The sequence below is a fragment of the Hibiscus syriacus genome, unplaced genomic scaffold (genome assembly GCF_006381635.1).
Source record: "Hibiscus syriacus cultivar Baekdansim isolate YM2019G1 unplaced genomic scaffold, ASM638163v2 tig00112491_pilon, whole genome shotgun sequence".
Lineage (NCBI taxonomy): Eukaryota > Viridiplantae > Streptophyta > Magnoliopsida > Malvales > Malvaceae > Hibiscus > Hibiscus syriacus.
This window is the reverse complement of record NW_024063344.1, coordinates 1,608,677-1,680,765: the sequence shown is the minus strand read 5'-3', so window position 1 is coordinate 1,680,765 and position 72,089 is coordinate 1,608,677. Positions and strand designations below refer to the sequence as shown.

Here is a 72,089-nt window from a genome sequence, read left to right as displayed (position 1 = left end):
GAGTCCAAATTTCAACATAGTCTTCTTGCGGTGTCATCGCATTAGATTTTACAAACGACAGAAACATTTTAGGTAGAAGTGTATATTTTATAAAAGATTATCTAAAATAGATATAGGTAAGATTATAAATAATTTTTATATAAATTATATGATCTTTTGTTTTATCTTTAAGTTATAATATTTAATTGTTTTACATAAATATTAAATTATAGAAAGGTTAATATGATAATATTCATTAGTTTTATAATAAGATATTTTTAATATTTTTAATTGAAATATATTTAATTATTTCATACACTAAATCAATAAAAAATTTAGTATATAATATAGATAATGCTTTCAATTCCATTTGATGTAGATGGGACTTTAATGAATATGCGAAAACATGTTTATATAGAGAGAGAGAGAGAGAGAGAATTATTCACTATAATTCAATTTATTAATAGAATTATTCAAATAAAATATTATAAATCTTATTATAAAAATATTTTTATTAATTAATTAATTTTATTTATAATATCAAAATTTTAACCTTAACTTAAAAATGGTTAACATTTGATAAAAAAGAAAACGCGTTAATTGAAATTTTTATTAGTCGAGCATACTTATATTTTAAAATAGGGTAAATTATACGGAGACTATCAAACTATAGTCAAAAATAATTTTAACCATCAATGTTTCAACTTTATTAATTAGACCATTCAACTATTTAAATGCTTCAGTTAAACTACAAGACGTTAATTTTTAATAAAATTGACATAATTATATATTTGGTCCTTAATATTTACACATTCTATCAATTCAGTCACTATTTTAATTCAATTAAATAAATTTAACATCCAATTAAATGATGAAAAGCAGTTTCAATATGTTTTATATATCCATCCTGATACGGTTAATGACAGAAACATATGAAATTTAAATTTCAAATAGATGGTTTCGAACCACAAATATCAATGAATGATGGGAGCACCTTGACCACTAGACCAACCATATATTTGTAGTTTAATAACAATATTGTTTTATATATCATTAATTTTTAGTTAGAAAATTTTAGCTATTAATTTAGTTAGATAATCTTTGAAAAAAATATGTTAGATTACAACTTTTTAATGTTATGTTTTTAATATAATTGTTTTTTTTGGATAAGTTGAATTTTATTCATCCAAGTAAAAGTACATCATACAACAATCATCCCAAACAGGGAGTATAAACACCTATATACAACAAAAGAAATTCAGTCTATACTCCAAGAAATACAAAGTCTAGAATTAACATAATCTAGTCTATTAATATTTTTATCTCTAAGTTTGATCCGCACAAGCTCCTTAATAGACTTGAGAAGTTGATCAGCTGATCTTGTTTCTCTGTTGAAGATTCTTCTGTTTCGTTCCTCCCATAAGAAGTAAATAAAGACAGTCCAAGCAATCCTCAATATGATGGAAAGCAAAGATTTACCCTTCCATTTATGTGCAGCCCATTCAATTTGAGATTCCCAGGTCCTGTGTGCATTTCTTATGCTTGATAGAGTCATAATAGAGTTCCAAAGAGAAGAAGCATAAGAACAGTCGAAAAAAATATGATTTCTGGTTTCATTAATCTCACTACAAAGAACACATATTATGTCAGAAGTAATGCCCAACCTAAAGAGTCTGTCACGAGTTGGAAGACGATTCAGAATAGCCATCCAAGTAATCATGCTGAGTTTAGGAATATGGTGAGAAAACCAAATCACTTTGTGCCAGGAAACCTTTTCTCTTGGAACTCTGATATCTTCCCAAATGTCTTTTGTACTCGTGATACCAACAACAATTGTTGAAGGAGTCTCGTTCCTAAGTTTCAAAAGTTTTCTGATGGTCCAACTATAGGAAGTGCTTGTACTTATGTTACTTATATCATTATATTTTAGAACATAGCAGTGAATCCAAGCAACCCATAAAGATCCCTGTCCTGTCATAATTTTTCTGATAAGCTGGATCATGCAAGCTTTATTCCAAGAGCGAATGTCCTTCAACCCGAGACCTCCCTCAGATTTGGGGCAACATATACGATCCCAGCTAATCCTAGCACCCTTGGCAGTTGTATAATTGTTTTATTTATGATAGTTAGATTATAACATTTTTGTTTTAAATAAAAAAATCTTAAAATTAATATGATAATCTTTTATATATATATATATATATATATATATATATATATATATATACACACACTTTTTATGTTAATCTTAAACATCACACTAAAAAGAATATGTTTTTTAATATATATATATATATATATATATATATATATATATATTAAGTTTCTAATTAGATTACAACAATTTTGTTTTGAATAAAAACTATTATTAAAAATTTTAAAAATCATAATCTAATTAAAATTATTAAAAGAATTATAAAATTATTTCATATTTTAAAAGAATAAACATAATTTTATATATAATAAAAAAATGCAAAATTTATATTAAATATTAGAGTAAATTACACCCATTAATAAAATTTAATAATATATAAATCAATGTTGTATTAATGCTTTTAATATATGTTTGAACTAGTGGTAAAGTTTCAAGTTCGAAACCTTCTATTTTCATTTTAACTTTTTTTTTCTTTCATTAAGAATAACAGGTTATATAGAAAACATTGTAATCATATATCAAGAATTGTAGTGGCTGTGTTTTGTGCCCGTGATCACCTTTCTGTTGGCCCTGGTTGGAATCCGCCCAGCAACAATTATTATTTCCTTCAATTATTTTCCTTTACCTAATTGGAAGCTAAATAAATTAGATTAAATAAATTAAAATTAAGTTAATCATCCAATCATTTTTTACATATGTCACTATCTAATTGGATATTATATTTATATAATTAAATTAAAATGGTGACTAAATTGATAGAATATGTAAATATCAAGGACAAAATATAAATTATGCCAATTTTATTAATGGACATGTCACAACCTCTGTTAAAAATTAACAGTTGGTGGTTTGATTGAAGCATTTAAAATAATTGGGTGGTCTGATGGATAAAACTAAGACGTTGGTGGTCAAAATAATTTTTACCATAAATTAGTGGTCCCTGTATAGTTTAACCTTAAAAATAATTTACTATCTTAACATCCATTTTAGATTATTTTTCAATCTAACACTCTTTGATATTACGTAAGTAAGCGATCATGCAAGAAGCTCTTTTCAGAATGAGTTGTTTTAGGAAGTAAATTTCGCTTACGTGGCATAAAATGTCAAAATTCTTAAAGTTGGATTGAAAAAAAACATAAAATATGGGAAAATATTAAAATGAATAAATGTGCACGGTGCTCGAATGCACGACAAACACAAGCACAAATCAGATTGAACAACGACGACTATGCACATTTATTAGCCCATATTGTTTAAATATGAGAGTTTTTAAGTATTTAAATATAACATTTTAAATTTGTAATCGTTGAATGATTTGACATAAGACTGATACAAATATTTTGTCATCGTTGCCTAACTCGTGTTTGTGTAATTGTGTGTCTTTGATACACTCTACACACATTTTGTTTTTTTAATAAAATTTGTATAATTTCTTTTATGATTTTTGTCATTATTTTTCTGTTTCTTTCATTTTAGTCCTAATTTAAAGAGCACATATAATATCATACGACGTAAGTAGAAGATGTGTCATGCAAAAAATGTGTTTGAACAGAATTTTTTATAAAAAGCGCTTTTAGTTTATGTAACTCGAAAAAGTGTTAAATCGATAAATAATATGTAACGAGGTTGAATAGTAATTTATTTTCTTTTTGATACTTGAGAAAGCAAGCCACGTTAATATTAATTTTCTCTCACTCGGTTCTAGGAGGAAAAAGAAAATAGCAGACTAAAGAGAATTACGTGGGAATGGTACCATGAGGCCGTCGCAGGCTTGCAGCGCAACGAAACCTCGGCCCCCGATCAAAAACCAGGGGCTACCCTCTCAATCTTATTACCTCATCCTTTGCATGCCGACCAAAAAGAATCTACCATTTTTTTTTTTGCTTTTTTCATTTTCTTTAATTTTTGTTTTTATATGATCAAATTTGGTCTTAAGAAATTATATTATATTTTATCTCAGAGTTTAGCCGACAAATTTGATTTTAATTACAGCTTATTGCTATTGATATTTTTTAATCTATTTTTTAATTTTTGTTTCAGTTGTGTTCACTGACGAAAAGCAGTCTCTAATACTATATATTAAGTGATAAGTTTAACTTTTCAAGCACACGTTGTAATTGTGTAATAATAAATACTACATGGTATATAGGATTTTATTACCATTAATTAGTAATAAAAATACCATACAATTATAACAATGTAATATCATTAAAATTATTTAATTAACAAATATTTTTAAATCTAAGATACGTTTTGTTTAATTCTTAAAAAGTATTTTTATTTTTAATTAATAGCTAATTTATTTATATAAAAAATTTCAATCTCTATAAATGGTGGCTTGGAGGGGTTTTTCAATGGTGCGAGAGGAGTAAGGTAAGAGAACCCAGATCCCCTTATCTGTTTGATCTCTTTATGAATATATTGATTAAGTTGCTTGATGTGACGGCTGCTGAAGGGATAATACAATATCATCCTAAGTGTAGAAGGGTGCGACTTATTTATCACTGCTTTGCAGATGATCTTTTATTTTTTTCAAAGGGTAACGTGGATTCTGTGGTGGGTAATTAAATTTGTGTTGGAAGCTTTCTTTAAGCTCTCAGGGCTCCGATTGAATTCTTGGAAGACTTACGGAGGACTGTGCACCTTTTTTTGTGTGGAGAAAATGACCAAGAAGGTCAATAGTTGGTCCTCGAAGGTTCTGTCCTACACAAGACGCCGACAACTCGTGAAGAGTTTTCTATATAATGTGCAAGCGTTTTGGTGCAGACACTTTGTTCTCCCAAAGGCGGTTATCAAGAAGATGGCTCAACTTTGCTCCAGGTTTTTCTAGAAAAGGGAGTTGATAGGGCAGCTAGTGGTGCTCGTATTAGTTGGAATAAAGATGGGGCTGGGTTTGCGGGAGCTTGTAGATTAGAATAATGCTAGCATGATTCAACATGTGTAGGCATTAGTGACAAAAGCAGGGTCGTTTTGGGTGAAGTGGGTGGATGAGTATGTTTTGAACGGAAAACCTTTTATGGACTACGTTGCCACAATTTCCTCTAGCTGGTTTTGGAGGAGATTGGTGAAAATGAGGGCTAGTGCCACTCAATTGATAGATTCCTTAGGTGGTTAGAAGCTTCCGGGGCAATTCAAGGTTAAGGAGGTGGTGTGGCAGGCGATTAGGGAGAAACAGGAGGGGGTGCATTGGTCGAGGCTCATTCGGTTCCCGCTGCTTGTTCGTAGTTGTGCTATAATTTCGTGGTTTGCTCTTCTAGATAGGTTTCCAACTAAAGTTAGGTTGTTAAAATGGGGAATTTATATTGAGAGTAGCTTTGTGTTTTGTTTAAATGCTTTAGGAACTCGTGATCATTTATTTTTTGGCTGTGAGTTCTCTGGGGTAGTATGGAGTATGGTATTGCAGCTTTGCCAATTATCGAAGCAAGAAAGGGGCTGAAGTCCGCAGTTGTCATGGGCCGTGGCGAAGTATGGGAATTTACTAAAGGAAAATATCTTAGTGTAAGAAGTGGGCTGAACCGCCCAAAATCGATGTTCTCATTCATGGATGAGTATAGTGGCTAAAACCAAATCAAGATGAACCCTGTGGATGCGGAAAAGACTGCCTTCTGAACTCCGAAAGGTAACAACTATTACACAGTGATGCCTTTTGGTTTAAAATGGAATAAATGGGCCGGGAGGCCTGTTGCTTACGAGTCAAAGCATTCTTCTGTATTAACATGTTTGGAGCTATTAACTTTGGGGTGGAATGGGAAAATGATATAAAAGTTGGTTCTACTTCAACAAAAAGGAAAGCTTAACTACCCATCCAAAATCCATTAGTGATTTGGTCTCTTCAATAATGAAAGAGAGTGACGTCAATAAATAATTGAAATGCTTAACCACCATCAATAATTGAAAACCAAACACCTGAAAAGTAGATTCAACCACTCATTTTTAAACAAAATCATAGTTTTTTTTTTCTATCCTAGGTTGCATTGTCGTTTGAGAAAAATGATTGTAACTTTAATCTATTTCTATTTCCCTTTCCTTTACCTTCAAAAGAAGGGAAGAATCGCCATGTTATTCGTATTTAAAAATTGATGGTTCTGGTGTAGTTTTTTTTTTCTCACAATATTGTTCTGTCGCAGTTTTTTATATACTCCGCAGTTATATTATTACTTTGCATTAAGGGTAGTGACAGCGGCTTTTCCGGCCACTTCCCTATCATTTCTTTCATTCTTTTTATTATTTTTTCATTAATTACAATTTTATTTTCTTAATATTTATAATACGCCCATGTTATCCATATTTTATCATATTTATAATAATATGTTCTCTCGACTCTTTCTCTGGTAAAGTGTATAATTGCTACCGGTGTTTTTAGACTTCCAGTGTAAGTTTCTTCTATTGATCTTCTTCTTTGTTTATTGTTTTAAGAAATTTCTTGGTTATTTGCTTTTCAAATGTATGGTTTCTTCGTTCGTTTGCATGTGATATTTAGATGGTTGTAAGATATGTTGGAGAATGTCGGAGTGCTTTATCTTTGCATGCCGTTGCCTTAACTGTTTAAACTCTTGCTCACCAGACTATCATTGGTCGCTTATTGTTATATTTTATTTGTGATAATTATAAATATGTTTGTCTCGTATGTATATATCAAGACGTTGTTGATGCTACTTTATTTGATTAATGAATATATTATAATTATATTTAAGAGGAAAAAAACAGTTGATTTTTCATCATTCATCCTCACAGGTCGCTTTTATATTTGCTTTTAGTCTTTAGCTTTGGTTGATTGATTGTAAATGGGTCCATTACAATAAATCGCACCATATGTTAAAATTGTGGACTCAAAAGTCAAACCTCATTTTGTTTTTTACAATAAATAAATAAATAAGGTGCAAACTTTCTGGGCATTACTGTCCGGTGCATGTTTTTCATTCCTTAAAATAAGGACAGTTACAGTAATCGGTCAAAACCCCACCCGACTATCACTAAATCCACCATATGCCAACCGAAACTAAACCCAGCAACTCGCTCCACTCGTTACAGTAAACAAAGGCATCACTCGTGCTATGTAGGCGATCCATGAGAGCTTCGACGCAAGAACATGCACCGGCGTGTGATTTAAGGCGGCGATTTGATGCTCCGATATTGAAGGGAAGGATGTGCTGTGGGTGTTGGCGTGTAGAATCACGCTATGAAGGGAATATTTGTGGGGATTTGTTGAAAAGACTGTCTTGATCACTGACCCCTTATCTTTAAGGTTACTGAACACAATTCTTATGTTTTTCCGGTACCCCATTGAAATCAAGAAGAAAAAAGAACAAGATGATCAATTCTAGTGGGTGAAGAGAAGATCAGAGAAAATAACAGTTAGTCTATTGTAACTATAAATACCAACGATTATATAAGAGAAAAATTAACGTTTTATCTCGCCAACCGTCAAGCTTAACGCTATTAAAATAAACTATATTTGGCATTTGGTTGGTAATTCTATTTAGGTTTCCCCAAAAAGTAAGTCACTGGTCTAAGTAATACCATTTCGGAATCGACATTCATTTATACATTTGAGATAAGAAATAACAACATACAAGGAAAATCCGATCAAATCATGTACGTCGTCCAAGTAAATTTGCATAAAATATTATTATAATTTATATATATAAATAACAATCATTACAAACAGGATAATTTTTTTATATATATGATTAAAATCTTAACTGTTCATTACGATTAAATGGGACTTTGATTATATATATATATATATATATATATAACAATTTATATCTAGGGAAAGGATTGTTAATATCTAAGGAAAGGAAATGAGAATTTTACTCGATATTAAACCCATAACTTAGGAGAAACTTAAGAGAAATAGGAGGTATCCACTGAAAACTTTAATCACTTGCTGTAGAAATTGTTGAGGCATGTAGTACATCTTATGAATATATGTATATTTTCAAAAACTTTTAAAGTAGGTGGTTAAAGCTTTTGGTTGACACATTTCCTAGCCCCTACGTTCTGAGTTCAATATTTATAAGGAGCAAAATTATCTCCCCTTCCCCATAGATTTGAATTGTTTAATATATATATATATATTTTATATATATTTATATATATGTGTGGAGGGATGATCCAATTATATAGTGTAAATCTTTTTAATTTTACACCTTTTTAGAAGTGTTAGATGAGTGGAAATTAAAGGCTTAAATTAACAGTAAGAAATATGAAGATACTCACTGAAAAAAATAAGGAGTTAATCTTAGCATTTGATTTTCTCTCACCCAACTATCCTAAAAAAAGTGTAAAATTAAAAGTTTGACCCTAGATGTAAGTTGAACTTAACCCTATATTATTATATTTTAAAGCTAATTAAAATTTATCAAAATATAAAATATTATTATAATTTATATATATAAATAACAATGATTACAAACAGGATAATTTTTTTTTCAAAATTATTTAGGAACAATTATCTGATTTGACTCGAGTAACGTAGTATCAAACAACCTTTTATTTACTTTTTTAATGGATTGAAATAAAGCACACGAAGTGATGAAATATAGAGGGTGGGATATCATAATGAAAGACGGAGGTGGTCCAAGCAGGACTTTCCACTGAGACTTTTACTCTGTTGTAGCTCCAAGTAGTTCCTATATTCGATACCAAGATATGCTTGGCCGACACCATCCTTCACCAGCTCCGGTGCTGGACTAACGACGGTGTCAAGTGGTGGTCCATGTGCTGTTCCAATGGATACCCTAGGAGCCTTGTTGTTCACCACAGCTCGGTGCACCACACTTTTATACTTGCCGTTGGTCAGTATCTGGAATCCACAGTGCAAGAGGGCTCTGTTATTAAACCAATTACAGCAAGAAGATGCTAATGCTAAATCAACTGTATCGGAAACCATATTACATACCTCCATGTGATCTCCGGTGTTGACAAGAAAAGAGTTGGGCAGGGGATTGATAGATACCCAGTTTCCCTTGTGCATTACTTGAAGGCCATCGATCCCGTTTTGCATGAGGATCGTGAGAAGTCCATGATCCGAGTGCGGGGGTAGACCCATGACCAGCTCTGGCTGTGGGCAAGGCGGATACATATTTGCAACCAGCAGCTGATGGGACTCCGAGCATTCCACTCTTATTTTCTCATTAATATAGCTCGCTTCCAATCCTAGGCTTTCCGATATTCCTTTAAGCAGCTCACCGGCGATTACTCTAGTCTTTTGGCAGTAGTCTCGTAAAACCTTGCTGTTAAAACAACCCATGATTCATTGGCAAAAGTAATTAAACAAAGGTGCAGAATTTGTGGGGTCTGTTGGGTGTACCTGAAACCAGAAGGCTTGTTGGGAGCATTGAAATGGGGATGAACGTGAATCTTGAGGTAATCCCTCCAAAGAAGAGTCTTATCCACATTAGGGTTGAAACTTGTCCCACACCTTATTGGATCAAACAGCTTCTTCCCAGCATACTGTCGCTTCTCCTCCCCTCTCAAATCGAAGAAACTTTCTGTTCCCCTCATCATTTCATCTCTCAACATCTCCGGCACTCCATGATTTATAACCTGCATAATAAGATGAAACCCCGAACTTCAGTAACAGATATATATATATATATATACTAAACTGATTAGTGTAATTACCATGAAGAATCCCCATTCCAGGCATGCATTGCCGAGTTGGGTAATGATTTTGGAGCGTTGATCAGGATCATGGGAAGTGAGCAAGGAGAAATCTATAATGGGGACTGTTTCTGGTTGCATGGGCAGATCAGTTTCTGTATTACTGAAGATGTAGTTTGAAGGAACAGAAGTGAGGCGAACTGATTCAACTAGCTCTTTCACAGAAAACATTTTTAGTTTACCAGAAATCGAAGCCTAAGATGTTTTCTTTTTTCAAGTTAGAAAACCTAAGATGTGTAGGTCTTTTGCTTTACTCGCTTTCCTTATATAGACCGAGAAAACAATGTTGACAACGATCTGATTTATATACGTAGAGAGAGATAGTATATTGTTTCACAATATAATTTTTTTAAATTTTACACAGTTTTAATACCGTTAAATTAGTGAAAATAAATAATTGAGATTTACATCACAAAATGACAAGATATTCACTAGGAAAAACAATGAGTCAATCTCATTTATTTATTTTTACTCATCCAAGGATTATAAATCTGTGTAAGTGGATCCTAGCCTATGTATATATATAACTTTTAGTTTTACACATTTTTAGGGTGGTTAGATGAGAAAAAAATCAAAGATCGAGATTATATCCTTATTTTTTTCCACTGAATAATTTTATATTTCCTACTGTGATCTCATCCTTTAATTTTCTCTCATCCAACGATCCTAAAAATGTGTAAAACTAAAAAGTTTTACGCTATGTAATTGTATATATACATACATATATATATATATATATATTAGAGATAAATATTTTATAAAAAATATTAGCGATAAATATGGACTCATCAAACGATCTCAGTAATTAAAGGGAGTATTATTCTCCCTAAAGGTATTGAGTTCGAGCATTTACATCTGCAATGTGTATACATTATCAATGACTAAAAAATATTATGAACATATACTATCTTGTAACGACTTCAAATTATTAAAAAAGATATTAGAGATAAATATATCATGCGATAAATGTGAGAGAGAGGTGATATGTCAATGTACAAGTGCATTTAGGTTGTGTCAGGCTTATTTCTTTTGTAGTTCTATGCATGAGATGTTAGGTAACTAGAAAGTATCGTGGTGGGTACTGCGTACTAAATCTAATAAAAATAAAATTATATTAAAAATAATAATTTTAAGGTTTAGGGGTTACTTTTATCTTTGTATAAGATTAAATTTATCATTTTTATCCTTTTGGTATTTCATCATTAATTTAGTCTTCGAAGTTATTTAAGGGACATCATCTTAGCCCTCGAAGTCTATTGACCATTTTAAGTAACAAAATTGTTAGTCTTATGTGTCTGTGGATTAAGAGATTAAGTTAAAATATTTATTAAACACAACGGTTAAAAAATATTCTCAAAATTTTATTATTTATTTTAGTGAGATTAAGAGATTAAGAGATTAAGTTAAATTTTGAGAAATTTTTCTAATCGTTATGTTTAGTAAATACTTTAAATATTTTATTTATTTATTTTAATAAATGTCACGTTATCATCAAGCTACGTCAACAATATTAATTGATTTGGAAATTGTTGGTGTCTACATATGTAGAAAACTAAAGTTATGTTAATCAAAATGGACTTTGAAGGTTAGGATCATGCTCCTAAACAACCTCGAGGGCTAAAATCATATTCATGGAAATTGAGTCTATTATAGGAGCTAGCAAAAATAATCCTTAAACCTAACTTTAAACGTAATAATGAATAAAATCATATTCATGGAATATTGATGGTAATTCTATTATTTTTAGCTAAAGGGTAAGTGTTGCCCCTGTAGTAAATCTAATTTCTCAATTTCACCCCTATCGTATTTTCGTAATAATTTAGTCCTTGAAGACATCAAATTATACTGTTGGTCGTATTGACTAATAAATTTCGCTCATATCATATTTTCGCATCAATTTAGTCAATATTGTGTCGTGGCTTGATGATGACGTGACATTGATCGGTATATGAGTTTTAGGTGGTAGTTTACCGAGAGTTTAGGTAGATGAATATTCGATTGTAGGTCGTTGAACCATCAATTGGGTGAGATTGATGAATCAATAGGGTTTGGTTTACCTGTCTGAGGCCATAAATGTCGATGATCGGGTTATAGCTTGTAATGGGTTAGATATTTGTGGTTCTAATATTTAAAATATTTTTTTATTTTTTATTTTTAATAAATGCGACATCATCATTAAGACATGCCAATAATATTGGCTGATGTGGAAACTGCAGGCATGCACATAAGCAGAAACTAACAGTTCTGTTAGTTAAGACAATCAACGGTATAATTTGATACAATTAAACAACTTCGAGGGCTAGATTGATGTGAAAATATGATAGGGGCGAAATTAGTAAATTGGGTTTACTACAGGGGCAACACTAATAAATGTCACATCATCATCAAGCCACGTCAGCCCTGACATGGAAATAGTTGGTGGCCACATAAGCATAAACTAACGGTTTCGTTAGTCAAGACAGCCAACGATATAATTTGATACAATTAAATAATTTCGAAGGCTAAATTGATGCAAAAATACGATAGAGGCAGAATTGATAAATTAGATTTACTACAAGGGCAACACTGACCCTTTAGCCAGATTTTTTAAAGTAACTTATGCAAAAAGATTTATGGAAGCAAAAAATAAAAATCACATGAATATAGATATAAAATAAAATGGAGTTAATTGTTGTTATGCATAGTTAGATTATGATTCTTATTCTAAACTAGTCCCTAAATTATGATTATCATTTTAAATTAATACTTAAACTTTCAAATATTTCAATTTTATCCCCAAACTATGACCTTCATTCTAAATTGATCCTCAAACGTTTTGATCATTTCAATTTCATCCCAAACTATATGTTTATACTAACCACATCCATTTTTAATAAAACCGTTAGGCCAATATATATTATTATATGTTTTAAAAAATAAAAATTAGGTTAAACTATGGTTGAAACTAATTATATATTTGGATGAAGTTTGGGATAAAATTAGAAGTTTCAGAAGTTTGAGGACCAATCTAGAATAAGGATCATAGTTTGGGGATGAAATGGAATGTTCAAAATTTTAAGGACTAATTTAGAATAAGAGTCATAAATTAGGGATGAAATTAGAATATTCAAAAGTTTAAATACCAATTTAAAATGAGAGTTATAGTTTGGGGACATATGATGTAATTAACCCAATAAAATGATAGAAATTAATATGTTTTTTTTATAAACATTGGTCTCTGATTTATTAATCGAATAATCTAAATAAAACACTGTAGAAGCAAATGCGACCCTCTCTAATAAATAATATCAAATACCTAATAATTAATCAATTCGTACCTTCTCGATAACAAATATCGTTGATTGTTACATTAGGTTTTCATTTAGGAGCTTAATCATTGATGTAAATATAATTTTAATATTTAATGATAAATTGATTATAATTACTACCAAATACCTAATAATTACTACAGCAGTGTTATTTGGGTGTTCAGTGTGTTATATTGGGTTTGGCTTGTCGCCGATTCCTGTTCCTTTATGAACTGTTCTGGATTGTATTGGGCAGACATGATGTACTCTTTTTCCTTTATTTAATTGTAAGAAGTTTTTTTAATAAGATTCATAGTTGCGTTTTGGTTTTATATAAATTACCTTAATAAAACTGTACACAACTTTCTTTTAAGAAAAAAATTGTTGATTGTTTTTCTTATCAATAAATAATTCTATAATGAATATTTGAATCCCACATATTTATTATAGAATTATATATTGAGTTGAATATATTTTAATCATTAAATTTAAAAAATATGTTTTAATTATTAAATTAACAAATTGTTAATTAAGTCATTAAATTTTTAAATTGATTTTCAATCAAATCAATGATTATTAATCGTGTATTGATGTGGTAACTAAACAAATTTATATAAAAACATATTTATACATCTCATCTAATATCGGGGGAAAATTAAGAAGAAGAAAAAGATAAGAATAATAGGATTCAGACTTAAATCTTTAGGGTTGTAAGACACTTAATTACTGGACTAAGCTCAATATATATATATGTTATGATCCACTTACACAATGTAAAATTCTTTAGTTATACACAGATTTTCACTCATCCAACTGTCCTAAATCAGTGAAAAACAAAAAGAATTTTACGTTATATATAGGGATAAGATCATGTTACACAACGTAATTTTTTTAAGTTAGTGTAAAATTAAAGAGTTTTACATTGTATAAGTGGATCATAACCCCCCTCTCTCTCTCTCAAATTTGATTTGAATCGAATTGAATCGAGTTTCTGTTTAAATTTAATTGTAAATATTTATAATATTATGATACTATTTGGTTCCAATTTAAATGGTTTTTTATAACCATATACAATACATATATATTTCGTTATATTTTTTTCATATATGTTATACACATATCATACAGAGTCGAGGGACTCGACTCAAACTTAGAAATCAATCCACTAATTACTAAAAATACTGAGTTATTCAAGTTGCATTTTATAATTTGACTTAACCTTGAAATTTTTTTGAGTCGAGTCAAGTTTATGAAATTACAACTCGATGTCAATTTGAGTCTAGTTTTTCCAAATCGAGTTGAGTCGAAAAAATCAATTTTTCGAGCGTAGTCGAATTTTGCTCACCCCTAAATGTAGGCACAACACTTAACCACTTATCCAATCTAAATATCTATTTAATAATTAATAAAAAAAACTACATTTAGGTTGAATTGTGATTGATGCAATATTTTTATATTTATAAATTAAATTTAATATTTTTATTAGAAGATAATTTGGATCAAACTGATAGAATGTGTACATAATGATAACTAAATATGTCATTAAATAAATTTGCTTTACCATCACATCAACAATTTCATTAGTAGTTAGTAGTCGGTGGCTTGATTGAAACCAATTTAAAGTTTAGTGATCTAATTGATGAAGTTTTTAGTTTAGTGGTCAAAATAGAATTAAGTCAATAGTTTAATTACCTTAGGAGTAATTTACCCATTTTAAAGTTCCATTGTAAACATTAGAAAGATCTCTTTTAGTGGAAATCAATAAAAAAGAAATCATAATTGTTATGATTTTTTTTAAAGTCAAATAGAGTTGTAAAATACAACTTGAATAACCCGAATAATAACTTGAAATTTTTAGTAATTAGTGGATTGATTTTCAAGTTTGAGTCAAGTCCCTCGATATGTATATCACATATGAAAAAAATATGAAGAAATATATATGTATTATATATGGTTATAAAAACATTTAAATTGGGATCAACTAATATCATAATATTGTAAATATTTATAATTAACTTTAAATAAAAACTCGAAAATTCGACTCGACTTGACTCGAAAAAATTTCGATTCAACTTCGATTTATAAAATATGACTCGTCAACTCAAATAACTCAGAATTTTTTTACTCGACTCGACTTAACTTGATCGAACGCCCACCCCTACTACCAAGGATCTATGTATAAGTTAGCGTGCAATGTTAGAGAGGGAGACATCTTAATACAGTCTCACGCTCTTTCATACTCTCTTTCATCTTCTTTAGTTCACCAACTACCGTTTACAATTCTCCTTTTAAATAAAAATGGATAAACAGTCATAAACCACAACAATCTCATTTTACTATCAATAAAAACAAATCCAAAAGAAAAAGGGAATACACAAATAGACTTCCAATCATGTTTTTCTTTTCTCAGTCAAAGAGTAACAATACCACTAATCTCGGTATATTAACATCCTAAACCTTCCTCGTTTAAAGAAAAACATTGATCAGAGTTTTTATCCAAGGTTTTCATAGTGTGATAAAAGAAGAAACAAATGTTATTATAATATTATATTATATATGTGCTTTAGAGAAGCAACTTGAGGATTGGCCATGAATCATCCATATATATATATATTTAAGGTTAAAATGAGTAATGGGTATCATTTTCATCATGTTTATACCGTGCCTGCCAGTTCATTTCTGTCTGCCATTTCCCTTTCGGCTTTGTTTCTAATGTGCCCAACGAGTTCCATATGTTATTTGAATTACCTTCGATTTCTTCCTTACTATTGTCTATGCTTACATTGGTTATTTGATGTGTAGCTTTTACGTTATTTCTAGTTTAGTGATAACCGTTTGTTTCAAGTTCAACATCTAATAGGAGAAAATCAAGTATGGAATGTTGTTTAGTCAACTTTACGTGTGCCTACTTTCTCTCTACTCTAGTTTTAAGCTTCCTGGGAACAAACTCGTCAAGTGGCCTAAGTGGTAACAAAATGTTATTATTCCTAGAAGATCATGGGTTCAAGCAATTATATCTGCAAGATGTGTGTATTATCAATCGATAAAAAAGATTTTAAACAAATACTATCTTATAATCACACCGTACTATTAAAAAAGACTTTTCAATAACCTACATTCTCCATTTTAATATTTATGAAATATAATAAATTTGTCTCTCTACATTACTGTTGAAGAACGGACCGACAAAAGGAGCGCATTGAGCTGATTGTGTTAAAAAAATGTAGCAACATATATTAAATTTGTAAGTGTGACATAAAATACCAACAAATTTGGTCGAAGGGGTCATTTTATAGTTTCCAATTTTAACATAAGTTTTTTGGATCGGAAATTTCTCAAACCACCCGTTTATTCCACATGTTTCAGTAGTTAAGTTCAATTCAATAAGCAAGCCACCCAGGGTGAACCCACATTGGATATGGGATTGATTTTTGTGGGGTTATAATATATTAAAGTAATTTTTCTTAATAAATGTAATTTTCCAGATTTATATTTGTATTTTGTTTCTATATAGACAGTTCATTGTTAACTTAAATTATCATAAATCAATATTCATCCTTAGTAAATTAGATAATAATAATAATAAATATAAATATAAATGATTTTTTAATAATTTACATAATCAAATTTACTAAGTATTAAATATAATATAATTGTTTCAGGTTTAAACTTATTCTAATTCTTCTATATTTATGATAAATTATTTAAATGTTTATATAATAATTAAAATTTCTTTATATTAATACTAATATAAACAAATGAAACATAACCATCCTGTTTAAAACATAAAACTTTAAAAGAAGTATAAGTTATTATAAAACTAAATTAAATATATGTACTTCTCTATAATAAGTGTTTTTACAAACTAATAACTAGATTTAAAAATATAATTATATTTGTCGTGCATATAAAATTTTAAATATTTGACACCCATCAAATAATTGTATTTTTCAAATCCCACTAAGAGTGCATGGACTTCATTTTCACGTTGCAACATCTTTTTTTTGAAAGAGGGTACTTTGTATTAGATAAATGCAAAGTACACCACCTCAAGGACCTCTTAAAAATGAAAACATCTAGTACAATTGTTTCCTTTCTATCTTCAAATGACATTTCAAAATGAAAATAAGGTCGGTTTAAGTGGATATCAAATGGACCATGTGGTTTATTATTAACCATGCACATTTGCCAGAGTATTTTCCCCGTCCTTTGGTTTCGTACTCTTCCATGACAAAAAATATCACTTCAATAATTTTATTTATTTTTCAACGACATGTGATCTAAATAGAATCAAAATATAATGTTAGATCTAATATTAAAATAAATAATTAAACGATTAAAATGAAACTAAAATGATAATTGGATAACTAAATACGTAGTTTATGTGAGTTTTATTTTAGCAACTTTAGTACATAAGCAAATCGTCAAAGACTAGGACTATTTTGGCACCTTACTTAGTAATCATTCTCAAAAGTGGTACCTAGCTTTTGTTTTGGACTACTTGGACACTTGAATTTCAAAATTGCCAAAGACTTTCGTATTATCATTTATTTAGTTTTTTATAATCATTTTGACATTTAAACTTTTTAATCATTTCGAAAGTAATACTTGTATGATCTATGTGAATAAACATGAAATATGGTTGTTAGATTGCTAAAATATTAAATCGCACAAGAAATAAATTTTTTATATATCGATACAAGTGGGTGGATCTCTATTTAATATAATATTTAGACTCAATACCTACTTTAGCCCCTCTACTTTAGTACAATTTTCACTTTTGACTCTTTTACTTTTTTAGTCAATTTGGTTCATCAGCTTTCAATCTGATATCACTTTAGTCCCTAGATGACTCCCTCTAAAACAAAAGCGATGACGTGACTCAATTAGATTCTACTATGTGCAAAAGGAAAATATAAAAACATCAATTACATGTGATAACATCTGGTAGGGTCAAGTGACATTTTTATCGAAAAATATTAAAGAAATAAAGTGATAACAAATTGAAAGTTGAAAGATTAAACTGCAAAAAAAATAGTAAAAGAGTTAAAGTAATAATTTAACTAAAGTTTCGATGATAGCCTGCTGAGATTTATATCGAAAGTTTGGATGAGTTCGACGTGAGAGAAATTTCGTCGCGTGTTTGAAACTAATTTTCTAAGCCCGTATTGGTCGGTTTATACTAGAATAGTCAATACAATACCAACTGTACTGTTATACACTCATTTTAAATGAGTAAATTTTGATTGGATAAAGAAAGAATAAGCATGTGTTGTTATTAATTTGTTAAAAGACACTTGTACAATACATGTCATATGAGAAACAGATAGAGGTACTTGTTCACTGTTTAGTCAAAAATAATTAAAACATGATTTCGACCTGACATTGGTGCTTTTGAGTGGTGTAGACTCTTCTCATAATCTTTTAATGTACTTCTTTTCCTCGATTTTCACATGGATAAATAATTCACCACAAAGAGAGGAGGATAATTATTTCCACGGTCGGTTTCTCTATTGGTTAACACCTTCCTTTTCGACTTCACCTCAAACCAACGTTATCTCTTCGTCGCAAAATATTACGACTTTGACCTAAATATGTCATTGCTTTCACAACAATTAATTTGAGAAAATAAATTATATTTTTGAGCAGATAATGATATGCATAATGATTGCCTCATAAAATAGACACTAAGATTTTACATAAAAAATCCTTTCAAAAAAAATCTACGGGTAGAAAAAGAGAAAATTTATTAATGTCAAGAGAAGAATAATACAATAAGAGTAATTGTGGACAACATAATCTCTAACCCTAATCCTCAGTATCTATTTATAGTGATACATACTTGATTACAAAGGAAATTATATAAAGTAGAAATCTACTTTAATAAAAAAATTCTACTTTCAATCAAATAAGGTTTCTTATTTTTCTAAATTTATACATTAAATAATTTGTGTCACTTTGAAGATTCAAAATCTAATAATATTTGTTCAAGTGACATGTTTCAGTAAAAAAAAGGTTTAGTTTGTTTTTTATAAAATTCAGTTTTATTTGAATATCTTAAATAAATTAAAAAATTACATAATTTTTTTAAAAAATAATTAAATTAAAAGAATTATAATTAATTATAATTTTTTTAAATTATGAAAAATCAAATTAATTTTTAAAAATGATAATAATAATTATATATTTAAACTCTTCAAATCCAAATACAACATCAATCGTTAACTTTATTTTAGAGAAAATTATTTTATCACCTTATCACATTTTTTTATAATATAAATTTAATTTCTTTAAAATATTTAATTAAATTTTAAATTTATATTCATTTAAACGTTATAATAATTCTATTAAAAAATTGTTATACTATTTAAAAATACATACATCTAAATATTATAATAACAATTATACCAACGGACGTCTTTAATTCAAGGTCAATGATGCATGCATGAAAGAGCTAAGCCTTGGCGCAACTCCCAAGTGAAATCTCATTCCATTAAGGATAAAACGGGGAGTCCAATAATGCATAAGCAACCAAAATTTTATGGATCCAGATCCAACAGGCTTTATATTTTCACATTTCAAAATGTAATGGGAGATGTCAAATTGATCATCAATTTTTGAATTAATCAGTGATATCTTATTGGATTCTAATTTTATTTTTTAAGATCAAAACTTTGTTCAATGTTGGCTGAGACTACTCATTTACACAATAAAAATAAGAGTATTCAGTTATTTATATATTCTCGTGATTTCATATTGGTTATTTAACTGTTTTTCTTCAAATCATATATGGTATTACGTTTTGGTCACCTATCGTTGAAATATAGAACTATTGAATAGCAATTTTCATTTTTCTTTCAATGATGACATGAAATTACTAAGAGTATTTTTGGTTCGATTTTTCAATAAAATACGAATCGAAAGATACTTTGTTGTTTTTAAAAATGAAACCAAAATCAAATGGTATAAAAATCATGGTTTTCAATTCGGTTTGGTTAGATTCAATTTTGTTTTGCAGTTTTTGACTGTTTAATATTTTTCAAACTCAATATCCAAAGAAAGTAAATTTAAAGCTTAAATCAAGTGTAAATATACAAATTAAAATTCAGAAAAAATATAATTAGTTTTAAGATTTTATTTATTTAAGTTTCTCTTATAATAAATTCAAAATAAATTTATTTTGAATAATTATTTTCTTTCTTTTTCTTCTAATTCCATTTGATTTGGAACAAAAGATTTCCATACGAAAAAAAAAATCAAAATCAAAATCGAACTGAATTGTATAATTATATTTTTAAACCAAACCAAACCAAAACCGAACCACAAAATGAAAAACCTGAATTGAATTGAACCACATAGCTCGGGTCAATTTTTCGATTTTCTCAGTTTTGTTGCTCAACCCTGTTATTACCTTATGGAAACATGTTAACGACACTATTAATTTTTTAATTGCAGACATCCAAAATATAACATTAGATATGATTTTAAGAAAAAATATAATTAAGTGACTAAAATGGATGATTGGGACTAAGTGAGTTTACCCTATAAATAACGATATCGAATAACACCATCTTTAAGAGCACTTTTGCGTTTGCTAAAAAATCAATATAATAAGGGGTGGATCAGATAATCTGGTGCATATGAAAACGAATAAAGCATAAGACAAACCAACAAAAAGAATTGTAACAAAAACTCGTATGATCACACTTGAAAAATGATGTTATTGGTAGGAAGCTGTTGCATTTGATATATGACTTCGAGCCTTTTGTGCCTGTAATTGAGACCAAAGAAAATAACTTTACCTAGAAAACAATGTAAAACAAACAGAAAGGACATATTCAAAGTATTACAAAACCTTACCTCTATTTCCCAGTTGCATTTGATTGTTATGATAACTAGTATCAATGTCTGAACCACAGTTCCACATATCATTCCAGCCCAGATACCCTGGTTTGATATTTCAAACATAGCATGCTTCAGTTCTAAAAACTAGATATTTGTTCTCATGTCTTGTAGAGTGAAACAGGGGAAATTTCAGACACCGTCTTTTTACGAAATAGAAGACTCTTTAATTGAAAACTTGCCTTGATGCCGAATTGAAGCCATCCGAAGAAGACACCGAGAGTAACTCCGACTAAATAGTAGCTACCTATGTTTACAAATGCCACCACACCTTGCCGACCGGATCTAACAGCCACACCTGAAAGCGAAACCAATGATCAAATTATATGATGAACCATATGTCATGATTGCAAATAGATATTCGTTGTTTGAGCTTATGACCTGAAAGAACTGGTTGGATGCAGTTGAGAAGAATGGTGAACGCCAATAAGGTTGAGAACTGATTAAACATTGTAATAACATAGGAACTTGAGGTGAAGATCATTGCAAGTGCCTCATGAAAGGCCATAATAATTGACCAAAAGAAAAATCCAACTGCTAGAGATGTAATCAATGACACTATAGTTGCAAATTTGGCACCGTTGGCATTGCCTGCACCGAGCTCATTTGCTACACGCACACTGCATTAAGAAAATACAACAGTTTGTAAAAACGGAATGGATGAAAGAGCAGCAAGCAAGGGTGAAAGATGAAAACAATGAAAGCAATAAATGATCCAGTCCTGTGCATCGTGTATGACCCAATGCCGAGCATATAAATTGGTGATGGTTCAATATTTTATAGCATATAGGATATAAAAGTGGTATGGAGATTCATCATTTTACCAGAGACAATAAGATGAATAAGATTAAGCAACTGCAGAACATGTATGACACAAGAAAAGGAATCAGAATAACTCGTCCAAAACACCAATGAGAGAGGAATGTTCCATTTTATTCAAGTTAAAGACAATAGAAATTATCCACTTTATACCTTCCTTTTCTCCTTTCAACTATTGGTATTCCTATTTCTACTGATTAGCACTTGTATAGTGAGATGGTAAGGGGGTTTTAGGAACAGCAACATACCCGGTTGCGGCTAAAAACCCCAACGGAATCATGGATTCCCAAGCAGAGATTGATATGCTGCCAAACAAAGAATTGAACATTCATCAAAGGGAAGTAGCATAGTATGCAAACAGTAACCAAATAGTAGAAATTGAAAAAAAAATAAGCAATAAAGGTGTGCCAAGGAAGTGGAACCAACCAAATTGAAAGAGCACCAATTGCAGTTTCTATATTGTGCAAATATCCAGACACTATAATCAATATTATGTAATAAAAGTTCTCCAAGCTGAAACATCAAAACCCTACAATCTATTACGAATTACTTCAGTATTATAAGAGATTCAATCATGAATAGGTAAGAGAGACCAAGCACATACAAGACCATAACACCAGAGGCCAAAGCGAGTTTGAAAAAATCCCAGAGCTCAAAGAAAGCCTGTGCAAAGAAACCAGTCCAAGAAAGTGGACAACCACCACCAACAGCATAAACAAAGAGTCCCACAACAGTCAACCACCAGGAGAAATCAAGGGTGATGGCAGTCCCAACAACCCCAACTCCCAACTTGTAAACAAAAACCCAACTTATTAACAAGTGAACTGCAAGTTGGGTTTTTGCAGAAACCCAAGCAATCACTGCAGTCTTCAGCTGGCTCTGTATAAATTTTTGCAGTGTGAAGTATGGTAAGCTTAAGTGAAATGGTATCAGCCAAATTGCAACTAAACCCGTTTGGTCAGCCACATTGGTTGGTTGTCCCATGAGCTTTAAAACTGGAGCAGCAAAAATGAATAAAGGTAGTAAAAGAATGCAACAAATGAAGAGAACAATCCATGAACGTCGTTGCAAGTAAACACCCAACATATGATACTGCTTGGCTCCGTATGCTTGTCCACATAAAGTCTCAAGTTCGCTAGCCATTCCTAACTATCAAATAAAGTTTTGGGTGTCAAGATTCAAAGAAGATATTGTGAAAAGAGAAGAAAAAAAAAAGTTTCGACGTGGGTTATGAGTTGTTACCAAGATTCCAAAAGCGATGGAGATAATAACAGTGGTGGCAATGGAAATGGCAGCGAGGTTGAGGTCACCAAGGTGGCCGGCAAATGCTTGAGTTATGACAGTCATGGAGAGCATGGCCATTTTTTGGCGTCTGACAGAGATCCTTTGTCTGTACCATCACGCGGCAATCAGAGGTTTTGGCTTTGAGGAACGTACCTCGGGCCCCGGAGACGCTGTCTATGCCACCACCGCGCAATCGTTGACCCTGAAGATACAGACATACAGTGGCGTGTCTTCAACTCCAGTCAGATCTGTAGCCTTTATTATTGAATATATAAAACCCAAGAAATTTTAAATTACCAATAGAATCCACCGGTCTGCTAAACTTCTAGTTCTAACGAGGCAGGATCCATAATCTTCTATAAATTAGTAGACAACCATATGAAATTCATTTTGATTCATTGGTGAAGTCTTTGAAACCATTCATATTTTTTTTCAGTGTAGAATGATTATAAGATATTTATTAAAAAAAATTAATTATTGATGATGCATATATGTTTTACCAGCATAGTTATTCAAATATAAAATCTCTAGAGAGAATAATATTTATTTTTATACTAAGTCATTCAATAAATTCAAATAAAGATATTTTTAGATGGAAATAAAATTATTATATTAATTATGATGATGATAATTTTTTTTGGTGAGCCAGATTATTGAGAGCAAAGCACGACCATCAGTTGTAGAACGTTTGTTAGACGTAACGTCAAAAATATAATTCTTATTGGACCTTCTTGATAATTAACAGTAAATGCACTTACGATTCTAGCCGTATCTAAAGAATCCATCCAGTCATCCAAATATTATTTTTTACATATTTTAATATTACAATTAACTACAAGTCATAGGTCCTAATACTTTGGCTCTTGCATTAATTTTCTTTGACAATAAACATGGTTTACCGGATAATCATAAGAAAACAAGTACTCCACTAAACATCAACACTAATCAATCATGTCTTAAATGTTATAGAATAAAGATTATTTTGAGGTTAGATTCACAAAAAGGTAATTGCTTTGTCAATAATGGCTGCAGATATATGGAGTGACGATCTCCTCCATAAAGTTGCGTCATTTTTACAAAGTGGCTAACCACGAATAAAAAAAGGACAAGTTAACCACTTTAGGTATGATTAATCAATGGATGGGAGGGAACCTAAGCCCGATGATGCCACCATGAGGAAAGCTCTCCTAGTAGTAAACTGCATCATCCTTTCTATAGGCAACTGCGGCGGTCCACTTATAGCGCGCCTCTACTTCATCCATGGGGGGAAACGAGTCTGGTTCTCGAGCTGGCTCCAGACCGTAGGTTGTCGCATCATCTTACTCCTCATCGCTTGTGCTTACATGTACCGTTCTAGGACCTCCGAACCCACATCGGAAAACAAGTTTTTCTACATGAAACCACTTGTTCATCGCCTCCGCCGTCATCGGAATCCTCACGGGCCTTGACAACTATTTCTACGCCTACGGCTTGTCGTCTTCCCGTTTCGACTTCTTCTTTAATCATCGCCTCGGAGTTGGCTTTCACCGCGGGGTTTGCTTTCCTGTTGGTGAAACAAAAGTTCAGTGCTTACTCCATAAACGCTGTGTTCCTGTTGACCATAGGGGCAGGTGTTTTGGCTTTGCATTCAAGCAGCGACCGGCCTGAGAATGAATCGAACAGGGAATACATTTTAGGGTTCTTAATGACCATAGCCGCGTCGGCTTTGTATGGATTTATATTGTCTTTGGTGGAATTAACGTACAAGAAGGCAAATCAAGAAATCAGTTACGCGCTTGTGATGGAGATTCAGATGGTGATGTTTGTTTGCTACTGGCTTTTGCACCGTCGGCATGCTGGTCAACAATGATTTCAAGGTTTGTTTTTATTCTCTTTCTTAGCTATTCCTTCGCTTAGACCCGCGTTTAAAAGTAGATATGCCGAACCTTTTTAAATTATTGGTTTAAGAAAATCCTTTTTAGTAGGAGATTGAAGGCAAGTAAAGGCATTTTCTTTTACTTGTTTAAACAATCATTTCATTCTATAACTATGATGAACAGAAACATTGATTTTGTTTCATGGCAGGTAATGGGAAGGGAGGCAAGGGAATTCGAGCTGGGAGAAAGGAAATATTACGTTGTTGCGATTTGCAGTGCAATAGTATGGCAGTGTTTCTTCTTGGGGGGAATAGGAGTAATCCTTTTATGCTTCATCTCTGCTATCGGGCGTTGTGATTGCTGTTCTGTTACCTGTTACAGAGATTCTAGCGGTGTTTTTGTACGACGAGAAGTTTGAAGCAGAGAAGGGTGTGTGTGGCCCTTGCTCTTTCACTCTGGGGCTTCCTTTCCTACTTCTATGGTGACATCAAGCGAATGAGGAAAAATAAAGTGGCTCCCCAAACCCACATGCAATCATCTAATCGTCTCCAAAGCACGGTTTAAAAGTATAGATTATCACTAAATTGTTTCTTTTATGGGAATTCATTTCCCACTTATATAAGAAATTGCCTTCACCCATAGTCCTTGTAACAACTATTCATACGTTAAATTCCCACAACTTTTCTCCATTATATTATTATTATTTTGAATAGTATGAGAAGATTGTAAGATAATATTTGTCCAGATTTTTTTTAATCAATTAATGATGCACATATATCTTGCAAAGACAACTATTCAAACTTAAGACCTCTAGAGAGAACAACATTTTTTATCACTAAGAATACTTGATGAGTTCTATGTGGAAAAGTCAAGCATGCACATGCATTTTCGGTGGAAAATTATATATATATTAAGGGCACCGAAAGTTAGCATGAAAATGTTGATTTTTAAATGGTAAAATCACAAACTTTAGTTACTAAACTTTAGGGTATTTACAAATTAGTCATTAGGCTTCAACAATAAATACCCTAGCTCATATAGCTTCAAAATCATCCCAAAGCATTCTAGCTTTCTTCCAATACTAGAGAATTTAGAGAGTTTCTTGAAAGTTGTTTTCTCCTTTTTTATCAAGAGAGAATTATTATTGTTTTCTCATTGGTAGATCGAGAGAAGTTGTAATTCCTATTTTCTCATAGTGAAATTCTTCTACCGTTGCCCGTGGTTTTTACCCTATATTATTTAGGGGTTTTCCACGTAAATTTTGTGTCTTCTTTTATCTTCATTTTTATTTTATCAAATTATCAGTTGTGATTTTGCTCTATCCGATAGCCGTCTTCCGTAACAATTGGTATCCGAGCCAGATTTGAGTGTGTAATATATGCTTATTGTCTTTGTGGTTGCCATCAAAAGGTGGATCCTCTAACATAAGAAAGTAAGAATGTATTACCCATTCTTTGAAGGCTCCAGAGAACTATTCACGATAGTGAAATAATGGGAGCTATCCGTAATAGAAGCTATGGCAACAAAATTTGATATTGAAAAAATTAAATGGGAGAAATTTCTCATTGTGGAAATTGAAGATGAAGGCTATCCTGAGGAAAGACGGTTGTCTAGCAGCTGTCAGTGAAAGGTCGGTAGATTTCACAGATGACAACAAATGGATCGAGATAGAGGGGAATGCTATGACAAACTTTCATCTAGTATTAGCAGATGAAGTATTGTCAAGCATCGAGGAGAAGAAGATAACTAAGGAGATATGGGATCATCTCACCAAATTGTACGAGGCCACATCGTTGCACAATAAAATTTTTCTTAAGAGGAAATTATACACTCTTCGTATGCCAGAATCTACTTCAGTGACAGAGCACTTAAACACACTGAACACTTTATTTTCTCAGCTTACATCCTTAAGATGTACAATAAGAGAACAAGAACGTGCTGAACTTCTACTTCAAAGTTTACTTGATTCGTATGATCAACTCATCATCAACTTGACAAACAGTAATGTCACCAGTCTAGTCTTCGATGACGTTGCAGCTGTTGTTCTAAAGAAGAAAATTGGCGCAAGAACAAGGAAGACAAACAAGTAAATCTACAACAAGCAGAAGCGTTGACAACGATGAGAGGGAGATCAACGGAACATGGCCAAAGCAGCAGTCACAAACATTGTAGATCAAAGTCGAGAAGCAAGAAGAATTTAAAGTGCTATAATTGTGGAAAGAATGGTCACTTGAAGAAGGATTGTTGGAGTCTATATAAAAACTCCAGTCCACAAGGCAATACCGCAAACACTTCAGATGATGGAGATGCTCTATGTTGTGAAGCGTCAACCACCGTGGAATGTAGAAAGAGATTTGCAGATATATGGCTCATTGATTCGGGAGCAACATATTACATGACCTCAAGAAGAGAATGGTTTCATCGTTATGAACCTGTCTTAGGAGGATCTGTGTATAGTTGCAATGATCATGCCTTAGAGATCGTTGGCGTTAGAACCATTAAATTGAAGATGTATGATGGAACAATTAAAGTTGTTCGAGATGTGTGGCACGTGAAAGGCCTGAAGAAAAATTTATTATTCTACGGGTTGTTGGATAATAATGCAAGCAAGATTGAAACACAAAATGGAATCATGAAGGCATTCCGTAGAGCGCTTGTAGTGCTGAAAGGCGAAAAGATAACAACAAACTTGTACATCCTGAAGGGGGAGACTTTGCTAGAAGTAGAAGCCTCTGTTGCCTCATGTAGTTCAGATTCTGTAATGCTACGGGATCAGAAACTTGGACACATGTCAGAACAATGAATGAAAGTCCTTGTGGAGCAAAAGCTACTTCCAGGCTTAACAAAGGTATCACTTCCTTTGTGTGAGCATTGCATAACAAGTAAGCAGCACCAGTTGAAATTCAACACATCAAATTCTAGAGGCAAAGGTGTTATAGAATTGGTTCACTCTGACGTATGGCAAGCACCAGTTAGATCCCTAGGCGGAGCAAAATACTTTATCTCATTTATTAATGACTACTCCAGGAGATGTCGGGTGTATCCTATTAAGAAGAAGTCAGATGTGTTTTCAACTTTCAAAAACTTCAAAGCACGGGTGGAACTTGATTATGGAAATAAGATCAAGTGTTTCTGAATAGATAATGAAATAGAATACACAAGTGAAGAATTTGATGACTTTTGCAGGAAAGAATGCATCAAAAGACAGTTCACAGTGCCGAACACTCCTCAACAAAATGGAGTGACAGAGCGGATGAACAGAACCTTGTTAGAAAGAACAAGAGCAATGTTGAGGGATGCAGGCCTAGAAAAATCATTTTGGGCAGAAGCAGTCAATACCGCCTGTTATTTGGTGAATCGAACTCTATTAACTGCAATAGAGCTGAAGACACTAATGGAGATGTGGAGTGGTAAACCAGCTGATTATTCAAACCTCCATATATTTGGAAGTATTGTGTACGTGATGTACAACTCCCAAGAAATTTCAAAGTTTGATCCAAAATCCAAGAAATGCAAATTCTTGGGGTATGCTAATGGTGTAAAGGGGTATCGCTTGTGGGATCCCACTGCCCGTAAAGTGATCATCAACAGGGATGTTATCTTTGTAGAAGATAAACTACAAAGAAAAGAAGATGATGATAGTACTGAAAAGTCAGAGACTACACAGATACATGTGGAAAACGAGGTTGAAGAAGAAGATTCTTCTGAAGCAGAACCAGTACATGATGAACAAGAACCAAAGAGTTCCGAATCTCCAACAACTCGTCAATCAGATCGTGTGAGAAGAAGTCCCAACTGACACTCAGATTATGTTATAGAAGGAAATGTTGCATACTATCTTTTAACAGAGGACAGTGAGTCATCAACATACCAGGAGGCAATAAACAGCTCAGATGCTTCACTATGGATGATGACGATGCAAGAAGAAATTAAAGCCCTTCATAAAAATAATACATTGGACCTTGTGCCACTACCACAAGGAAGGAAGCCAATTGGTAACAAATGGGTATTCAAAATCAAGCGAAATGGTGACGATCAAGTGGAGATGTATCATGCAAGACTGGTGGTCAAAGGATATGCTCAAAAAGAATATATTGATTTCAATGAAATATTTTCTCCCGTGGTTCGACTAATAACAGTTCGAGTAGTCTTGGCAATATGTGCTACATTGAACTTACATCTAGAGAAGCTAGATGTTAAAACAACTTTTCTTCATTGAAATCTTAAAGAAGAGATTTATATGCTCCAGCCTGAAGGTTTTGAAGAAGACGAAAAGAAGAACTTGGTTTGTAGGTTGAACAAATCTCTGTATGGTCTAAAGCAGGCGCCAATGTGTTGGTATAAGAGATTTGATTCCTTCATTATGTGTCTTGGATATAACAGACTTAATACAGACCCTTTTACTTATTTCAAGAGGTCTGGTGATAACGATTTTGTTATATTGTTGTTGTATGTGGATGACATGTTGGTTGCATGACCCAACAAAGATCATATTGAAGAATTGAAGGCACAATTGGCTAGGAAATTTGAAATGAAGGACTTGGGATCAGAAAACAAGATTTTAAGGATGCAAATTCATCAAGACAGAAGTAATAGGAAGATTTGGCTTTCACAAAAGAATTACTTGAAGAATATATTGTCAAGATTCAACATGCAAGATTGTAAGCCAATTTCTACCCCTCTTCCTATTAACTTCAAATTATCCTCTAGTATGAGTCCTAGCAGTGAAGAAGAGAGATTGGAGATGTCTCGAGTACCGTATGCATCAGCAATGAGAAGTTTAATGTTCGCTATGATATTCACAAGACCAGACATTGCACAAGCAGTGGGAGTGGTTAGTCGGTACATGGCGAATTCAGGCAAAGAGCATTGGAATACAGTAAAGAGGATCCTGAGATACATCAAAGGGACCTCAAATATTGCATTATGTTACGAAGGATTAAACTTACTTATGAATGGGTATGTTGATTCTGACTATGCAGGGGATTTTGATAAAAGCAAATCTACTACAGGATATGTGTTTAAAATTGTTAGTAGAGCTGTAAGCCGGGTTTCAAAATTGCAGTAAGTTGTGGCTACATCCATAACAGAGGCAGAATATGTAGCAGCTACACAAGCCAGTAAAGAAGCAATTTGGTTGAAGATGCTATTGGAGGAGCTTGGGCACAATCAAGAATATGTATTTTTGTTTTGTGACAGTCAAAGCGCCTTGCATTTAGCAAGGAATACAACATTTCATTCAAGGACAAAGCACATACGAGTTCAGTACAATTTTATTCGTGAAAAGGTGGAAGAAGGGATGGTAGATATGCAGAAGATCCATACCAAAGACAACATAGCATATTTCATGACAAAGACGGTAAATGCTGATACGTTTACTCGGTGTCGATTCTCTTGTGGCCTGTCAGAAACGTGTTGAGTTAATTGATTGACTGAATCGGCCAAGAGGGGGGTGAATTGGCAATAAAAATTTTGGTGGAAGCTTTTGCAAAAAATTGAAAGAAATTACACAGCGATTTAGAGTGGTTTGACTTTATCAACCAAAGTCTACGTCCACTACCTTAGCTATCCACACTAAGGATTTTCCAACAAATTCACTAAGTTATTCTTTCTTTTGAGGCCAAAGAGATAACCTTACAACTCCCTTAAGAATATATCCCAATTCTTGAGATCACTCTTTTCTCAAAGAGAAATACAAATTTGCAAACTTACAAGAAAAACCTCACAAGGCAAATATGTTTGCATAATTCTAGAACAAAGAAAGAACACATAAGAATAAATAAAATTGAGCACAATAAGTGTTCTTGAAAGCAAAATGAATATTGAATGAAAAATAGGCTTGAAATGCTCAAACTTGAGGTTTGATGCTTTCTCTTTGATTCTCTCTTGATTCTAATTGCTTGATGTTTCTTGTTTTTTATCAATGGCTTCTAAGCTTGCTTAAATACACCTTGAATCACTTATGAACGTTGTGGATGATTAGAGAAAATAATATAGCCGTTTTAGTGTGAAAACAATTAATAAAACATTTTGGAGCGTGGGGGGAATCGGTACCCCCTATGGGGAATCGGTTCCCTAAGTGTAAAATTCAAATATTTTGACCGTTATAAAAGGGGGGAATCGGTACCCCATGGGGGGGAATCGGTTCCCTCCGAGCATACTGGAATTCTCGGAGCCAAACCATTCAGGGGGAATCGGCACCCCCTTGGGGGGGAATCGGTTCCCTCTGAGCAATCTGGAATTTTTGGCTTTGAAATGGTTCGAAATACTTTGTAAAATTATTTTGAAATTGTTTTAAGATTAAAACTTAATTTTACACTTGAATAAGGATTAAAAATGATTTTTGAAAGATTTGGAGTAATGTTTTGATATTCGAATAGTTATATCGAATATACTTAGAAAATTATTTGGAAAATCTTAAAATTCATTTAACTTAATTTGTTATATCGAAACATTAAAATGTTTTCAACAATCTCCCCCTTTTTGAAATAACAAAACATTTTAGTAATTTTAAGATTTTGAAATCAAGTTTTGAAATTATTCACCCTTACTTTAACACTTCTCCCATTTATCATTTAAAACACATTTAACACTTCTCCCCATTTTTGTTAAATCAAAAAGACATTTTAAAGAATTTAAACAAGGTTTTGAAATCATTTAGCCAATTTATTATATATAATATAAACTGCTAAGATCACAAGCAAGAGAAACGTTAGCAATTAGTTTCATAATCAATATTCATAATTAATGTGACATGACAAAATTGGTCATATTGCTATAATGATGTAAATGATGCAATAAATTTAACTAAACCATCAAAAGAAAATATATAAATTCAAACAAACAAATCCAAAGTCACAAAATCAAACAATCCAAAAAGTTGAAGCAATAATCGTTTTAGTTCAAAGTTTTAAATTTAAGCACAGAATCACATATCTGGATCAGGAAGAGGAAAACGAGCTCGCATAGCGGCCATTTCGTGAGTGAGGTCATTAATATGCGTGTTGGTTGCTTCGTTGTTTGCACGCATCTCCCGAAGAATTTCTAATTGTTGAGATCCCATTGCAGATAAGTGGGACTCTATAGAAGTAAAGCGCGAATCCATGGTAGCATATCGGAAATCGAATGTCTCCATAAAGGATTGAAAATATGGAGGCATTTGATGCGTTTGTTGTGCTTGCTCCTCGGGTTGCTCAGGCTCATCTTCGGCTTCATCGATGTCTCGCATTAATTGCTCAAGCTCGAGATCTTCGTCAGCTTCGGGTGGAGCTTGTGAAGAACTAGCTCCCGGAGTATTTGCAGAAGATCGAACCCATTCACCGGTTTCCTTATCCTTAATCCATCCCGCTCTCGTTAAGGAAAGAAGGTTAATTTGTTTCTTAAGGGGGAAAACGGCATCTAGACCGACTCTAAGCCCAGCTTTGGAAAACAGATTACTCAAAATACATCCGTAAACAAGAAAGGAACAGAGTTTCTTGTTAGGAACAAGATTTACGGTTTCAACAATTTCAGCAAAAATAATCTGAGGTAGGTTAATTTTAATATTGTTTTCGAAACAATGTAACCACCAAAGATCTAAGGCTCTAAGAGTAGAATAACAACCTCCAGATGGTCGAAACCACCAAGAAATTATTAGATGAAGAAAACGTTCATGTAGGTCTAGGACACTCGCACTATCTCTTCTTTTATAACGAGATCCTAAAACCTGTTTTTCATTTGAAATACCATCGTTATCTAATCCGAATGTATTGGCTATGTAAGCCGAGTCAATATATAAGAATTGTCCTAGGAGGTAGGAATGAATTCCTATGGTTTCGGTTTCAGTTTGGTTTTTAACACAAACGGCATTAGAATAGAAAATACGAACAAGTTGATGGTAAATGATGGGTTCAAGGTCAAAGAGTTTATCAAATTTCCACTCTTGTAAAAGAGAAAGATATTTAAAATTGATAGCTAACATAGCTTGACGAGAAGGAATACGTTCTTCCCGGATTTTGTAAGAGTCGAAATATTGATAATACCAAAAACAATGATTTCTAGGACCAGGATGATTGAAACACAAATTTTGGATAGTCAAGTTAGGATCAATGGGATTAGGATTAGAAATTGAAATAGGAGGTGGATTTGGTTGACGGTGTGAGCGACTAGATGATGACCTAGCACGTTTAGGATTGGACATGGTTTAGGAAATCAGAATAGAATGGATAACCTGCAATTTAAAACGCATGTACGCAATTCAATCAATCCCAAAACTCAATTAAGTCCTCAATATTTCAAGGTTCTCTAAATCAATCCTAATGGCAAAGTTTTTGAAAACTTTTGAAAAATACGGTTTTGAGAAACAACATATGTATAGTTTTCATAACAACAACATAATTTAATCAAAACACAATAATTTGAAAATTAACAATTTTTTTTAATTTCGAAAATTTAAATTTTTTTGTGGAAAATTCTTGTGTTTTTGATGAAATTAGTTATAATATATAGTTTCTAATCACTAAACAATCAATGCCCGATCTAAAGTTCATCCTAGAACTAATTAAAACTAGTCATATGTTCAAAATCAATTAAATAGTGAGTTTAGAAAATTTTACCTTGAATGATGAGATTGAGTGGATTTTGATGTTGTTTGCACGATTTTAATGATGATTGCAAGTTTAGAAGATGATATTTGAAGTGAATTCCGATTAAAATAGATGATTTGAGGCAAGAATGGAGATAGGGAGAGAGTTTGGTGGCAAGGAAGAAAATATAGGGTTTTTGAGGATTTTGAAGGGTTCTGCCCGTGTATAACCAGAACCCCAAGGGGGTATCGATTCCCCTGTGGGGGGAATCGGTTCCCTCATGGGGGGATCAATTCCCTCTGCACCAAAATGCTAAAATCCGATTTTAAACACCCAAAATGCTAAATTAATTTCCTCTAGTGGTATTGGCAACTCATATATTGAAAATTAATCATGTTCAAACAATTAAATTAATCTTTAAACAATATTTGAACATAAAATTAATTTTTCATCAAGAATCATAAACTCCCCCCTAACTAATAACAATGAATGCAATCAAAAATTACTATTATAAGCATTTTTCATTTATTCTTAAAAGTGCCAAAATTATTTTAAACACTAAAGTGAAGATAGGTTGGTCAAACCTAATTCTCTCCTAAGTGTCCAAAATCTTTCTTTGTCTAAGGGTTTTGTAAAGATATCCGCTAATTGGTGCAAAGTATCAACAAATTCTAGAACTACATCTTCCTTAGTGACATGGTCTCTAATGAAGTTATGTCTTATTTCAATGTGCTTAGATCTAGAGTGTTGGATGGGATTTTTAGTGAGACAAATAGCACTAGTATTGTCACACTTGATAGGAATGATACCTACTTCAATTCCATAATCAAAAAGTTGTTGTTTCATCCATAAAACTTGTGCACAACAACTACCAGCTGAAATGTATTCGACTTCAGTGGTAGATAATGCAACACAATTTTGTTTCTTTGAAAACCAAGAAATTAGCATATTTCCAAGGAATTGGCAAGTACCGGATGTGTTTTTCCTATCTAATTTGCATCCTCCATAATCCGCATCAGAAAAAGCATGCAAGCTAAAGCTAGAGTCTCTAGTATACCAAAGTCCTAAACTAGGAGTGTCCTTAAGGTATCTAAAGATTCTCTTAACAGTTAGTAAATGTGATTCCTTAGGACATGATTGAAATCTAGCACATAAGAAAACACTAAACATAATGTCCGATCTACTTGCAGTTAGATAAAGCAAAGAGCCAATCATTGACCTATATAATTTTACATCTACACATTTACCTCCTTCATCTAAGTCAAGCTTTGTTGAAGAGCTCATTGGAGTGTCATGAGGTTTCCCATTTTCCAGTCCAAACTTCTTGAGCATATCTTTTGACGTACTTAGCTTGATTGATGAAGATGACATCTTTTCTTTGCTTGATTTGGAGTCCCAAGAAAAATGAGAGCTCCCCCATCATGCTCATTTAGAATTCACTTTGCATTAGCTTAGAAAATTCTTGGCAAAGAACATCATTAGTAGAACCAAATATTATATCATCAACATAAATTTGAACTACTAATAAATCTTTACCTTTATGCTTTAGAAACAATGTAGTGTCAACCTTCCCTTTTGAAAAACCTTTTTCAATTAAAAAATTTGACAATCTTTCATACCAAGCTCTAGGAGCTTGTTTTAAGCCATAAAGAGCTTTTGTCAATTTAAGAACATGGTCTGAAAATTTTGAATCTTCAAAACCTAGAGGTTGTTCCACATACACTTCTTCCTTTATAAAACCATTTAAAATGCACTTTTAACATCCATTTGATATAATTTAAATTCATGAAAACATGCAAATGCTAGTAACATTCTAATTGCTTCCATCCTAGCTACGAGAGTGTATGTTTCATCATATTCTATGCCCTCTTCTTGAGTATACCCTTGAGCAACAAGTCTAGCCTTGTTTCTCACTATATTACCACTCTCATCAAGCTTATTCCTAAATACCCATCTAGTACCTACAGTAGATTTATTACTAGGCCTTTCAACTAATGTTCATACTTTACTTCTCTCAAATTGATTTAACTCTTCTTGCATAGCCATAATCCAATGTTCATCATTTAATGCTTCTTTAATATTCTTAGGCTCTATGCATGAGATAAATGCAACATAATTACAAATATTTCTAAGAGAAGATCGAGCTGTTACCCCTTCGGATGGATCACCTATAATTTCACCATCCTTGACATAGTTGTACTCTCTTGGATAAGATACTTCCCTTTCTTCAATGGTTGGATTCTCAAGAGGATCATGAGTTTCCTCATTTTTCATTTCTTTCTTTGATGATGGTTCTCCAACGTCATGTCTAACATCATTTGTATTTATAATACCTACATCATCATTCACACAAGAATCCTTCCTCGGAAGGGGATTATCATCGAAAACAACATATATAGACTCTTCTACAACTAAAGTTATTTTATTAAATACACAATAAGCTTTAGAATTTAAGGAATAACCTAGAAAAATTCCTTCATCACTTTTAGCATCAAATTTGCAAAGGTTTTCTTTACCGTTGTTTAAAACAAAAAATTTACATCCAAAAGGATGAAAATAACTAATGTTAGGCTTTTTATTTTTGAAAATTTCATATGGAGTTTTCTTTAAAATTGTCCTAATCATTACTCGATTTACAACATAACAAGCGGTATTTGTGGCTTCCGCCCAAAAATATTTTGGCAAATTATTTTCACAAAGCATGGTTCTAGCCATTTCTTATAAAGTTCGATTTTTCCTCTCAACAACTCCATTTTGTTGAGGGGTTCTAGGTGCTGAAAAATTATGACTAATATCGTTAGAGTTACAAAATTTAGTAAATCCAAGATTTTCAAATTCAGTTCCATGATCACTCCTAACACTAGTTATAGAGTAACCTTTTTCATTTTGGATTACTTTTAAAAACGTGATGAATTGTTCTAATGCTTCATCTTTAGTACTTAAAAATAGAACCCAAGTATATCTAGAATAGTCATCTACCAAGACAAATGCATATTGTTTTCCACCCAAGCTAGTAGTTCTAGTTGGCCCAAAAAGATCTAAATGGATCAATTGTAAAACTCTACTAGTTGATACATCATTAATGGATTTAAAGAAACTCGCTTTTGTTTTCCTTTAGCACAAGCATCACAGATTTATCATTATCAAATTTAAGCTTAGGCAACCCTCTTACTAGGTCTCCTTTAATTAACCGTTGCAAAACACTCATACTAGCATGTCCTAGTCTCCTATGCCATAACAAATTATCATGCTCATCCCTAGCAACTAGGCACAAAATAGTCATATCAATAAAATCTAAATGCATCATGTATATATCTCTATTTTATGACCAACAAGAATAATCGAAAATAGATGCAATGTCAATCAATTTTGCAATCATTTAAATAAATATTGTATCTTTTATCAAATTTATTTTTCAAAAGATTATGCTTTAACCCATTCAATATAAAAACATTATGCAATGTTGATTATAGAGATTAAGAGCACATGCATAAAGTTTTTGAAAATGTTATGCATTAAAACTTTATAATATTTAAACAAAAATCTATGCAAACATTAAGAAAAATTCAGGTCAAAATTTTGCAAACCAAAGTTCTGAAAAATCGATATCAATTGTTAACAAGAGATATCAATTGCATTTTAAAAACAATTTTGACCAAAAAAATATAATGAACTAGAGTTTATAAACATTACCAAAAATTATTATGTTCGTCATACAATATTTTCAACATACATGAGACAAAACATAATCATTTAGAATTATTTAACATTTAAAACCACATGCATGCATAAACTAAATGAGCAACCAAATAAAAAAAATTAAGTTTAGAGGTTACCCATTCCTTTTTCATGTGTGGCTAGAGCATCTGAATATCATCATCTTATCACCATTGCTCTCACACACCTACAAGAGACATTTAAGTAGATTTGGTATCCAAATTACTTGGATCTTTGAACATTAGTTTCAATGCCTATTCCTTTGGAACCCATACTTGTCTAATTTTTAAATTGTTTTCCTTTTTAAAGGACAAGTATGTTCCTTATGACCATGATAATGACAATGTGAACATATTGTCATTATTGAACTAGATGAATTATTTAGAATGATCTTTTTTCTCTTGTTAAACATTCAAGCTTATCTTTCAAATTGAAATTTTCTTTTTCGATACTTTCAAATTTCATTTTTGAGAGTTCTAAATCCTTCTTCAAGATTTCATTTTGATTTTCAAAATCTATTTTCATTTCTAGAAGAAGTTTGTTTAATTTGAAATTTTCTTTTTCAAAGTTTTCAGATTTTATTTTTGAAAGCTCTAACTCATTTCTCAACATTTCATTTTGATTTTCCAAGTGTGTTTTAGCTTTCAAAAGAAGATCATTTTTAGCAATAAATTTAGAAATCAATTTATTGTATTTGGAGTTCATGGTCTCAAACTCCGAAAATATTTATCATAAGCATCTGTAACTCATTAAAAGATTTTGAATTTTATATTTGAGTTAGAAGATACCTTTGGCTCTGTGAGAGCTAATAGAGACACCACTTTTATGGTTCTTCTTCTTCCTTGTCTCTATAGATCTCCTCAAGCTTATCCACATTTCCTTGGCACTTGAACAAGAAGAAACCCTTTATATACATTAGGATCAATTGCACAACACAACATGTGCATAGCCTTTGAGTTTTGTTGAGCTTCACTCCGTTCTTGAACACATCCACTTCTTTGCCTTCTTAGTAGGAGAGGAATATCCTTTCTTGATTATCATCCAAGCTTCCATAAATGCTTTGATGAATATCATCATACACCTCTTCCAATGATGATAATTTGTTCCATTGAAGTGTGGAGGCACGTCAATAGGTCTGGATTCTTCCATTGAGAATGAACCGAAAGTGGACGCCATCTTTATCGATTTAACTCTTCCCGGATCGACTCAAGAGGCGATTAAACCTTCAAATGAGTTAGGCTCTGATACCAATTATTGAGTTAATCGATTGACTGAATCGGCCAAGAGGGGTGAATTGACAATAAAAATTTTGGTGGAAGCTTTTGCAGAAAATTGAAAGAAATTGCACAGCGATTTAGAGTGGTTCGACTTTATCAACCAAAGTCCTACGTCCCTACCTTAGTTATCCACACTAAGGATTTTCCCAACAAATTCACTAATTTGTTCTTTCTTTTGAGGCCAAAGAGATACCTTACAACTCCCTCAAGAATATACCCCAATTCTTGAGACACTCTTTTCTCAAAGAGAAATACAAATTTGCAAACTTACAAGAAAACCTCACAAGGCAAATATGTTTACACATTCTAGAACAAAGAAAGAACACTCAAGATAAATACAATTGAGCACAATAAGTGTTCTTGAAAGCAAAATGATATTGAATGGTTTGATGCTTTCTCTTTGATTCTCTCTTGATTCTAATTGCTTGATGTTTCTTGTTTTTTATCAATGGCTTCTAAGCTTGCTTAAATACTTCTTGAATCACTTCTGAACGTTGGGGATGATTAGAGAAAATAATATAGCCGTTTTAGTGTGAAAACAATTAATAAAACAGTTTGGAGCGTGGGGGGAATCGGTTCCCTAAGTGTAAAATTCAAATATTTCGACCGTTATACAAGGGGGGAATCGGTACCCCATGGGGGGAATCGGTTCCCTCCGAGCATACTGGAATTCTCGGAGCCAAACCATTCAGGGGGAATCGGTACCCCCTTGGGGGGGAATCGGTTTCCTCTAAGCAATCTGGAATTTTTGGCTTTGAAATGGTTCGAAATACTTTGTAAAATTATTTTGAAATTGTTTTAAGATTAAAACTTAACTTTACACTTGAGTAAGGATTAAAAATGATTTTTGAAAGATTTGGAGTAATGTTTTGATATTCGAATAGTTATATCGAATATACTTAGAAAATTATTTGGAAAATCTTAAAATTCATTTAACTTAATTTGTTATATCGAAACATCAAAATGTTTTCAACAAAACGTAAGCAACATAAAAGTACAAGGTAGAAAGAATGGTGTGAAGATATGATTGTTACAATCAAATCTTCAATTGGGAGATTGTGGAAAAGTCAAGCATGCACATGCATTTTCGGTGGAAAATTATATATATATATATATATATTAAGGGCACCGAAAGTTAGCTTGAAAATGTTGGTTTTTTAAATGGTAAAATCACAAACTTTAGTCACTAAACTTTAGGGTATTTACAAATTAGTCATTAGGCTTCAACTATAAATACCCTAGCTCATTTAGCTTCAAAATCATCCCAAAGCATTCTAGCTTTCTTCCAATACTAGAGAATTTAGAGAGTTTCTTGAGAGTTGTTTTCTCCTTTTTATGAAGAGAGAATTATCATTGTTTTATCCATGGTAGATAGAGAGAAGTTGTAATTCCTATTTTCTCATAGTGAAATTCTTCTACCGTTGCCTGTGGTTTTCACCCTATATTATTAGGGGTTTTCCACGTAAATTTTGTGTCTTCTTTTATCTTCATTTTTATTTTATCAAATTATGAGTTGCGATTTTACTCTATCCGATAGACGTCTTCTGCAACATTCTATTATATTACTTTTTCTAAATATGCATTATATATACATATTAAAGCTAATAGATGAAGTTTTTAAGATTGACTTTAAGTTACAAATTAAATTAAACATTTATTCACCATTTTATATATCTTTGCTCGTGCTTAAATACAAGAAGCAGTTTTTAATGTATTAAGTGATTTTAGTAATAAAATAGAATGTTGTTTTCCTTAAAAGTCTCAGGTTTGAATAATTACATTCGTATGGTGTAGGGTGTGTGCATTGTCAATAATTAAGAAAAATTTCAATAGATACTACCATATAATCATCCCATACTGATAAAAGAAAAAGAATTAAATCTCTTGTAAAACTATTGAACTAATAGTTTAAATTTTATAATAGAATTAATTATAGTTCAAACATCAAATTTTTAATCTTCATCTAGTTCACTTAAAGGGTTGTTTATAGAGTATTTATCTCATTCCCTTAAATATTTTTTATGATTCATATTTCTCTAACTTCTTTTATTCATAATATACATCTAGTTTAATTAATTAAGTCATGAAATAATTTTAAAATTTTCCAAAAATAAAATGCGAAAAAGTGTGGAATAAAACTATTGCGATCAACACTCCTATAATACTATTTATGTTAGTTAAAATATTAAAGATATTTAATATTTATTAGAATAAATGTAATTAACTACAAATTAAGTATCTGCATAATTAACAGGTATACATGTACTACGAAGGAACTTTGCAATTACGGGAAGGTACAAAGCCAAATTGTCGAAGAGCAGAATAATATCAGAAATCAAGACAACAGCTAACGAAGATTTGCAGTTGGCCCAAGTGGCATCGGGTAGGGGTGAATATTCGTTCAAATTGAGTCGAATAAAAAAAATCGAGTTGATAAAACTTATTTTATAACTCAAACTTGATTTGAATTTTTTTCATGTTGAGTCGAGTATTCGAATTTCTATTTAAATTTAATTATAAATATTTATAATATTATAATATCATTTGATTTCATTTTAAATGATTTTTTCTATAACAATGTACAATACATATATATTTTTCATATGTGATATATATGTATCAAATAAATTCAAGAGATTTGACTCAAACTTAAAAATCAATCCATTAATTGCTAAAAAAATAAGTTATTCTAGTTGCATTGTATAACTCGACTTAAACTTAATTTTTTTAAATTTGAATTAAGTTTTTTTAATCAAATTAAATCAAAAAGATCAATTTTTTTAAACCAAATCAAATTTTACTCACTAATATCAGTAGTGAAATTCAAATGGTTAAAACACGTAGCTGCCCAGCTAGAAATGGGAACCATATGGCAGTTAGGGTCGTTGAGAACAGGGCTGAGCCATCGAATACAACTCAGTATAGGTCGGTACAGAACTCATTGCAGCTATGCGTTGGATGTGATTGTCGAAAAGGGCATAAGGTGTTGTTATGCACAAGAGATTACTGCATTTGGTAGACATATAAATGAACCGAACGAATATTAATAAAGATATATTTATATTCGTTTATTTAATTTTAGTTGAACAAACAAACATAAATAATTAAACGAACAAAATTTTTTGTTCGTGAAGGAATGTATATTGTTCGTGTTCGTTTGTTAAAATGATAAACAAACATAAACGAACGAATGTATCTGAAAAAAGTTTTTTTCTTTCAAAATAATTTTAGAATTCACATTTTCTTTAATTGGTTTGTGTATTTTTTTTTATTTGGGTTTAAGATTAATTGAGTTTTAAAATATTAATGGGTTTATGATTAAAATTTATTAGTTCTTAATAGTTTAAACGAGTTTGAAAATTGGGCTGAATATAAATAAACGAATAAATTATCGAACATTCATGAATATAAATAAACGAATGAGCTCTTTGTCTGCGTTCGTTCATTTAATTAAACGGACATAAAATCTTATTTATATTCATTCTTTTAATAAATAAATTAACACAAATAAACTTTTCACCGAATAATTCATGAATAATTCTTTTAGACGTTAGATTCGATTACGAGCCTAATATTTGCCCATGGAAGTTCGGTTCGTGCAGCGCAGGTGACTTGTTTCTTGTTAGGTTTCAGGTTCATTAAAATGAATTGATTTACCTTTTAGTACAAGTTAAAATCTGTTAGGTTTCTTTGTCAAATCTTTAAAATGATAGGATGCATATGGGTTGCTGTCATAAATCATGTGATTTGGTCAAATTCAAGTTTTTCTTCGTTTACATAAAAACTAGCCGGCAATAACCGGATACGCTATTCTACCGGTTTTTCATTTTTTTTCACACATTCAACGGCTCAGATCAAATATTTTAAATCTCTCTTGACCTTAATTACTCCTTAAGTAGCTTATTTTAGAAAATCCTCCTTATCAACCTCTAAAATTCAGTGTTCTTACACAGTGGGGTAGCAGCAAATATCCAAATACAAAAAACTGAATTTAAACACCACGTGTAATATATCAACGGAGGGGAAGGAACCTAAACCTGAAGATACCACCATGAGAAAAATCTGCTAGCAATAAACTGCATCATCCTTACTATAGGCAACAGCGGAGGTTCACTTTTATCGCGCGTCTACTTCCTCCATGGCGGGAAACGGATCTGGTTCTCCAGCTTCCTCCAGACAGCAGCTTGGCCCATCTACTTACTCATCATCGCTTGTTCTTACATTTACCGTTCTAGGACGGCCGAATCCAAATCGGAAAACAAGTTTTTCTACATGAAACCGCGATTGTTCATCCCCTCCGCCGTCATCGGAATCCTCACGGGCCTTGACAACTACTTTTTCGCTTATGGCGTGTCTCTTCTTCCCGTTTCGACTTGTAATTTAATCCTCGCCTCACAGTTGGCTTTCACCGCGGTGTTTGCTTTCCTGTTGGTGAAACAAAAGTTCAGTGCTTACTCCATAAACGCTGTGTTTTTGTTGACCATAGGGGCAGGCATTTTGGCTGTGCCTGCGAGCAGCAGCGAGATTGAGAATGAATCTACCAAGAAATATACAATAGGTTTCTTAATGACCTTAGCTGCAGCGGCTTTGTATGGCTTGGTATTGCCTTTGGTGGAATTAATGTACCAGAAGGCAAACCAAGAAATCACCTACGCTCTTGTGCTGGAGATTCAGCTGTTGACGAGTGTGTTCGCTACTGCCTTTTGCACCATCGGCATGCTCATTAACAATGATTTCAAGGTTTGTTTTTGCCTCATCTTACTGCTAATCCAATTAAACCAAATAGTAGTTGAGACAAGTTATACATTGATTTTGTTTCAGGCAATTGGAAGGGAGGCAAAGGAATTCGAGCTGGGAGAAACGAAATATTACATTGTAGCTGTTTTTAGTGCAATATTGTGGCAGGGTTATTTCCTGGGAGGAATGGGAATAGTGTTTTGTGCATCATCTCTGCTATCGGGGATGGTGACGGCCATTCAATTGCCAGTTCTAGAGATTTTGGCAGTGATATTCTTCAGAGAGAAGTTTGAAGCAGAGAAGGGTTTGTCCCTTGTTCTCTCACTCTGGGGCTTCCTTTCCTACTTCTATCCTGACATGAAGAAAATTAAGAACAAGAAGAAAGAAACTCCCCAAACCCATACCAAATCAGTTGAGCTTCCCAATCGTCCCGATGACAACTCTAGTGTTTAGATCACCCCTGCAATTACAGGTTCCAGCTTTGTTTGACTAAATTGTTCCCCCCCCCCCTCCCTTTTCCCCCCAGCTAGTTAGATAATAAATTGCCTATAGCCATAGTCCTTGTAACTACTACTTATAATTTAAATTTCCCTAGTTTCTTTCCCGTTTTATTATTATTTTCTTAGACACAAAGGAATATATATCTTGAACTTTAAATTTTACGGTTTTTTTAAAAATAATTATAAGCTCTAATTAAATGAATAAATTCGGATGAAATTTTTTATTAACTAAATAATTATAAACACTAATTTGTTGAACTAAATCACGTGAATGTTATTAGCTAAATTGATTTTCAACTATTCAAATGACTTTCTTCAAATGTTATTAACAAAATTGTAATCTTTTTCAAAGTAAGATGAACTAAATACACTTTATAGAAAAAACTAAATGACCTTCCTTTTAACTTAATTTTTAGATTTTTTTTTGGCTAGTATGAGATAATTACAAAATAGTATATGTTCATAGTCTTTCTTACCTATGGACAATGTACACACCTTATAGACGCAATTACTCAAACACAAGACAAACAACACTCTTTTTAGCAATTGATGTCACTTAATAAATTAGAAAAATATCTATGTTGTAATGTCGTGGACAATGTCATGTAACATGTTAATTATTATTGCAATGCCATATAAAATCTTATACTATTATGTTGTCGTCTATTCAATTATTAGTGACTAACAACTGAGATTATGAAAGTCTTAAATTATCGGTTTAACAATTGGATGGTCAAATCACATTTCTCAAATAATTGAATGATCATACGAGCAATTTACCTCTTAAATATTATATGAGCAATTTTTTAAATTAATGATTAATAATTAAAAAAATTGTCAATGATTAGATTTTGTATTTTTTTGGAAATATTTTTATTCAAAACGGCAAGAATTGTGTAATACTTATTAACTTGAAATTAATGATATTCTCACTATTTTAATGAAAAAATTTATTATTATTAATAAATTATTACTATATGATAATAATATTTTCTATAAATAAAATGTGAGAATAATTTTTTTTTAAAAAAAATTATTTCCCGATCTTTTTCGCAACCAAACGCACGTACTAACCCGCCGTTTAGTGCACTGAGAACGTCGCGTTTGATGCTGTAGAATCTGTGGCAAAAGGTTCGCTGTACTTTGCGACCTTTTCTCTAAACCACGAACGGAGCTTTGAGAGACCTTGAGAGCAGAGGCAGAGTTTAATCGTCCATGGGGAGTCGCTCGATTTTCTGTAATCTCAAAAGAAATTGCGGCGATACGCTTGCAATAGCTAGGTGGCGGCGGCCAATAAGTTCTGTTGCTTGCTCGAATTACGCGATGAAAAGGCCTGGTGCAAGAACTGTTGCTGCTGGTGATAATAAAGAAAGTCTAAAGAGGAGGATTCTGGGACTGAAATCGCCAATCGAAAGTGCAACCAGGGTGCTCCGAGATTGGGTTGATTCAGGTCGCAAGGTTGACATTACGGAGCTCCTATCCATTACCGAAATTCTACACAAATCCAGGCGCTACAATCAGGCCCTCGAGGTTCTTTCCTTCTTTTCATCTTCTGAATTTCTTGATAGTGTATTAGAAAGCTAAAAAGGACATGAAGTTCATTCTTTTAATTGGAAGAAATTTTCTGGTTAGTCAAAATACAGCAGACAAAATGAATTTTCTAAGCCAAAAGGGTATTTTTTATGGGTTTCATGAATTTGATTTTGTGCTATATTTACTATCTGAAACGAACAGATTTTGACATGGAAAGAAGCTCAAAAAGGTTTACAGATGTCAGCTGTTGATAATGCCAGTAAAGTGAAATTACTCATCAAGGTCGGTGATTTCACAGCAGCCGAAGAACATTTCAATCGTTTACCCAACAATGCTTCCCAGAAAGCGGCTTGTCTCCCTCTTCTTAATGGTTATGTAAAAGAAAGGAACATTGGGAAAGCCGAGGCTTTCATGAGGAAGCTCTCTGCTTTGGGGCTGACCCTCAGTCCCCATCCATACAATGAAATGATGAAACTGTATGTGGCAACATCTCAGTATGAGAAAGTACCTTTGGTTATCAAGGAAATGACTCGAAACCAAATACCCAAAAATGTTCTATCATACAACATTTGGATGGATGCTTGTGCCCAATCATCTGGTGTTGCAAAAGCTGAAGCCGTGTATGCTGAAATGCTGAGTGATAAGAGTGTCGATTTGGGTTGGAGCACGATGTCTACTTTAGCTAATATTTATTCCAAGGCAGGTCTGGTTGTGAAAGCAGATATTGCCCTCAAAACTGCAGAAACAAAGCTGTCTGCAAGTAATAGGTTTGGTTATATCTTCCTTATGACTCAATACACATCTTTGAAAAAAAAGACTGAGGTTCTTCGGCTTTGGCAAACAAGTAAGGCCGTAGGTAAGAGAATGACTTGTGCCAATTATATGTGCATATTATCATGTTTGGTTCGGTTGGGTGATATTGTAGAAGCGGAGAGGGTGTTTATGGAGTGGGAGTCCAACTGTAGAAACTATGATATTAGAGTCTCCAATGTCCTTTTAGGTGCATACATGCAGAATGGATGGATGGATAAAGCTGAATCACTGCATCGCCGCACATTGGAGAAAGGAGGGTGTCCCAATTACAAGACGTGGGAAATTCTGATGGAAGGGCGGGTGAGAAGCCATAACATGGTGAAGGCCATCGATGCTATGAAGAGAGGGTTTGTTATGTTAAAAGATTGTCACTGGAGGCCACCCCATTGGATTCTTGTGGCCATTGCTGAATACTTGGAGAAACATGGGAATTTGGAAGATGCAAACAACTTTTTTAGAGAGATTCAGCGTTTGGGTCTTGCAAGTTCAGAGATATATAAATCGTGGCTTAGAAATTATCTTTTGGCTAAGAGACCAGCTCTCGGCATCCTTGAAATGATGTACAAGGATGGAATTGAGATTGATAATGAGATTTCTACCCTTGTTCAGGGTTTCGACGAGCAAAGTAAAATCAACTCCAGGGATTAGTGACAATGCCTTACAGCTGTTCTTGGGATCAAACAGATTATATTATAGGGGAAAGAAGATTGTCGATGTTCCCGGTTAAAAGCTCCATCAACTCAGCCAGCTCGTTGATATAGAGAAATAGTGCACGAGTCAGAGCAGCTGCTCTTGATGGATGCCACTAGAACCTTGTCTTCCAACGAAACCATTATAGCAGCTTTGAGATTGCAGGGTAACTACTTCTAAGTTCCATCTTGCTAAGTTGTATCCAAAATGAATACATGGTGTTGTATTGCTACTAAATTTGGAATTTAACAGTAACTGATAATCGAGTTCTACACATTCCAAACGAAATGTTCTGGTAACACTTCTTTATAGTTTTCGAATTCTGGTGTGAATGCTGAGTTTCATCTCTCTCAACAAGCACATTCACACATACACCAAGCATGGAGATAGTGCTGGAAAACCTGAAACGGAAAATAGTTATTTTAGAAACTATGAACTGTAACAACTCGCGATAAGAGGATGCTGAGCAGGTGTAGAAAATCAAAAAAAAAAATCTGCAAACATTATTAATGAAATAAATATAATTATTTTAGATAATAATGGTGGTAAACCTATTAATGAAAACATTATTAATAAAATATAAAATATTTATTTGTATTTATTTCATTCATTACACTCATTAATATTATTTTATAGTCATGTGTTGGTAAGAGGAGATTGAGTGGGCAGTTATCAATCGTAAGGGTAAATCTTTACTCACCATCATCCTTAGGTTAGCATAGAGTGTTCATGTTTATACCAGTTGGGAGGAAAGGAAGTACTGGTTGTTCAGGGGAAATCTAGGGAAGCTGCTGCCATTCTTTCCACTGTTAAAGAGATGCTCAGAATCAAACTTCAAGGGAAGAGCATTGATAGGGTAGATCTTGTGAACATTCGCCTCTGTAGTATGTGAGATATTCCCTGTTGAATTTTCCTGTTGTTGATTGTTACGTGTAAATTATAGCAATTTCATTGTTTCTTTTGAGCAAATATATAAAACTTATCCCAAAAAATATATATTTTATATTATTATTAATAATTTGGGTATCCACAAACACAACTGTTTTATATTATTTTATTAATAATACGAGCATCCCCAAATATTCATTTACTATCTAATTTTGACATTTATTTTTTAGTTGTATCATTGGATCGTTCAATCTTCATTAATTTTATAATTAGATCTTCATTGTTATTAAACCTTTAATCTGGTCATTGTATGATACTTCAACATTCAAAGATAAGTTATAATAAGTACTTTTACATCCTACAAGATTTAAGAATAATATCATTCTCTTTTTATATGTGATTTTTAAGATTGTTATTTGATAAAGAGATAAAATCACGAGGATTCAACAATCATATCACCTCATAAATATAATATCTAATGTTGAGGATTCCGATTAATCGAACAATCGAAAGATCTCTCAACGTACTTTAAATAAGTAAATATAAAATATTTAAATTAAAAAATAATTATAAATTTTAACTTGTAAAAATATATAAAACCATTCCATAGATATAGTACTTTTAAATTAGTATAGTTTAAACCTTAATCGATTGTGACCGTAAAAATACCAATTAAATTAGAATTTAATAGAAATCATAAATATATTGGGAAGATATTACTTTGAAATATTTATGATTTCTATTAAATTAGAATACCAATTAAATTAAAATTTAAAAGAATGGCTATAGTTCTAATTCAATTAAAAAGTAATTAAAATATCTTGGGAAGATGGTGCGATGAGACTTAACGATAATATGGCAGCTGCCGTTGGTTTGTTACGCAACTTCGAGGGTGATTGGATATATGGTTAGTTAGGGAAGATGTTCTGCTCTTGTTGCCGAACTATGAGTTGTCCATCATATTCTTCTTCATGCTCGGAGATTAGGATTCCGTCAAATTGAAGTGGAAACCGATAATCTTGAAGTTGCAAAAGTATGGAACCATTCTTTAGAGGCTCTCATGGGAAGTGCATGGATTGATGACATCTATAAACTTCGAGATCAAGATTGGAAGACGACAATCCGACATGAGCGCCGTGAACAGAATGTTGCTGCCGACATTCTGGCAACCTTGAGCCGCGGTGCTGATATGGGAATAATATATTTCACGAATCCACCTGATGAAATGCTTGCTATTATACCAATAGATTCCTTTTAGTCTTGTTAAATTTTAGCTTATCTGTATTAGCAAAAAAAAAAACAAAATCTTTATTTAAAATGTAATCATGAATATTAATATAAAAATATTTTCATTTTTTTATACTTTACATAACATAAATAGAATAATTAAAAAAATTATTTAAGGAATAAAAGTATTATATAATATTACCACTCTAATTTTTAAATGAATTTAAAAAAATATTTCTTATGTAAATCTTTTTTTACACATGATAAAATCCAGTATATTTAATATCAATTAATCCTTTTATTAATCTGTAGATAAATTTTGAATAATTAATTATAATTTTTTAACCAAAAAATAGTTAGTTACTACAATTTAATCCCAAAAAAAAAACAATCCGTGTTAACGGCTAAACGCTAACTATCATATATATATAGAGAGAGAAAAATTCTACAACACATGTCGCATACAACAACGTATCATTAAAGTGACGTACTAAAACGTACCACAAGTAAATTTGTCTTTATTATGTAAATATTTAAAAGTGTAAGGAATTTTTTAAAATTAATCATTTATTAAAATTAATTATAATTGAGATCCATTAACTATTTCAAATAGTTATAAAATCCAAGTTAAAATTTATTTGATCAAAATTAATACTAAATTAAAAGAAATATTAAAAATAAACATCAAAACTAAAAGTAATGATCAATATTAAATTTTGTGTATCAAAATTAATATTATCATGATTCAAAAAACCACAATTAATATAAAGTAAAATTAAGTATCAAATTGCTAAGATTAATGATAAGAATTAATATCAAATGATATAAAATTTCATCCCCGAATTTTGTCTCACTTGCCTAATTTTCGCTGATAATTTATTTATTTTCGGTCTATGTAACTATTCATCAACCGGGGTCTCCCTTATTGCAATCTGAGCGATTTTTCACTGTGTTTATAGGTTCCGTTTTTTTTGGCCACAAAACTCTCAGTACTTTCTTAGTTGATTTTTATAATTAAATTCAATTTTTTGAATGATGATATGGTAAAGTTAGGATTTTGATTTTTGATCTATGATCTATCTGGTCCCCAGTAGGATCCGTGAAAAAGAACAAGATGGATTCAGCTTATCGTTTATTTCTTCTTTTTTTAAAGCAAGTGTTCCCTTTTCTATTAAAGATGTGTTTTTAACATCTTAAACTTAACCGGGGCCTCACATGTGTTTTTGGCTTTGCGAATCAAGTTATCTTGTGTTTGCCTTTTCCGTTTTTCTGTTTATCATTTGTTTTTGAACTGATTTTGACACTATTGTTTTTGTTTACAGGGAAGAAAAGCAAACGAGACTCCTCAATAAAACTGGATATATTTTCATGATCATCTGTAATTTCTGGGAACATTAATGTATCCAAGGTCTAACTTTCGATAACTTTGTGAATTGATGCTTGACTTGATGAGAAAGAAAAGAAAAGGAAGCGAAACTGATGTCTCTCCAGTGGTAACTGACAAATTTGCTTCGGCTTGGGATTCAAGATCATCCTATATTAGGTCTCATTTTTCATTAGAAGATTATGCGAGGATAAAAAAGAGGTGCAAGGAAGATATGGATGCACCTCCTGTTGGTTCATTTAAAAGTAGGCTTGCTGGCATTGCTACTGCCCCACCTTGTGGTGCATCATCTTTGGTCTCTCTTGGGAGAGGTCTTAAGAGGAAGATAGGTTGCATTGAGGCGATTACTAGAATTGGTGGGAAGAAAAAGATTGAGGAGGATTATGTTAAAGGTGATACAATTGGGCAGGGGAAATTTGGGTCAATTTGGTTGTGCAGGTCTAGAAGTAGTGGAGTAGAGTTTGCTTGTAAAACCTTGCTTAAGGGAGAGGAGACAGTTCACAAAGAGGTAGAGATAATGCAGCATTTATCTGGTCATCCTGGGATTGTGACTTTGCAGGCGGTGTATGAGGAGCCCGACTGCTTTCACCTCCTCATGGAATTATGCTCTGGAGGTAGTTTAATTGACCAAATTTCAGAACCTCAGTTTCGGAACATCGTGCTGCTAATATTTTTAAGGATGTGATGTCAATCATCAAGTACTGTCATGAGATGGGAGTTGTGCATAGAGATGTAAAGCCAGAGAATATTCTCCTGACAACTTCAGGAAAGATAAAGCTGGCAGATTTCGGTCTTGCCATGAGAATTTCCAATGGTGAATATCTGGAACCTACTTTGAAGAATTGCCTTTTCTGTTTGTTTGATTCTTTTAAATTCCTTCTTTGTGTATTTTCTTGCAACTCGACATTCAATGTATGGGGTTGTAAAGTTTGTATTCCTTCAGGCATGGCATATTTATTTTGTGATTGCAAAATGTCAGTCACCACATGCATAAATGGAGAGAAAGGTGCATGAAGGGAATTTTCCTGTTTGTTTTGTGATGAAGAGAATCTAAGACTATTGGCCTAGAATATGACGTGTTTTCTATAGCTGTGTCCTGGTTGGTGAATGTGGAGATCTGCTGAAGAAGAGGATCAAGGGGATTTTATATTTCAAGGTGCTTAAATTTATTTTGAATGATAAAAATTTCAAGCATTAAAGATGTCTACAACCATCGGTACCACGTCTAGCAACTAAGCAGCGTTAATATCTGTCGCAGAGGATGCCAGGGACTGTGGCCTTGTTGTAGCCTATCAAACCACACTGTCAGTGAAACTACAGTAAAAGATAATTCCAAAAAAAAATTTGAAACTATACATTTGAAGGTGCTTACACTTATTATCCTTGAATTACAAGTCAAACATAATAGATTTTCACCTAAATAAATTTGATCTTGCTAAAAGACGTTTGCAGTAGCATATTGCCTTGGAAAGCTCTGTTTAGTGTTCTGCTTGTTTCCTTTTGAGTTGTGCCTAAACCTTTTGTGACACAATTACTATTCGCTACAGGTCAGATTTTGTCTGGTTTGGCTGGAAGTCCGACTTACGTTGTGCCTGAGGTTCTATTGGGAAATTATTCTGGGAAGGTAGATATATGGAGTGCAGGTGTGCTACTACATGTGCTTTTGGTTGGTGTTCTTCCATTTCAAGGAGACTCCTTGAAGGCCGTATTTGAGGCAATCAAGAATGTAAAGCTTGATTTTCACTACGTGATCTGCTGTCTAGAATGCTGACCAGGGATGTTTCATCAAGAATAACAGCCGATGAAGTATTAAGTAAGCTCTAATTTACTTTTCTTTACTAGTAGACCAATCAAATGATACATACATTGTTGGTAAAATAGAATGCTGCAAAACGAGGCATTAACATTGATTGGAAAATATATATTGAAATATATAAATAAAGAATCGATTAACCGAATTGTGGTAAAAACCACTGTCTTAGAAACGAATTCGCCTCGATGTGTGTAATCGTTGTAGTAGGCGGACCGTCCCCCGAGGTTAACACGGTCGCTCCGAATTCCGTACACCCGAAACCGGAGTGGACTGCTGGTGGTATTACACTTCTGATCGGAAAGCACGGAGATAATAACTTTAGAAAATACTTGGAGAGTGAATTCTAATTGTAGAGAGTGTGTTGAGAAGCTGAATTTAGCTCTCTATTTATAGGCTAAAGTAAAGGTAAATCCGTCCAACTAGAAAATCAAATTAAATTTGATTTTAATTCTGAATTTAAACCCTTTTTGTAGCTCTTCTTGATGAATCTGGCTCAAAAAAGAGTCCATGTTCATTGCATAAAAATTAAACAGTTATAACTCCTGTAACTCCTGATATTAACAGCTTGTCTCTCCCATGAACAAAGCTTGAAATCAGTCCAGATACATCTTAAATTCTGATTTAATTTAGGAAAATAACAGTTTAATTTATTTAATTTCAGACAACTAATAATAAGTTATTATCATCTGAAATATTCGAACTTTAACAGTCTCAGTAGCCTATAAATATCAGATGAATCTTTCACATTTTTCATTTAATCTTTCGGAGAAAAATTCCTTACGAATTTTCTCTAAAAAGATAGTATTCGTGAGGATGTGTCAAAGACACATATTACCACGCATTGTTCTCTATCACTCAACAAGGGAATGGAGAATGTGAACCTTAAATACCATTCCCACTAGTATTTCCAACTCTATATGGGATTGAGCATTACCAACATTCCCCCACTAATGCGAAAGAATTCTTCTGAAACTCGAAAACAATCTTTCCAGAAGAGCAATAGCGAGATTAGTTGCTTAAGCATTAGTGAACGTATATGGAACTAGTACATAGTGATGATGAGCAATCCTTCTCTTAGATAAGTGAAACTAGTCTGGAACTTTCTAAGATGGGGTAAACTCATAACACACAACTAACCCCTTCATCCACCTGAGTCCTCGATGTGTAAGATATATATATACAAAAGTATATATTTGACCATCTTACCTCAGGATTCTAGTAAGTGTGCTAGAAAAATGGCCCAACATTTTTCATTGAAGGTGGCTAACCCTTCTCACTTACATAGGTTATTTCATCAAGTTTATCTCGATATAAACCACCCTTAACAGGGATATGAAATAATTAAGAGCTTTTACAATAGCTCAACCTCACAAAGGGTATGGTGACTTTCTTCAAGTTCATTATTAATGAACCACCCAAACTTTGGGCTAAGAAATCATTAAGAATAAATATTCAACCTCATAATTTGGTGAATTCAATATGTCCTACTCACTAGGAACTCCCATTCAATATGTCCTTTTCACTAGGAACTCTCAAACTCTTGGGTTTGAATTCATTAAGAGTTTAATAAAACTCATCCTATCAAGCGGTAAGTTTATATAGTCCTTCGCGATTAGAACTACCCACTCAACTCTGGGTTATGAACTTATTAAGAATAGATATTCAACCAAAATCGGTAAATTCATCAAGTCTTTCTCACTAAAACCACCCAAAGCATGGGCTATGAATTTATTAAGAGCAATTAAGCTCATCCTGGGCATGCACATTATTCATCATAGGGATAGGCAGTAGGAATGTGCACTATGAGTCTTTTCATGGTTTCGTTTGACCACATGGAACTTAGATAACTAAGTTGGGTATCCACCATGAATTCCTCAACCAATGGGCTTTAGGCCCATCCCCCTCGACTAATCTAGGACCAAGGATCTGCTAGGTTCCTTTCCGACTTCACATACTCTAAAGAGAGCACTCCATTCTTTATTAAGTGTCTAACCGATTCATGTCTCATGCGAATGTGTCCTTACTTACCATTGTAAGCTTGGTTCTTAACCACACATATCACAGCTTGTGAATCACACAATAATGAAACCGGAGGATTCGATCTTCCCCATAATAAAATATCTGCTAACAAGCTTCTAAGCCACTTGACTTCTTGCCCAGCTAGGCCAAGAGCTATAAACTTTGACTCCATGGTAGAACGAGCAATACAAGTCTATTTTGATGATTTCCATGAGATTGCTGCTCCACCCAAAGTAAAAACATACCCGCTCGTAGAGCTTACCTCATCATTATCAGAAACCCAGTTGGCATCACAATATCCTTCCAGTACCACATGATAGCCAACAAACTCAAGTTTCCAATCCAAAGTACCCTTAAGATACTTCAGTAAGCATCTAAGAGCAATCCAGTATTCACCACTCGAATTATGAGTATATCTCACAGCATAAGCAATATCAGGTCGAGTATAGTTCATTAAGAACATTAAGATTCTGATTAATTTAGCATATTCTGTTTGGGAAACGCTACTTCCTTTATTCTTAAAGAGATATATACTAGGGTCACAAGGGTCCGAACAGGGACGACATCAAAACTATCAAATTTCTTTAACACTTTCTCAAGATAGTGTGATTGACTTAAAGAAAATCCCTTTTCAGTTTTGACAATTTTGACTCCTAAGATTACATTTACTTATCCCAAATCCGTTATCTCAAATTTAGTGGACAAGAAACTGTTTGTTTTGTTAATGGACTCAATGTTAGAACTGAAAAATCAATATGTCATCAACATAAAAAACTTATGATGACGCAATCAGTACCAAACATCCTCGAATACATACAAGCATCCGAACCATTCACAACAACACCAAAACTAAGTATAGTTTTATGAAATTTCTTGTACCATTATTCCCATATAGATCTCCTCATCTAGATCTCCATTCAAAAATGCAGTCTTAACATCCATTTGATGTACTTGCAACTTATGAATGGAGGCTAGTGCAAATAATGCATGGATCTTTGAGATGTTCATAACGGGGAAGTAAGAATCAAAGTAGTCTAAAACAAACTTGTGAGTGAACCCTTTGACAACTAGCCTTGCCTTGTACTACTGGATCAAACCATCTGGTCTCATTTTCTTCCGGAAGATTTATTTGCTACAGATTGGTTTAAATCCTCTAGGAAAGTCAACTAATTCCCAAGTATGATTAGACATTATCGATTCTAGTTCATCATTAAAAGCGTTTTTCTTGAAACTAGAATCGATAGATCTTATAGCTTTTTTAGGATCCTCATATAACATTTAAGTTATATGATCAGAAAGAGAGTCAAATCATTTATCTCAGAAATAAAGGAAGTGATAAAATTTGGTCCAAAATAGGTTTCAACTCTTTGCCTTTTATTTCTTCTAGGCTCGAAAGCATTTTCTTGAGAAGACCTAGCAGGAATACTAGAAGAAGTGGATATAATATTTTCTATTTGAGTTTATGTATTTAATCTACATTTTAAGACACCCCCACATTTCTAACATTTTAAGATATCCATAAGTGTCTTGTAAAACGTGTAAACAAATACTCAGTCATACTAGAGTAAAGTTTGTTATGAGTTTTAGCCATAAAATTATATTTTAACAAACTCAAGTTTTGTTTACACATAATTATATTCTCAAAGTTTTGAGAAGTTTCAAATCATTAAGATTAAAATGCATAAACCATTATGAAATATATAATCTCTTTTGTTTCCTTTACTTAGGAAAAACTTTTAAAGAGATTTAATAGCTACAACATACTTTTAGTAGCAATAGTGTCTATCATATTCTCATTCATGATAATCAACATATTAGCCTTAAAGAGATCATCAAATATTTTATTTACTATGACTAAATTTGGTATTCCACTCAACCAAATTAATCTATACTTTTTTAACTTATGCACTAAGTTTTAAGAGTGTTTATCTTTTCATAGTATTTTATAAATTAGAATAGTGAGCATAGTAATGAACAATGCACCAGGTAGGTTTCTATGAAAGAGAGGCACGCTTAAGTACCAAGTCTTCATAGAACCAATCCTAGACATGCACTTTCATACTCATCGCACTACTTTCCAATAAACCATTTATAGATTTTCTCTTTCTTAAGGCTTCTTGAAGAATTATGCTTGATACTTTTAATCACACTAGTATCTTATTAAGCATATATATTTCGGGTTTGCACTACTACCTTATCCTTAGTAGCTCTACCTTAGTCTTTACTAGTGGTTTATCCATTTCGTAGTATTTCCACTAAGTTTTAAAGACTAACTGTAACACCCCTAACTCATATTCGACCCAAATACAAGTCGAGATGTCACATTGACTTTTCAAACTTTGATTCTTAAAGAAAAAAACCCCGGGAATTTAAAACTTTCATTAAAACACAATACTTTAATTTACATAAAAGAGACCACTTAATACAAAATCGACCAGAGCATTCGTAATTAACCACTTATTACATACCAACACTCTATACACAACAAAATACTACTTTTTCAATTACTTCTGATCTGATTTCTTAGTAATGTTGCTGTCCGTGCCACTTCTATTCTGAATCTTTTTATTTCTTGGTACCTACGTGTAAATCACTTATACGCTAAGTCATAGACTTAGTGAGGCAATAAATGAATATGCAACAATATCTTCATGAATATGCATTCTTACCATTTCCTTCATGACATTTCAATATGCATATATCTATTACACAATAACATATATAATCATATCATGCATGTACGAAACTTACCTTCTTGTACCACTTTCACTTTACTTTACCACTTTCACTTTACTTTACCACTTTCACTTTACTTTGTATTTCAATTGCCCATGTATATTATTGAGAATAGAGGTATGTGAGTACATGGAGATTGTGCACTAATGCTGTCACCACAGCTCGTATCAATTCCCTCATGGGGCACCGAACCTTAGTTCAGTATTCGTCCCAAAGGACTGTCATATATGTCCCGTAGGACCACTATATCCTGAAGAACTACGTCCCGAAGGACTATTATACCATCAACTCTTGGCATGCCAATTACACCTATAGCTCTCATATCGTATAGCTTGAGCATTATTCTTATATTTCATATGTTCATGTACTCATGTCATTTCTCTTGTGATCATATAGCTCATGTCACTTACTTCATGTCATGTTCTCATATCACATATCATATCACATGTGTATTTGAATCTATTCATATAGATACATCATTTATCCAATCACATTAACATATATATGCCTTATGTATGCATTATAATAATTATCATGTATGCATGTTCACAACTATTGTACTATGAAAATTAATATAGGGATTAGATTTATCACAAGTCTTATTCCATTATACTATACATATAGTATGCACTCACATTAGCTTTACTTTGATTCGATTCTAATCCTTTGATCGTTCTGGAATAAACTTACTTTTAGTAACTACATAATCACACATGGATCTATATCAGTATTATAGCTAATATACTCTAATGGTTCACTCTTTAGATTAATATAAATACAAATTTCCTCTTTTAATGAAGGTATGCATCGATGCACTACTTGTGCATCGGTGCATAAAATGCATTCGATGTTTTATTATTAATGGGATGCATCGATACATGCCTTATGCATCGATGCATTAATTGCATTCGATGTTTTTATTTAAAATAGTGCATTGATGCACTACCTGTGCATCGATACACCTTCAAACAATTTCTGGGTTTTAACCTTGCTGCATCGATGCACTATGAATATGCATCGATGCACTCTACCCAGAATCCTCTTTTTGAACCCGAAAATTCATTCATTTTGAATTAAATCCTTCATGTTTAATCCCCTTTTTCATTCTTAACTCTAGTACACGTCGTTAAACCAATTTATACTCATTTATTTCATTTTAAACCTCCAAATCCTATCCTTCATATGTAATTCAAGAATTACATCAATAATTCAACATGTTTGAATTCCACTTTTAACACTTCGTATATCTTAACTAGATTGATGACAAGTCAAATTTAACTTTCAATTCTAGTTATGAACTCTATTCCAAGATTTCATTTAAGAACTTCAAATCTTAAATCTCTCCTAACTCCATCATCCTTTGATGTTAAGATAACTTGATATTTCCTTAAGCTTAGTTATCATTTAATAATCAAAAATAAATCTTAAATTTAACAAGAAACTCAATAATCAGAAATCTTACCTTTGTTTTGGTTCACACGCACAAGGAAGAAAGAAGAAGAAGAGAACTCTGGAAGCCTTGGGTGTTTTTCCCCTTCCACCCACGTGTATCCTTATATAAATATATTTATCCTTTCTTTAATTATTTTTCCTTGCAATTACTCTATTGTCCTTCCATTCCTTATTCCTTTCAATTTCATCCTACACAATAATTTACATGTAAATCTTTATATTATTCATTCATTTTATTTTAACCACCAAATTCTGAGACCTTACAATTTAGTCACTAACCTGGTATTGAGGATGTTACAACTCTTCCCCCTTAAGAAAATTCATCCTCGAATTTTCATTATGCAAAGAGGTAGGGGTACTTAATCCTCATGTCCTCTTCACGTTCCCATGTTGCTTCCTCTACTTTGTGATTCCTCCACAAAACTTTAACCAATGAAATAGTCTTGTTCCTTAGTTGCTTGACTTCGTGAGCTAATATTTGAACAGGTTCTTCCTCATAAGTTAAATCTGGTTGAACTTCAATTTCTTTAGTAGTCACAATGTGGGATGGATCAGATCGATATTTCCTAAGCATTGAGACATGAAAGACATTGTGTATTTTCCATTTCAGGTGGCAAAATTAGCTGATATGCTACTGGTCCTACTCTCTTAGTAATCTCGTAAGGTCCAATGAATCGAGGACTCAACTTTCCTTTTCGTCCAAACCTCAATACTTTCTTCCATGGAGACACTTTGAAGAACACTTTATCTCCGACTTGAAATTCAATTTCTTTCCTTTTTAAATCAGCATACGATTTCTGTCTATCAGTTGCAGCTTTCAGATTATTCTGAATTACTTGAAATTTTCATTCCGTATTCTGAATCAACTAAGAACTAATAACTTCTCGATCCTTAAGTTCATACCAGTTCAATGGTATACAACATCTTCCGTATAGAGCTTCATAGGGAGCCATTTTGATGTTTGACTGATAACTATTATTGTACGCAAATTCAGTAAGTGGTAAATACCTTTCCCACGATCCTTTGAATTCAATGACACAAGCTCTTAGCATATCCTCCAGAATTTAAATAGTTTGCTCGTATTGACCATCAGTTTGAGGATGAAACACTGCACTGAAGTTCAACCGAGTTCCCAATGCTCCATGTAATGACTTCCAAAATCGTGATGTGAATCTAGGATCTCGATCAGAAACTATGGAAATAAGTATACCATGCAAACGTATAATCTCTCTAATATACAGTTCTGCATACTTATCCATAGAGAAATCAGTTCGTACCGGAATAAAATGGGTTGACTAAGTCAATCTATCTACGATCACCCAGATTGAATCCTTTTTGTTCGGAGTTAAAGGCAACCCCATCACAAAATCCATCGTTATGTTTTCCCATTTCCATTGAGGAATTGAAATTGGTTGTAACAATCCTGACGGAACTTGATGCTCAGCTTTGACTTGTTGACAAGTCAAACACTTTGATACAAATTTCGTAATGTATTTCTTCATTCCCGGCCACCAATATCGACTCTTGAGATCCATATACATTTTGTTCCCTCCCGGATGCATTTTCAATTGACTACAATGAGCTTCCGTTAACAAATCATTCTTTAATTCATCATCATCCGAAATTACCAATCTTTCTCTATAATACAAGTTCTCATCAGACTTAATCTCATAATCTATACCCTCTCCATTTTTTATCTGTTGTATCTTCTTTAAACACTTTCCATCTTTAGCTTGAAATTCTTTAATTCGATCTAGCTATGCTGGCTTGACAGTCAATTCTGCACAGATTGCACCATCTTCTCTTAACGATAATCTAGCATCAAGAGCTCGCAAAGCTGCAAACGTCTTTCTACTCAATGCATCAGCTACCACATTTGCCTTTCCGAGATGGAAATCAATCACAACATCATAATCCTTGAGAAATTCCACCCATCTTTTTTGTCTTAAATTCAACTCTTTCTGAGTCATCAAGTATTTTAAGCTCTTGTGATTCGTATACAAGTAGCACTTTTCACCATACAAGTAGTGACGCCAGATCTTTAAAGCAAACACTACTGCCGCCATCTCTAGGTTGTGTGTTGGATAATTCTTCTCGTGCGTTTTTAGTTGTCTCGAAGCATAGGCCACCACCTTGCCTTCTTGCATTAATACGCATCCCAAATCACTATGAGACGCATCACTATACACTATAAAGTTCTTGTCAGACTCAGGTTGAACTAACACTAGAGCTTCTGTAAGAATCTTCTTTAACTTTTCAAAACTCTCTTGACATTCTTGAGTCCAAACAAATTTTACTTCCTTTTTCAACAGTTTAGTTAGGGGTAATACTATGATCGAAAAGTTTTTAACGAACCTTCGATAATAACCAGCTAACCCCAGAAAACTTCTAACTTCTGATACATTCTTTGGAACTTCCCACTCCAGAATAGCTTTAATCTTTTGGGGATCCACTCGAACTCCTTCTGCAGAAATTACATGTCCAAGGAATATCACTTCATTCAACCAAAATTCACATTTAGAAAATTTAGCATAAAGCTTCTTGTCTCGTAAAATATGTAAAACAATCTGTAAGTGTGAACTATGCTCTTCTTCTAACTTTGAATACATTAAAATATCATCAATAAATACCACAGCAAAATGATCCAAATAAGGTTGGAATATCCTATTCATTAGATCCATAAAAGCAGCTGGTGCATTCGTAACTCCAAACGGCATCACTATAAATTCATAGTGACCATATCTTGTTCTAAACGCTGTTTTTGAAATGCCTTTCTCTTGAATCTTTAATTAATGATAACCCAAACGTAGATCAACTTTTGAGAACACTGAAGCTTCCTTTAATTGATCAAATAAATCGTCAATTCGGGGAAGTGGATACTTGTTCTTGATGGTCACTTTATTGAGCTGTCTGTAATCGATACAAAGGTGCATTGATCCATCTTTTTTTTAACAAATAGAACTAGAGCTCCCCAAGGTGATACACTTGGTCTAATAAATCCTTTGCCTAGTAACTCATGTAATTGAATCTTTAATTCTTGCAACTCTTTTGGAGCCATCCTGTATGGTGTCATTGCAATGGGCGTTGTTCCCGGTATTATCTCAATCTGGAATTCTACATCTCTGTCCGGAGGTAAACCTGGCAATTCTGCAGGAAATACATCGGGAAATTCTCTGACTAAAGGAATTCCTTCAATCCCTTTCTCCTTGGTTCTAATATCCATCACATTAGCAAAGAACCCTTGACATCCTTGTAGCAATAACTTCTTCGCCAACATTACTGAAATTACATTTGCCAATGGATTCCATCTTTCACTAAATACCACCACATCTACCCCTTCTGGACTTTCAGCATTACTCTTTTCAATATACAATCGACATTAGCGTAATAACGATATAACCAATCCATTCTCAGTATCACTTCAAATTCGTCGAAAGGTAATTCCATCAGATTAGCAGGGAATTCAATTCCTTGAATTCGTATGGGACATCCTCGATTCACCATATTTACTCGAGCACTGTGTCCTAACGGATTCGTCACTTTCATCTCATTGCTAGTAGTTTCTAACAGAATGTTCAATTCTCCCACTAACTTACTTGTAATGTATGAATATGTAGACCCCGTATCAATCAATACAATAATACATTTGTCAAATAATAGAAATGTACATGTTATAATATATGGGTCATCACAATCCTCATTGGTCTTGAGGTTGTACACTCGAGCAGTGGAGTGTATCTCATGTTGAGCAGAGGATTCCGATTGGCTTCTTCCTCTGCCTCTACCTCTTCCTCTCTGGCCTGCAGAAATAGATCTCTCTGGCTGTGTAGATTCACTGGTTAACATTGGACAATCCCGAACAAAATGCCCAGCGTCCCCACATCTAAAGCAGACTCCAAAAATCATCTGGCATATCTCTGAATGATTCTTTCCACAATGTGGGCATTGTCTGGCTTGACTCTGATTAGATCTCCCAGCTCCATATCCCACTGACTGAGTTTGTCTACCTCTCATCTGATTTGATCATCTAGCGGAGGATGCCACTGACTCTGATCTAACTTGGGATCGAAAACCAATATCTCTGCCCCTTTTTGATGGTGCGGAACTCGAAGAAGCATCTGTTCTTTTAACTGTCTGAGCTCTTAAATTTTCAAACCTCTCATTCTGAGCTCTTTCCAGAGCCTTGGCACGGTTGACTACCTCTTGAAACGAGGATAAATTCAAGACAATTAACATTTCCTTCAATCGAGGACGTAACCCCTCTACAAACCACTCACAAGTATCCTTCTCCGTAGGAACTAGCTCATCAGCAAAGCGGCTCAACTTATTGAATTCACACTCGTACTCATATACAATATGATTCCATTGCTTCAGATTCATGAACTCTTGCTTCATTTAACGAAAAAATTGATCTCCGATGTACTTATATTTGAATTCTTCTAAAAATAATGACCAAGTTACTTGGGCGTTAGACATCCTCAATGTAGCATTGGTCCACCAGATCCTTGCTTGTCCTCTCAACAAGGAAATTACTCCATCCAGCTTCTCAGCATCGGAACAATGAAGTCCCGTAAGCATGACCTTCACGTCATTAAGCCAAAGGTCCACAGTAACATGACCTTCATCGACTTCCCCTCTAAACTCTAGAGCTCCTAATCCCTTCAACTCTTTCGCAACATTCATTTTTGGAGTTGAAGTAACAGGAGGTTGAAAACGCGTCATACAGCGTCTAATGTTCTAAAGAATATATCTTGATCATTTACATACATTCCAGAGGATGTCTGTACTTCACTCTGCCTGGCCAGGGCAGGTGAATTACTGCTTTCAGCGGGTCTATCATCTCCCGCTTCATTCCTAGAACTACCTCGTCCGGACATCTATAAAATACAACTATATAGTTCTATTAGAAAAACAACATACTTATTATTCCATCAGAACAGAAGTTTCCACTATTTTGTTGGTATGTATACATTATCAGACACTCTAGACTCTGGTTTATGCCGAGAATCGACTAAACTGTAGCTATGATACCATTAAATGTAACACCCCTAACTCATATTCGACCCAAATACAAGTCCGAGATGTCACATTGACTTTTCAAACTTTGATTCTTAAAGAAAAAAAACCCCGGGAATTTAAAACTTTCATTAAAAGACAATACTTTAATTTACATAAAAGAGACCACTTATACAAAATCGACCAGAGCATTCGTAATTAACCACTTATTACATACCAACACTCTATACACAACAAAATACCTACTTTTTCAATTACTTATGATCTGATTTCTTAGTAATGTTGCTATCCGTGCCACTTCTATTCTGAATCTTCTTATTTCTTGGTACCTACGTGTAAATCACTTACACGCTAAGTCATAGACTTAGTGAGGCAATAAATGAATATGCAACAATATCTTCATGAATATGCATTCTTACCATTTCCTTCATGACATTTCAATATGCATGTATCTATTACACAATAACATATATAATCATATCATGCATGTACGAAACTTACCTTCTTATACCACTTTCACTTTATTTTGTATTTCAATTGCCCATGTATATTATTGAGAATAGAGGTATGTGAGTACATGGAGGTTGTGCACTAATGTTGTCACCACAGCTCGTATCAATTCCCTCATGGGGCACCGAACCATAGTTCAGTATTCGTCCCGAAGGACTGTCATATATGTCCCGTAGGACCACTACATCCCGAAGGACTATTATACCATCGACTCTTGGCATGCCAATTACACTTATAGCTCTCATATCGTATACCATAGGCATTATTCTTATATTTCATATGTTCATGTACTCATGTCATTTCTCTTGTGATCATGTAGCTCATGTCACTTACTTCATGTCATGTTCTCATATCACATGTGTATTTGAATCTATTCATATAGATACATAATTTATCCAATCACATGAACATATATATGCCTTATGCATGTATTACAATGATTATCATGTATGCATGTTCACAAATATTGTACTATGAAAATAAATATAGGGATTAGACTTATCACAAGTCTTATTCCATTATACTATACATATAGTATTCACTCACCTTAGCTTTGCTTTGATTCGATTCTAATTCTTTGATCGTTCTGGAATAAGCTTACTTTTAGTATCTACATAATCACACATGGATCTATATCAGTATTATAGCTAATATACTCTAATGGTTCACTCTTTAGATTAAGATAAATGCCAATTTCCTCTTTTAATGAAGGTATGCATCGATGTTTTATTATTAATGGGATACATCGATGCATGCCTTATGCATCGATGCACTAATTGCATTCGATGTTTTTATTTAAAAGAGTGCATCGATGCACTACCTGTGCATCGATACACCTTCAAACAATTTCTGGGTTTTAACCTTGATGCATCAATGCACTATGAATATGCATCGATGCACTCTGCCCAGAATCATCTTTTTGAACCCAAAAATTCATTCATTTTGGATTAAATACTTCATGTTTAATCCCCTTTTTCATTCTTAACTCTAGTACACATCCTTAAACCAATTTATACTCATTTATTTCATCTTAAACCTCCAAATCCTATCATTCATATGTAATTCAAGAATTACATCAATAATTCAACATGTTTGAATTCCACTTTTAACACTTCGTATGTCTTAACTAGATTGATGACAAGTCAAATTTAACTTTCAATTCTAGTTATGAACTCTATTCCAAGATTTCATTTAAGAATTTCAAATCTTAAATCTCTCCTAACTCCATCATCCTTTGATGTTAAGATAACTTAAGCTTTCCTTAAGCGTAGTTATCATCTAATAATCAAAAACCAATCTTAAATTTAACAAGAAACTCAATAATCAGAAATCTTACCTTTGCTTTGGTTCACACGCACAAGGAAGAAATAAGAAGAAGAGAACTCTGGAAGCCTTGGGTGTTTTCTCCCCTTCCACCCACGTGTATCCTTATATAAATATACTTATCCTTTCTTTAATTATTTTTCCTTGCAATTACTCTATTGTCCTTCCATTCCTTATTCCTTTCAATTCCATCCTACACAATAATTTACATGTAAATCTTTAGACTATTCATTTATTTTATTTTAACCACCAAATTCTGAGACTTTACAATTTAGTCACTAACCTGGTATTGAGGATGTTACACTAACTCAAAGGCACATCTATACTAATTCATGCATCGTTATAAGCATAAATTAATAATTAATAAGTAACAAGTCTAAATAGTCTGACCTCGCAGGTAGAATCATAATTTCCAAATAGACTTGTTTATCCTCACCATGCACGCTACTTCAACCTTTGCATAATCATTTTGAAGAATCTTCTCGTTCAACATCATCATCTTCATGATTCTCCAAAATTGCAACTTTTTGTTATCGTTATAAATTTCTCAAAAGAAATTATTAGTACGACAAGAGAGTTGACATTTATTTTCAACTTACTATTGAAAACGGAATATTCTTACCCCACATGAAAATAAATAGTTACTCTTTTCCTCATATTAACCAATTATACATGCATTATCTCACCAAAAAAAATGTTAATCAACATTATAATCATGTCACTTATTGATTATAGCATATAAGTTTCAAAATTGAATATTTACTAATTACCAACATTTATATAGCTATTAACAAACATTTATATAGCTATTTAATAAACTGTTCAACCTCCTTTTGAAACTTAAAAACCAATTAAATATAATGGTTATAATTAACATTCATGCTTAAGATTAAAAATCATGAAACTGCAACACTAAATGTGTAAACATGAGTTTCATGTAAAAATTAATGCAATGCTTTATTGCATTTAAAATGATTAACCTTAATGCACATTAAAGGTTTCTTTCACCATGCATATAACAAATGGGCATTTCAATAACAATTCAAAATTTATTATAAAAATAATAATAAATTAACCAATTTTAACATTCTCGTGAACCAAGACCCAAACGAGAACGAGTGAAATCACTATCAGCTAATACTTCAATATGTATATTACTTTGTAAATAAACACCATTAAAGCTATAATTTGCACAATTAATGACCAATTAAAATTATTCAACGTTTCAATCAAACTTATTTACAAAGTAATATAAATCCAATATTTAAAGTTATAATAAATACATAGAATTGTTTCAACCCAAACGCATTAGTAAATAAAGATGTTACTCACCCTTAACTCATGTAACAACACCTTTTAACATGCTCCTTTTAATATAACAACATAATGAGTTACAAAAATCACATTAGTGAAACCGTTATAGCATATTAATAAATATATAAATTCTCATTATGCTAACGGTGGTTATAACTCATATCATTATAGCATTTATAAAGGATGATTGCTAAAATATTATAGCATTTAAAGCATCTTTTTCCCAAATATCTATTTTACTATAATAAACGTTTTAAACGTTTAAACAACCATAAAAATATTATTAACTTAAGCACCATTACCATAAATTTAATGAATATATATATATATAATATAATCATAAGTAATAAAGGTTATAACCCCAACCTTTCAATTCACTATTGAATTCTTTCTATTCTAAAACAGTCAGTTATCAAAACTATATTCAACTTTCCAATATTAATGCTTGCCGACTAATTAAAGCATTTATATACATAAAGCGTTTACATTGAATTTATTATAGTGGCAGTTACTGACTATTAATAAGCTATTTCATCGTATTAAATGTAAATAAACATTTTAGACTTGTCAAAGCAAACCAATTATAAGTTGCATCAGGCTGTATTTTACCACGAGAATAATATTATGTATCAAGATATTACGTACCACTTTGATGCAAGGTTGAACGGACATTTGAATCCAGACTTACACATTTGAATCTAACATGTGGTTTCATCGTTCCTTTTACAAATATTTTGCAGTAGTTCGAATTCGTTTCTAAAGTGTTGGTAAAATAGACTGCTGCAAAATGAGGCATTAGCATTGATTGGAAAAATATATATTGAAATATATAAATAAAGAATCGATTAACCATGTCGTAGTAAAAACCAATGCCTTACAAACGAATTCGCTCCGATGTGTGTAATCGCTGCAGTAGGCGGACCGTCCCCCGAGGTTAACACGGTCGCTCCGAATTCTGTACACCCGAAATCGAAGTGGACTGCTGGTGGTATTGCACTTCTTATCGGAAAGCACGGAGAGAACAACTTTAGAAAACACTTGGAGAGTGAATTATAATTGTAGAGAATGTGTGTTGAGAAGCTAAATTTAGCTCTCTATTTATAGGCTAGAAGTAAGGGTAAATCCGTCCAACAAGAAAATCAAATTAAATTTGATTTTAATTTTGAATTTAAACCCTTTTTGTAACTCTTCTTGATGAATCTGACTCAAAAAAGAGTCAATGTTCATTGCATAAAAATTAAACAGTTATAACTCCTGAAATTAAATCAGATAACTCATGTAACTCCTGATGTTAACAGTTTGTCTCTCCCATGAACAAAGCTTGAAATCAGTCCAGATACATCTTAAATTCTTATTTAATTTAGGAAAATAACAGTTTAATTTATTTAATTTCAGACAACTAATAATCAATTATTATCATCTGAAATATTCGAACTTTAACAGTCTCAGTAGCCTATAAATATCAGATGAATCTTTCACATTTTTCATTTAATCTTTCGGAGAAAAATTCCTTACGAATTTTCTCTAAAAAGATAGTATTCGTGAGGATGTGTCAAAGACACATATTATCACGCTTTGTTCTCTATCACTCAACAAGAGAATGGAGAATGTGAACCTTAAATACCATTCCCACTAGTATTTCCAACTCTATGTGGGATTGGGCATTACCGACATACATTTTCGTAGAAAATTGCAAATTAGCCTTGCATTCTTCGGTGAACCATGTAACTCTGTCCTGGGTCTTGAATAATTGCTTACTCCTACAGTTCCTTTAAAAGCCTAATCTTCAGACTTGATTTCCTGACGTTTGAGCTGTCCAACTTCAGGACATCCATGGATATTGTTCCACACCGAGCGCTCATTAAAGACATTATCCATCAAATCGAAGTTGAAAAATCAACTAGGACCTTCCATCCAAGTCTCCCGTTCACCTAGATCTGAGTTCAGTATGAGTAGGATAAATGGTGGTTGTCATAGTCAGGGTACACAACCAGTCTTAACATCTCACAGCTCTAGCTGCAAATTAGATGAAGAAGATGAAAATGGTCTGGTTGATATGCTTGCTGTGGCAATTTCCCATGTGAGGATATCTGAACCGAAGAGGACCAGACTTTGCAGTCCCACAGGACCTATAGAGCAGCAGTGTTCATCTAATCTGACGGTTAACAAACTCTGTAGAGCCTTCTGATCTGGCTGACAGCACTAACGAGATTATCATCTCCATGTTTTTGAGCTTGGGAAAAGAATTAACTTCCCCCGGTTGCGATTTCAGTGGAAAATGATGTTTATGGTGGATTATCTCGAGCATGAATCTGTCCCTTATGGTGCTATCTCTTGACAAAGTTTTTTGGTTTCCAAGCCATGATGTTAACTAAATAATTGTTTTAGGATGGAGAAAATTGATGTACAGAATTGATGTTTCTTAGTTGTACAGGTGTGGGTTCGGTTACCCTGAATGAAAGCTTCAGTTGATAGTAACATAGTCAAGTCTTGAAGAAGTATGCGTAGTCTTACATAGATATGTTTTATATGGAGTGACAGCCCTAGAAGCAGCGAAAATTGGAATCCAAATCTTAATAACAATCCATCAGATAGGAAAACCAGGGTGAAATTCACCAATTCAGATAATATTGTAGCCCTCAAATGATTAGTTAATCATAATGTTATTGCAGCCTCCACGACATACATTTTTCAGTGGACTTAAACAGACAAATTCAGTAACTTGAACAAGTATTTATTGCATATATATAAGCAGCAAAATTACACAAATGAACTTGAACTCATCAAAGAGTTGATTATCAAGTAACTGCTGTATGTTCAACTTTGCATTCAGCAAACACCAACTTAATGGATTGCAGAATTTTTCTCTCATTTCTACCATGGAATAGAAAGAAACGGAGGAAAATAATGATTCAAATTTATTTACCATAATGAAAGTATGATTTGCATAATCGCTTAGGCTGTGGGTGTTTTCGATCCATAAAAAGATAAAATAAGAGTTTGACTGCTTGTGTTGAGTGTATACTTTTGTCAACACCAGCAGCACATAGAAAGGTTAATTCAAAGAAAAGAGATATGGGAAAGTTCGTATCGGATTTAAGTTTTGGAGCTGCTAATCTTTGACCGAACTGATTGCAAATCTTTACTACTTTTGGAACGTGATTATTTTAGGGTATATCACATACACCCAAGTTAAAGGAAAAACAGGTTCTTTCCCCTGCAACAGCCTTAAAACCTCAATTAAAGCACAATTCTTGTAAAGAAAGTGGGAAGGGTTAGTTTTGTGTTCACTGTTCACTCCGTGGTTGGGATCATGAAAAAAAGCAAGATCAATCCTGGAAATAGTGCAAATGAAAAGGCTTTTTGTACTTAAAATATTAAAAAAAATTAAGATGGAAGATATTTTAGTGAAAGTGCTGCAGCAGTAGACAGAGAAAGCATACCTTAGTGGTAGAGCTGATGGTGCTTAGTTCAGCCATGAATGCGCTTAGCTTAAACCCCACCAACTGGGGTTTTGCATGTGTCACCATCTTGCTTATAATGTTTATACACACAATTTCATTATTATATATATAAAGTAAAATAACAATATATTACTACCACTGTTAGTTTAATGCATAAATTAATATAATTAATATTGAATTCTACTGGTGCTGGGTATCCACCACTCTTTTCAAAGCACACTACTTTTCCGCTCCAAAAGTAGCTTTACATAGTTTACTAGTTTTTTTCCCCTTCCTTAGTTTCATTTCCAGTTTTGTTCCATTTGTCATATCAAATTCAAAATTCAGCTTAATAATAGCTTATTTACAGAGAAAGCAAGCATTTGTTATAGGTTTGGCGGTGAGCATTCAGCAGTATTAGTTATAATGTTGAATAGCATGTGGAAGCCACGGCCGAAACCGGGAAAGAAGGTAGTTTTAATAAATTAAGACCATTCATTCATTCAATTTAAAATTAAAAAAAAAGGTCGAGTTTGTCAAATGATGGGATTAGATAAGTTCCAGTTGGAGAAATAGATCCATCAAAATGGGGCATTTTCATGACTGATTACCCAATTCTCTAATAGTTTGGAAAAATCTTGGACCTAAATGTAAAGTCGTTATCAATGTTTCTCTTTTCTTTTTCTTCTTTTGTTACATGGATAGTTGCCCATCAAAGAAAAATAAACGCCAAACTACGAAGTACAAAGGCATATGATCAAATGAAAGAGACAAAAAAAAGAGGCTACCATGGGAAATGATCATTGAAATGGTAGGAGAGCCAGAGGAGCCAGAAGCATTACTTCCTATCACTTGTTCAATTGCAGAGTCAGATCCCACATCGGTGATAACTGATAAGCTTTGCTTTTTAACCTTCCTAGATGCCATGGAGAATACCTACAAAGAAGGGCAGATAGATCTACCATACTAATCATCAAAATGATTGGTCCCACCCCTTGATATAAGAAAATCTAACGCAGTCTCCATAAGCTTCAACCATAAATTTTCATGGAAGACAAACAAGTTCAGGCTCCAGTGGAGAGTGATAAATTATGATGACCATCCACCATACATCCATCAATCCTTTTCTTAAGAAATGGGCTTGTTGTGGATGAAACATTGAACCCCACATAGTGGAGAGGGGCCTGCAATGTGTACTTATACAACACTTTCCACACATGATTAATGGGCCTTCCTGTCATTTAATCATTCCACATTCTGAGGAGAGAAATAGAGGAAGAAAAGTATATATATTATAAAAACAAAAGCAAAGGAAAAAACAGTCTTGCAAAAAGTTCATGGTCCATAGTTCATAAATACCCTTCTAACATTTGCTAACAATAACAATAATAACAAATCTGAAGCAAGGTGTAAAAAAAGAAAGATACGAAGAGAAGTGCAAGCCTGGGATTTTAAGTCTTACAAATCTATAGCTTAAACTACTGTCTTAATCCGAGCAAGCCGACTATTGTTTAGAGAGTGGATAAATACTTCTTGACTGCTTCAAATATCTGATCTTATCTCTACAGCAAAAGTTAGGCGATCTGTGGCTCGAAACACATGCAACATTGCCCCTCCATATAGTTCATCAACCCCCTCCTCCCATCTCTTTTGGCCAACTCCAATTATGATAAAATGAACACGGAAACAAAAAAAGAAACATGAAATTTAAATGAGTACCGCTACAACAACATTCAATGGTTCAGTAACTTACAAAGACATCCTTTTCCTAGGTCCTTCATCCAAAGTCCTTGAAAAGAACCTATGCAGAAGCTATTTACCGACTTTGCTTGGCCGGGTTTACTGGAACACACGGGTGGTTATCTAAAAGATGCCTGTCATATTACTATTTCCAGTGAAGCAGTTTAAACTTGGCTTCTATCCATCATGAGAAAAATTGAAACAGCTTCCTGCACTGTGTATACCTACAAGATGGTGACGAATTTTGGTGCATCAGTTCTTGGCCCTTCAAGAGATCGGTACATGTATAATATTTCAACGTCATCATCCATCTCCTCCTTATCAGCAGACCTAATCACTTCAACTACAAGGCGAGGCATAGCATGAGCAATCTCCTGGCAACCATGGCGAGTCAGGCTACATGAGGACATCCAAAGGAACCTCATGTTGTAGTACTGATGCAA

The 72,089-nt window shown here is 32.9% G+C and overlaps 4 protein-coding genes and 3 pseudogenes across 4 annotated transcripts in view; 4 read left to right on the top strand and 3 right to left on the bottom strand.

Annotated features, from left to right (window-relative positions):
• Positions 1-8,650: 8,650 nt before the first annotated feature.
• LOC120180236 (protein DMR6-LIKE OXYGENASE 2-like) lies at positions 8,651-10,028 on the bottom strand. The gene is made up of 4 exons (XM_039185616.1): positions 9,764-10,028; positions 9,450-9,685; positions 9,039-9,372; positions 8,651-8,942 (listed from the first exon to the last, which is right to left on the bottom strand). Exons 1-4 carry the CDS (start codon positions 9,971-9,973, stop codon positions 8,694-8,696), a joined length of 1,029 nt encoding a protein of 342 aa, XP_039041547.1. The 5' UTR covers positions 9,974-10,028; the 3' UTR covers positions 8,651-8,693.
• A 10,695-nt stretch (positions 10,029-20,723) lies between these two features.
• Positions 20,724-23,190, bottom strand: LOC120180206 (protein DETOXIFICATION 27-like). Its single transcript, XM_039185585.1, has 8 exons — positions 23,053-23,190; positions 22,415-22,959; positions 22,237-22,323; positions 22,059-22,115; positions 21,373-21,611; positions 21,174-21,289; positions 20,950-21,036; positions 20,724-20,860 (listed from the first exon to the last, which is right to left on the bottom strand). The coding sequence occupies exons 1-8, from the start codon at positions 23,170-23,172 to the stop codon at positions 20,810-20,812; spliced, it is 1,302 nt and encodes a 433-aa protein (XP_039041516.1). The 5' UTR covers positions 23,173-23,190; the 3' UTR covers positions 20,724-20,809.
• A 1,002-nt stretch (positions 23,191-24,192) lies between these two features.
• Positions 24,193-25,529, top strand: LOC120180141 (annotated as a pseudogene).
• Positions 25,530-41,335: 15,806 nt separating this feature from the next.
• On the top strand, positions 41,336-43,814 carry LOC120180291 (annotated as a pseudogene).
• Positions 43,815-44,811: 997 nt separating this feature from the next.
• LOC120180330 (pentatricopeptide repeat-containing protein At5g27460) lies at positions 44,812-47,069 on the top strand. The gene is made up of 2 exons (XM_039185677.1): positions 44,812-45,275; positions 45,480-47,069. Exons 1-2 carry the CDS (start codon positions 44,961-44,963, stop codon positions 46,737-46,739), a joined length of 1,575 nt encoding a protein of 524 aa, XP_039041608.1. The 5' UTR covers positions 44,812-44,960; the 3' UTR covers positions 46,740-47,069.
• Positions 47,070-49,749: 2,680 nt separating this feature from the next.
• Positions 49,750-68,959, top strand: LOC120180218 (annotated as a pseudogene).
• A 2,870-nt stretch (positions 68,960-71,829) lies between these two features.
• The window catches only part of LOC120180311 (transport inhibitor response 1-like protein), a 2,625-nt gene continuing 2,365 nt past the window's right edge, over positions 71,830-72,089 (bottom strand). Inside the window, exon 3 of the mRNA XM_039185663.1 lies at positions 71,830-72,089. This exon is cut by the window's right edge and continues 540 nt beyond it. Within this exon, the coding sequence (XP_039041594.1) occupies positions 71,871-72,089 (219 nt within the window). The 3' untranslated portion in view covers positions 71,830-71,870.

Bases quoted from the DNA above. Each gene is read 5' to 3' on its own strand.
- LOC120180330 (XM_039185677.1), top strand. From the start codon at position 44,961: ATGGGGAGTCGCTCGATTTTCTGTAATCTCAAAAGAAATTGCGGCGAT. The intron at 45,276-45,479 runs GTTCTTTCCTTC...TGAAACGAACAG, and splicing joins GCTACAATCAGGCCCTCGAG to ATTTTGACATGGAAAGAAGC.
- LOC120180236 (XM_039185616.1), bottom strand. From the start codon at position 9,973: ATGTTTTCTGTGAAAGAGCTAGTTGAATCAGTTCGCCTCACTTCTGTT. The intron at 9,686-9,763 runs GTAATTACACTA...CTTATTATGCAG, and splicing joins TGGAATGGGGATTCTTCATG to GTTATAAATCATGGAGTGCC. The intron at 9,373-9,449 runs GTACACCCAACA...TTGTTTTAACAG, and splicing joins AACAAGCCTTCTGGTTTCAG to CAAGGTTTTACGAGACTACT.
- LOC120180206 (XM_039185585.1), bottom strand. From the start codon at position 23,172: ATGGCCATGCTCTCCATGACTGTCATAACTCAAGCATTTGCCGGCCAC. The intron at 21,290-21,372 runs GTCATAAGCTCA...TTTCGCTTTCAG, and splicing joins CATCCAACCAGTTCTTTCAG to GTGTGGCTGTTAGATCCGGT. The intron at 21,037-21,173 runs GCAAGTTTTCAA...ATATCAAACCAG, and splicing joins GGCTTCAATTCGGCATCAAG to GGTATCTGGGCTGGAATGAT.